Source organism: Hyperolius riggenbachi, chromosome 11, assembly GCF_040937935.1.
Source record: "Hyperolius riggenbachi isolate aHypRig1 chromosome 11, aHypRig1.pri, whole genome shotgun sequence".
NCBI classification, from domain to species: Eukaryota; Metazoa; Chordata; class Amphibia; order Anura; family Hyperoliidae; genus Hyperolius; species Hyperolius riggenbachi.
Genome location: NC_090656.1, coordinates 11,159,388 through 11,231,476, shown reverse-complemented (window position 1 = coordinate 11,231,476; position 72,089 = coordinate 11,159,388). Strand labels below are relative to the sequence as shown.

At 47.0% G+C, this 72,089-nt stretch overlaps 1 protein-coding gene across 3 annotated transcripts; it reads right to left on the bottom strand.

The window, feature by feature from the left end:
• Positions 1–12,667: 12,667 nt before the first annotated feature.
• Positions 12,668–62,618, bottom strand: DEF8 (differentially expressed in FDCP 8 homolog). Of its 3 annotated transcripts, XM_068260988.1 has the most exons (12): positions 62,413–62,618; positions 47,196–47,315; positions 38,092–38,192; positions 37,049–37,198; positions 33,029–33,170; positions 31,057–31,221; positions 25,720–25,847; positions 24,960–25,073; positions 24,058–24,138; positions 19,567–19,707; positions 14,481–14,590; positions 12,668–13,542 (listed from the first exon to the last, which is right to left on the bottom strand). In XM_068260988.1, exons 2-12 carry the CDS (start codon positions 47,302–47,304, stop codon positions 13,446–13,448), a joined length of 1,338 nt encoding a protein of 445 aa, XP_068117089.1. In that variant the 5' UTR covers positions 47,305–47,315; positions 62,413–62,618; the 3' UTR covers positions 12,668–13,445. The 3 variants fall into 3 exon arrangements, with proteins under 3 accessions (XP_068117089.1, XP_068117090.1, XP_068117091.1); XM_068260989.1 differs by lacking the exon at positions 24,960–25,073; XM_068260990.1 differs by lacking the exon at positions 62,413–62,618 and having other exon boundaries at positions 47,173–47,253.
• Between the last annotated feature and the right edge of the window lie 9,471 nt (positions 62,619–72,089).

Here is a 72,089-nt window from a genome sequence, read left to right as displayed (position 1 = left end):
TTTAAAAAATAAAAAAATAAAGCAAAATTATTTTCTCTCCAGAAACACACTCAGGAGAATTATATGCAAATTACTGTTGTTGCTATGAGTCCTCCACTGAAATCCCACCCCTCTGACATTTAAAGCCTCGCTATTGGTCCTTTAATGTAATGGCTTCAGTGACCAATAACAGAATTTAATAGTTTGCCTCACTTAATTCTCAACTCTACTTTGTCTTAGATCTGCTCCAGTCTCTGGAACTACTAATCATGTAGACCAGCAGTTTTCACTATAGGTAACCTCCTATTATGAAGCTAATCCTACATGCTCTGTTTCTGTGAACGGAGTTTACGTTAAAGTGTACCTAAGATGAAGGAGGGGAAGGATTGTAAGGGGGGGGGGGGGGGGGGTAAAAAGGATTGTAAGGGCTGGTTCGAGCTTTCAGTTGCACTCTGCTTTTTTGTTCCCCATAGGGGGACATTCGCTGCAGCCACCCTAGGACACTACATGCAGCGTCCAGGGTCGTCTTGAACACCAGGGAAAGTCTGGATCGGAAAGCCGCGTTCGTACAAACGCTGGTAAAAACCCAGTACAAACGCTCCCATTCACTGTCCTGTGCATGCGCACTTTGTAAGATTTGTAGCTACGCTTGTGCATGACAAGGGGGGGACACAGAGGGAGCTGATAGCCAATGGGGGAGGGGCTGCATATAGCCCCAGATAAGTAAAAATCATCCTGTTCCCTTCCTCACAGGTTTACTTTAATCTCTATGAAGTGTGCTGAGCTGTTCAGTTTGTGCTCAGATTATCAGAATGTAGACTCAGCTGTCTACAAAGTGTCTGTTATATGAGAGCACTCAGAATAATCTTATGTACAAAGACCCAGCTGACCTCCTATACAAACACCATAATCTCCCAATAACTCACTATCAGTTTCTCATCTTTTACCTTGGAAGTTTACATGAAGGGGTAATGAGATTAGATAACAGAACTAAAGCTTATACACATTACAAAAAAAAGCCTTTCTCACCCTTTGTACCCTGGAGAAATCCTTCAAATAGTTTTTGGATCTAATAAACCCCTGCATGAAATGTATGACACTTTAGTGGTTAGGGTCTCTTAAGGACAGACGGTCATAAAAGTGAGTGTAATTACCGGTATGTGACAAAATGATTGGTTGTCTCGCTAATGGTGAAAACCTACCTCTCACCATACTGACTCAACCAAATACTGGCACTTAGTTATATGCTTAATTTTTTAAGACAGAAAACCAAAAGCCAACGTTTCGGGACCACACCGAGTCCCTTTATCAAGGCAAATTATGCTCAAATGCAAATTCTAAAAAAAAACCAGAAATAACAAGAAATCCTCCTCTTACAAGAAAAAAAGGGCTCCCAAATGTACGGATAGCTATGTCAACCTTCATTGTAGTCACTATGAACCTATATATAGACCTTGCACTTGTGTAACCTAAAGAACAATGGGCGGAGCTGACACCTGTATATAAAACCATGTGTTGTACAATAAATACAGAAAACATAATGTAAGAAAAGCAATCCTGTTGCCATCGTAGCTTATCTGAAGTAAATGCACCTGTGTAGCCAAAGTGGAGACAGGCCCTGTCTTCAGGGCCGGATTTGTACTTTTTACCGCCCTAGGCCAATTATACCATCTGTATGGTTGTTATCTCTGTTTGCCCCAATGAGAATTCTCCTTATTTTCCATCATTGGTTTCACAGACAATAGCTATTTTAGTAATACGCATATAGATTATAAGTTATGTTTTCCTTAAGAACTTTTAAGTTATGTTTGCCATCTTGTTAATGATGGACCCATTTATTATGTTACCATGTGAGTTAGGCTGATGTGTACAGTACCTTCAGGATGGAGCTTACATGTCTTGCAGGGATGACAAGTACAGGACAGAGAGTTCAAATGTTAAAGCTGTCCTTGTAGATAGGGATGGCTGCATAGAACAGCTTTTTACTGCCCTTCACTGAGCCGCCCCTACATTTCTAGTGCCCTAGGCCATGGCCTATGCGGCCTTGCCAGAAATCCGGCCCTGCCTGTCTTCTACATTTTCTACACACAGTGCATCCGGAATGTATTCACATTTTGTTGTGTTAGGACTTAGCAACTCTATAAGCGCTTTTCTGAGCGCATATGATTGATTAGTGCTTTCTGAGCGCTTTTTAAAAATCGCTCCCAAACGCTTTCATTAAAATCAATTTTTCACATATGCGATTGTGCAATCGCAGCGATTTTTACCGCGATTTTAATAAGTGAATGAGCTATTTTTAAAAAGCACTCAAAGTGCTAATCAATCAGAAAGCACTCAGAAAATTGCTTATAGGGCTTGAATCACTAACTGTGATAACTCATAGCACGGTCGTGCTAGCGGTTTTTGCATGCGTTTTTGTGCGCAATTGTGAATTTTCGTGTGGATTTATGCGCAAAAATTTGCGATTGTGCGCGGAAATGTGAAAACGCTGATGCGGCCATGATATGAGTCATCACAGTTTAGTGAATGAAGCCCATAGTGTGGCTGAGCTCATACAACTTTATTTCAAAATCGATTCAATTCATTTTTTCCTCCGTATTCTACACACGACACCTCATAACGGCAATGGGAAAAAGTTTACTTGAGGTTTTGGCAACTTTATTAAAAATAAAAAACTGAGAAATCACATATGCACACAGGTATTCACAGCCTTTGCTCAATACTTTGTCCATGCACATTTGGCAGCAATTACAGCCTCAAGTCTTTTTGAATATGATGCCATAAGCTTGGCACACCTATCCTTGGCCAGTTTGGCCCATTGCTCTTTGCAGTACCTCTCAAGCTCCATCAGGTTGGATGGGAAGAATCTGTGCACAGCCATCTTAAGATCTCACCAGATATGCTCAATTAGATTCAAGTCTGGGCTCTGACCGGGCCACCTAAGGACATTCACACAGTTGTCCTGAAGCCGCTCCTTTAACATCTTGGCTGTGTGCTTAGGTTCGTTGTCCTGCTGAAAAATGAACTGTCCGAGTTTAAAAGCGCTCTAGATCAGGTTTTCATCCAGTCTCTGTCTCTGTACATTGCTGTAGTCATCTTTCCCTTTATCCTGTCTAGTCTTCAAGTTCCTGCAGCTGAAAAACATCCCAACAACATAATGCTGCCACCACCATGCTTCACTGTAGGGATGGTTTTGGCCTGCTGATGAGCGGTGCCTGATTTCATCCAAACGTGACGCCTGGCATCCACACTCAATCTTTGTCTCATCAAACCAGAAAATTTTGTTTCTCATGGTCCAAGAGTCCTTCAGGTGCCTTTTGGCAAACTCCAGACTGGCTGCCATGTGCCTTTTACTAAGGGGTGGGTTCCGTCTGGCCACTCTACCATACAGGCCTAATTGGTGGATTGCTGCAGAGTTGGTTGTCCTTTTAGAAGTTTCTCCTCTCTCCACAGAGGACATCTGGAGCTCTGACAGAGTGACCATCGGGTTCTTGGTCACCTCCTTGACTAAGGCCCTTCTCCCCCAATTGCTTAGTTTAGATTGCCGGCCAGCTCTAGGAAGAGTCCTGGCGGTTTTTAACTTCTTCCAGTTATGGATGATGAAGGGACCTTCAAAGCAGCATACATTTTTCTGTAACCTTTCCCTGATTTGTGCCTCGAGGCAATCCTGTCTCAAAGGGCTACAGACCATTCCTTTGACCCAATGCTTGGTTTGTGCTTTGACATGAACTGTCAACTATCATCATGCGCAGTAGACCCAGACTGGATCCGACTGAGTCAGTTACCGGGGCTGATCGCAGCTGAACAGCAGACCGTGGGAAGACAGTGAGTGACTCGCACATGCTTATGGGGCTGGAGGAAGCCCCGGGTATGTATTGATTCCTTCACTTGCTTAGTCTCTGGTACACATTAAGGGCTGGTGCCCACTGCAAGAGCGTTTCTAAGCACTTTGTGATTTGAAAAGCTCCTGCTAATGTTGTCCTATGTGTGTGTTCACACTGGAGTGACGTGATTTTGTAAAAATCCCCCATAGCATTGCATTAGCAAGAGATTTTAAAATCTCTAGCATTAAAAAAAAGCTCTTATAGTGTGAATCAGCCCTTAAAGGGGAACTTCAGCCTAAACAAACATACTGTCATTAAGTTACATTAGTTATGTTAATTAAAATAGATAGGTATTATAATACCTACCCTGTTTTAAAAGAACAGGCAAATGTTTGTGATTTCATGGGGGCAGCCATCTTTTTGGTTGAAAGGCGGTAACAGGGAGCATGAGACACAGTTCCCTCTGTCCTGTGTCCTGATCACCCCTCCCAGGTGCGCACGCTAGGCTTCAAATCTCAAATTCAAAATATAAAAAAACAAATTTGCGCCAAAACAGCAGGAGAACAACAACATCAGAAATCCCATCATGTTTTGCACAGCATCAGGGCAGTTTTCTTCTGTGCTGCTAAAAATGAGGCTTAGGTAAGAAAAACAAAGTTCTGATGCTGTGAAACTTTTAAACACCAAGCCTAGTTTTCAGTGCTGCTGAGTAGATTTTTACCTGCTCGCAGCCGCCGGCCCAGATTCCCCACCGGTGCAAAGGCCGACTTCCTCTACTAAGCCTGGGCGAGCATCGCTGTCAATCAAGTCCACATTGTCTGCAGTGTACTGCGATGGTGCAGAACTACTGTGCCTGTGCAGTACACTGTGGACTTGATTGACAGCGGCGCTTCATACAGGCGCAGTTAGGACGACCTCGAAGCCGACCTCTGTACCGGTGGGGATCCCGGGCCAGCTGCTGTGAGCAGAGATGCTGCGTGGGACATGTCAGCTGCAAGGGACTGTAGGAAGCCCCGGGTAAGTATTTCATAGGGTAGCACATATTGACTGATGACTTCTTTAAGGTAGGGCTTTTCAACCTGTGGTACGCGTACCACCAGTGGTACTTTGCTGTTGGCCTGGTGGTACTCTCCAGGTTTACCTGTTACTTCATTACCAACCTGCCTCTTTTCCTGGTCCCATCCAGCCTCCACAAAGTTCAGCTCCCCCTTGCTCTCTCCTCGCTGTGCTGCCCTGCGGCACACTTCAGACCTCAGATCAGCGGTGAGGGGACAGCCTGGCGAATGGTGCACAGTTACTGCAGGTATACTTTAAATACAGAAAGTGACATCACTCCAATGCCTCCTGCTATTCCCCTCCCATACGTTCCCCCTTTTCTTAAAGTGTACCAATAAGAAAAAAGTGCCCCGGGGGTACTTACCTCGGGAGGGGGAAGCCTCTGGATTCTAAAGAAGCTCCTTGTCGGCGTGAATGCATGCGTAATAGCTCATGCTCTGGCAGAAACAGCCGAGCCTGATTGGGTCCGATCTACTGTGCAGAAACACTGGTGGTACTTTAAATTTGAATGCGATAAAAGTGGTACAATTAGTGTAAAGGTTGAAAAGCCCTGCTTTAAGGTGCGTACACACCTTTGATGGTTATCGCCTGTCAAAGATCAGGACCTAACCCTCTTGAATGACATCGCTGGGCTGGACTGCACACACACATGCCAGCTGGGGAGTCACACTGTGGGACAGGGGAGCAGCGTGAACAATAAGGTTAGCATTGTTGGGGTTGAGTAGATCCGCTGGGCAGATTGCTCTTGGTTTGGGGGTCGGTGGCTGCCATACCCAATAACAACATCAAGCATGTGTCCAAGCTTTTAGAGTAGGTTCACACTTGTTCCCTGCAGAATGGATCCATTTTTTTCACTCTTTTTTTGAGAGAAAATGCTTTGTTTTGCAGGGATGTTTCCAGCCCGTGGAAACGTCCCCAGCCCTGGCGGCCGCCATGCTGGAGGGGAGAGCAGGCAGGAAGGGGGTCAGCGGTGCGGAGGGGGACATCCCCCTTTCCCAGCTCCCCCTCCAGCTAGTTTCTGCTTAAAATACTTTAAAAATCAATGTTATAAAGCAAGCGGCGAGCGGGGAACTACTCACTTCCTTGCACTCTACTGCTCGCCGCGTCACTTCCTGTAATGCCACCCTCTGTACTTTATTGGGCGACATACAGGAAGTGACGCGGAGAGCAGTGGAGCGCAAGGTGGTGAGTAGTTCGCCGCTTGTTTTATTACATTGATTTGAAAAGCAAAAACTAGCTGGAGGGTAGAGGGGGGACCCAGGTGAGGGAACAAACCCCCCTCCCCACCGTCCGCTGCAAACCACCCATCCTGGCTGCTACCCCCTACAGCATGGCAGCCCCCTCCCCACCCACAGGCAGGGCTGGGACACAGAAAACGGATCCGTTTCTGTGTGAAAATCTGCCTGTGTAGAGGGGAATCCGTTTTCCTATTGCCCTTCACTACCCCTGTGTGTATCAGGATCCAAATGCGCTCGTGAAAATGCTGCAAATCCGGACCTTCCGTTCAGGTTTTGAAAACTAGTCCCCTTAAACGCAGACGGATCCGTTTTTTGTTTGGGTAAAGACGACTGCTATTTTTAACATTGCTATCCGTGGCTCTGTTTTTGATCAGGTTTTAAAAAACCTGAGCCAAGGATACGTTTCCGGACATAGTGTGAACCAGCTCTTACACAAGAGCCTGAATAGCTGCTTGTGGCAAGGGAGATAGATAATGCAAACAATAACTAATATGTCCAGCTACCACCTTCTGCTTTGCAGCAGAAAAGTCAGATTTATGCGCTACTGAAGCTTTACAAACAAAAAAAAAAGTTACAAAGAGGACGCCACGACTGTGGATTTTACAAGACTGGACTTTCCAGTGTCTTTAGAAATTAACTCAGTTCCACATGTATAAAAGAAGATGTTCACACTTCAGCTTTCCCCTGATTTATTTTTAGAATTGGTCAAGATTCAGTGCTGCTTTACTGGAAACCTGAAGTGACAGGAATACGGAGGCTGCCATCTTCATTTCCTTATAAATAATGGAAGTTGCCTGGCTGTCCTGCTAAGCTTTTGGCTTTGGTTGAGTTTGAGTCGCACACCTGCAACAAGCACACAGCCAGTGGAGTTAGACCAGGGAATGCTCAACTTCGGCTTTCATCCGGTTAAATCAAATCACCTGTGCGGGGTGGGCACCTGTGGGGTTAATGTTACCCATCAGACGTCCTCTTCGATCCGTCTCTTAGCACCTCCCACTATGCAGTCCTTGCACGTCACGAGACTACAAACACTTCCTCCTTCAACCCGGAAGCAGGAAGTGTTTGTAATCACGTGACGCGCGTGGACCACATCATGGGAGGCGACAAGAGATGGACCTAAGAAGACTTCTGATGGGTAGATTAGCCCCCTGCTCACCCCACACAGGTGATTCGATTTAACCGGATTAAATCCGAATAACAACTATTCGGATTTCATCCGAATCCGAAGTTGAGCATCCTTGAGTCAGACTAGAGTGAAGGCTGGTGCACACTGCAAGAGCTTCTTCTGAGCGCTTTGTAATTTTAAAAGCTCCTGCTAATGTTATCCTATGTAGAGATTTTGTCGAACAGCTCGCCAGCGAATATCTATGGGCAATATTACTTCCGGATCGCAATGTCCCGCAGTAGTATGCATGCTCGTGGCCGCACGTGTCCATTAGTATGCATGCCTAGGCCCAGCAGTGCGCGCCCCTGATTGCACGTCTGTAGGCGGGCATGCTTTGTGACGTCACACACATGCGCAAAGCTACCCCGGCCACTGGCGCGCAATCAAGGATGCACACCGCCAGGCCTGGGCATGCGTACTAATGGACTCGTGCAGGCACGGGCATGCGTACTACTCCGGGACATTGTGACCCGGAAGTAGTACAGGGCCAGCCTTCACATAGTTATTCGCAGCGAACAGCTGGCCTATAAGGCAAGCTGTTCACAAACATCTCTAATCCTATGTGTGTGCGCACATTGGACCGATGTGATTTTATAAAAATCCCCCATAGCATTGCATTAGCTTTTAAACGCGCTTAAAAAGCTCTTGTAGTGTGAATCAGCCCTCAAGTTGTGACCAGTGGCGTAGCTATGCGCCCCAGTGCAAGTTTTACACTGCCCCCCCTCCCCCCAAGCATTCTATGCATAACAATTGATGCGGTGCACCAAAACCAATCAAGGACAACCACAGTGTCAGAGGTGCAAAAAGGGGATGGGAAACAGTGTGTTAATGATCACTACTATTCAAAGCATCTATAGAAGGGAATATTATCAGCACAGAACCAAATAAAGCGTTAATACTGAAGTTGAGTATGGGCCCCTCTAGCCATAGGGCCCCAATGCGGTCACAACCTCTGCACCCCCTATTGCTACGCCCAGAGCAGGGACAAGGTCCTCCAGCACCCAAGGCTGAGACACCAAAGTGCGCCCCTCCATCCCTTTCACCCCAGCTGTCACACACTGATTGCTATTAGACTAAGAGGGCCACAGGGCCCACAACCTCCCCAACACCTTAATATCTAGTTATCTGGCTTGCAGTCACTGCTATGTATCCCCTTTTCTTATTTCTTTCTGCTTAAGGCCTCGTTCACATCATTTAGCGCAGATGGCTGTGCGATTGGAACGCAACGCGTCCGATCGCACGCCATCTGCGCTCCTATGCGCTGCGCTGCAGATCCCATTCATTACAATGAATGGGATCTGCGCTGCGATTCCCAAAAATGCGTGCAGCACGCGATAGCGCAATCGCGCTGCCACGCAGCGCATATGATGGGAACGGTAGAAGGGCTGTCTATGCCCTTCTACCGTTCTTGCGTGTCGCACACTATATGCGCTGCCAAAATGCGGACGGCAGCGCGTATAGTCTGAACGAGGCCTTAGACACAATTAGGAATGACAGCTGAATGAATTGTGCGCCCCCTCCTACACTGCGCCCTGAGGCTGGAGCCTCTCCAGCCTCTGACTCGGCCCGGCCCTGGCTTCGCCACTGGTTGTGACATTCTCAGGCCAGGGCTCTCATCAGGCTCTTCCCAACTAATAAAAGATGGAATAGAAGTTTATTTCCTATTTTTCTGCAACTTTGTGTCTATTTAACACGAAAATCTGACTTGTTGCCCAGATATCTTAAAGTGAACCTCCAGACTAAAAATCTACTCTGCAGCACTGAAAGGCTTGGTGTTTCTTTAACATTTTCACAGTATCAGAACTTTGTTTTTCTTACATAAGCCTCATTGTTAGCTGCACAGAAAAAAACTGCCAGGGCATTTTCCCCTGTTGCTGTGCAAAGCATGATGGGATTTCTGACGTTGTTCTGCTGTTTTGGTGCAAATTTGTTTTTTTAATTGTTGAATTTGAGATTTGAAGCCTAGTGCATGCAGCTGGGAGGGGTGATCAGGACACAGGACAGTTGGAACTGTGTCTCCTGCTCCCTGTCACCTCCTTTCAACCAAAAAGATGGCTGTCCCCATGAAATCACAAACATTTGCCTGTTCTTTTAAAACAGGGTGGGTAAGAGATTGTATTACCTATCTATTTTAATTAACATACGGTAACTAAAGTAACTTAATGACAGTATGTTCCCCTTTAGGCCTCATTTACACCTAAAAAGTTAAACTTTTATGCGCTGTTCCATCGCGCCCCCCCCCCCCCCCGGCGCTGATGCAAGTCAGGAAGTGAACTCCTTGACCAAGAAAAGAATAAATACAATGTATTTATTCTTAAAAACGCGAACGCACACGCCGCATAAAGCGATTTTGTGAGCGTTTGCTTTTTTCCTATACCTTCCATTGAGGCAAAATCGCCCCAAAAATGAGATTCATTGCACAAGCATTTTGTGGGCGATTTTAAGAATTGCCTGTGCTTGAAAAAAGGCTGAAAATGCCCCTAATTTGAATAAGCTCTCAAAGTGAACCCAAGGCGAGAGTGATATGGAGGCTGCCATATTTATTTCTTTTTAAGCAATACCAATTGCCTGGCAGCCCTGCTGATCTATTTGGCTGCAGTAGTGTCTGAATCACAGTAACAAGCATGCAGATAATCTTTTCAGATCTGACAATGTCAGAAACACCTGACCTGCTGCATGCTTGATCAGGGTCTATGGCTGATAGTATTAGAGACAGAGGATCAGCAGGATAGCCAGGTAACTGGTATTGCTTAAAAGGAAATAAATATGGCAGCCTTCATATAACTCATCTCAGGTTCACTTTAAACTGAATGTTCGGTGGGCCACACAAAACCAGAGCTGGTCTCTTTACAAAAAAAATGACCAATCACCACAGAACGAAATTCTGGCTTCATACCACAAATTACAGTTAACTGGTTGCCATGAGCAACCACCACCCTTTACTTGGGCTGGTCTGTTTTTATGCAGAACCACATTCACCAACCATATAACGAGTGCCGCTGGCCTCCGATTTGCCAGGCAGTAACGTGTAAGGTGCAATCTCTCCTGACAATTGAGTCAACTCGCCGCAGAGGCTGATGGGAAATATTGTGCAGCGGTAGTAGCAGCCAATCAAATTTCAGCAGTCATTCCTGATCAGGCGTGTAACTATAGGGGAACAGCAACTGCAGGGGGCCCCCACTACTCGAAGCAGGGAGAGCAGTCATTCGGCTCACCCTGGGCCTGACGGCAATAAAATATATGTACTTCTACTACTCCGTCCCCCTCCTCCAGTACTGGGGCCCATCCTCCAGATCAGGTGTTTTTATGGCTACACTTGTTACGAGTGTGAAGATCACGATATCATGACCCTTGTGAGATGCCCCTCCCCCTCAGCCTGTGAAATGCACTGAGAGAATGGGTGTGAACATTGGACAGGGGACCTATCAAAGTCTTGCTGGGGGGTGGGGCCCCATGAGTTGCAGTTACACCCCTGTTCCTGATGGATTGCTGTGGCCATTACCGGGGATATTTCTTTAACCATGCTGAGAATTGTGCTACAAAACAGTCCTAAACATTCGGTGTCTCAGACCAGCCACTCCAATTTAATTGGTTTGGGGTAAAGTGGAGGCCCAGCCAAAGCTTTTGTTGTGCTGTAAGGAGCATCTGTGAAGGTTTTATCTATCCCGATGATGGAATGTCTAGTGGAATTATCACTGGTCACCCAGCTACTGACCTATGTTCACCAGACACCTAGACTGACGATGAAGGCCGGATTAATACTCTCCCAACTCTAGGCCAACTTTCTTGTGTCTCTCCTTCCATAAGCAGCACCGTCCCTTCCATGTATAACATCCATGTACAGCAGCCATCCTCCCATCTCATGTGCAGCCCCCTCTTCCATGTGTAACATCCATGTACTGCAGCCCTCCTCCCATTCCATGTGCATCATGCATGTACAGCAGCCCCTCCCATTCCATGTGCAGCCCCCTCTTCCATGTGCAGCATCCATGTACTGCAGCCTTCCTCCCATTCCATTTGCAGCCCCTCTTTCATGTGTAACACCCATGTACTGCAGCCCTCCTCCCATTCCATGTGCATCATACATGTACAGCAGCCCCTCCCATTCCATGTGCATCATGCATGTACAGCAGCCCCCTCTTCCAAGTGCAACATCCATGTACAGCAGCCCTCCTCCCATTCCATGTGCAGCCCCCCTTTCATGTGTAACATTCATGTACAGAATTAATGTACAGCTGCACGTCTTGGGTCTCTCCTTCCATAAGCAGCACCGTCCTTCCATTTCATCTGCAGCCCCCTCTTCCATGTGTAACATCCATGTACTGCAGCCCTCCTCCCATTCCATGTGCATCATGCATGTACAGCAGCCCCTCCCATTCCATGTGCAGCCCCCTCTTCCATGTGCAGCATCCATGTACTGCAGCCTTCCTCCCATTCCATTTGCAGCCCCTCTTTCATGTGTAAAACCCATGTACTGTAGCCCTCCTCCCATTCCATGTGCATCATACATGTACAGCAGCCCCTCTCATTCCATGTGCATCATGCATGTACAGCAGCCCCCTCTTCCAAGTGCAACATCCATGTACAGCAGCCCTCCTCCCATTCCATGTGCAGCCCCCCTTTCATGTGTAACATTCATGTACATAATTCATGTACAGCTGCACTTCTTGGGTCTCTCCTTCCATAAGCAGCACCGTCCTTCCATTTCATCTGCAGCCCCCTCTTCCATGTGTAGCATCCATGTACAGCAGCCCTTCCCATTCAATCTGCAGCCCCCTCCTCCATGTGTAACATCCATGTATAGCAACTCTCCTCCCATCTCATGTGCATCCCCCCTTTCATGTGTAACATCCATGTGCAGCATTCATACAGCTGCACTTCTCCCATTCCATGTGCAGACCACTCTTCCATGTGTAACATTCGGGTGCAGCAACCTTCCACCCCTTTCATGTACAGCCTCTCTACCATATGTAAAATCCATGCACAGAAAACCCCCTGCCAATACATGTACAGTATCCCTCCTTCCATACCATGTGCAACATCTATGATCAACAGCACCCCTCCCATTCCATGTGCAGCCCTCTCAGCCTGATGCAACAATCATGTGCAGTGCACGGAGAGCAGGACACTGGATTTCAACACCATGGATCTAGCAAAAGCCTAGTCTTGGGCGAGTATGACTAGCAACCCCCCACCCCCCGTGGCACCAGGTGGAGTACTGCTTTAAAGTGAAGGCCAGGACATACTGACAAAGTTTTTAGTTTACCAAGTCTTCACTCTAACCAGAACTACAGATGATGGCAGAGAATGAGGACAACCAGCATTGCATCTGCCTCCAAACCACAAAGGTGTCCTGCTACTAAAGACAACGTAACTGTACTAGGACAATAAGGCACCTCCGGAGATTCAGAATTATATTTATATATTTACATCAATATTTAGTATCTCTTTATTACATGTGCATAAAGCCTGAGGTCTCTGCAGAGTAGTGTAGGAAAGATAAGGAAGCCCCTGATGTGCTTCACTTTGGAATGTCACAAGTCCTTCTTCCCGAAGCACAAGAGTGTACTGTGAGATGTTATCAGATCTTCCTCCATGTTCTTCAGACGGGTCCAGCTTGTGTAATGCATCGAGGCTACGGTGTCTACAGAATGCTGTTCAAGGAGGCTCAAATGTATTTTTTGGCACGCAGTGCCACCCAGAGTCCAGGTCAAGCTCATGGCCATTGTTCTTTTACTAGCTCCAGAGTCCAGGCCTAGGTCATGGCCATTGTTCTTTACCAGCTCTGGAGACCAGGTCTAGCTCATGGCCATTGTTCTTTTGACAGCGCCGGAGTCCAGGACTAGGTCATGGCCACTGTTCCTTTTCTAGCTCAAGAGGCCAGGTCTAGCTCATGGCCAGTGTTCTTTTGCCAGTTCCAGAGTCCAGGCCTAGTCCATAGACACTAGTGTTGGTGTCTGAATTCGGGAACCTGCAATCCACTAGCTTGGGTGCTGAAGTGCAGTGTTCAGCATATTAGAGTTTCCAAATACAGGATCCTGAATTTAAACACCATCACTAATGGCCACTAGTCTTCTTCCAGCTCCAGAGTCCAGGCCTAGCTCATGGCCACTGTTCTATTTTCCAGCTCCGGCCTGGCGTATGGCCATAGCTTCTACTTAAGCTCTGGACTCCAGGCCTGGTTTATGACCGCTGTTCTCCCTCTGGCTCATGCGCCTGTCTCCGGAGGACAAGCCTAAAACACCGCGGACAGCTGGTGGAGTTGTCATAATAACAGTCTCTGTTACCAATAGAAAAAAAAGAAAAACAAAAAAATAGTTAAAAAGAAATAGTTCCCGAAGACAGTCACAGTTACAGAACATTATATGATAGCCATCATTAGCTGCAGTACATCTAGACGAGAAGAAAACTGTATGATACCTTTTCATCAAAACACATTTTTAAAGCAAGTTTTTAAGACTGTTCTCTTCCTCCAGCATGATCTACAGGGGTGCGGGTATGGCATGTGCCATGGGCGCCACTAACTGGGGGCGCTGCTCTGCAGCATCCCTGTTCTCCATACAGATTCTAGTTTAAATCTGGGGCACATTCCGCTGCCTAGTTACATCTTTTTTGGGGGACAAGATGCCTGTTATTTGGGGGATATGTATAGACTGACCTATTACGATACTCCCTTCTTACAGGCCATGCTTCACCTCAACTTGGGCCAAACCAATTCAACTGAGACTAAATATTAGGAGGGTGTGCCCCCTTCCCCAGGGGCGGGTTTCAGCATTTGCGATTGGCAAAGTTTTCCCTAGATATGCCTCTGCTTCCGAGTGTCATGTAAGGCAGTCTCCACAGGCAGCCAGGAGCATTAGGGATCCTTGGTGAAAGACTCCTGTTTACCGTATTGGCCTGAGTCGAGATTCAAAACCCCGGTTCAAAGGCTTGAACCTCAAAAGGCAACACCCTAAACCAGTACGGGATTTGACTTTATGCCGGTCAGCTTATCGTTCTGCTATCTACTGTGTTGGGCACAAAGAGGCAACCATCTCAGCTAGTGTTCTGTTTATATGTGATTACAAAAAAAAAGGAAGTAAGCTATGGGCTTGCAAATGCGCTCTCTTCCCCTGCACAGGGAAGATATGATTGAGGATGTGGTTTAACGTGACCTGGCCAGAGAATGAGAACCTGGCGGGTTGTGGAAGTAACGAGTATAGTTCACCACAAGCTCACCTGTGGTATACAGCGGCGCACTCCTGGCAAACTGACGTATGGCTATCAAATGGGAAGAGGATGTCTCCCTCCTTGCATAGCTCACAGACAAAGCCTTTAGCCTGACAGCGCTGTGGACAAAAAGAGAAAAACGGTATTCACTTCTCTATCCAACACAACACGAAGAGGAAAAAAGAAACAGACAGTGTTCTCTACTCTTTCTAAACAAAGGATAAGATGTTTCTCACTACTCTCTCCAACAGAGGATAAGAACAGATTATGCTCGCTACCCTCTCCAACAGAGGACAGGAACAGATGATGCTCGCTACTCTCTCCAACAGAGCACAAGAACAGATGATGCTCACTACTCTCTCCAACAGAGGAAAGAACAGATGATGCTCACTACTCTCTCCAACAGAGGACAAGAACAGATGATGCTCACTACTCTCTCCAACAGAGGACAAGAACAGATGATGCTTACTACTCTCTCCAACAGAGCACAAAGACAGATGATGTTCCCTACTCTCTCCAACAGAGGACAAGAACAGATGATGCTCACTACTCTCTCCAACAGAGGACAAGAACAGATGATGTTCACTACTCTCTCCAACAGAGGATAAGAACAGATGATGCTCGCTACTCTCTCCAACAGAGGACAAGAACAGATGATGCACGCTACTCTCTCCAACAGAGCACACGAACAGATGATGTTCCCTACTCTCTCCAACAGAGCACACGAACAGATGATGTTCCCTACTCTCTCCAACAGAGGACAAGAACAGATGATGCACGCTACTCTCTCCAACAGAGCACACGAACAGATTATGTTCCCTACTCTCTCCAACAGAGGACAAGAACAGATGATGCACGCTACTCTCTCCAACAGAGGACAAGAACAGATGATGCTCACTACTCTCTCCAACAGAGGACAAGAACAGATGATGTTCACTACTCTCTCCAACAGAGGACAAGAACAGATGATGCTCACTACTCTCTCCAACAGAGGACAAGAACAGATGATGCCCACTACTCTCTCCAACAGAGGACAAGAACAGATGATGCTCGCTACTCTCTCCAACAGAGGAAAGAACAGATGATGCTCGCTACTCTCTCCAACAGAGGAAAGAACAGATGATGCTCACTACTCTCTCCAACAGAGGACAAGAACAGATGATGCTCGCTACTCTCTCCAACAGAGGAAAGAACAGATGATGCTCACTACTCTCTCCAACAGAGGACAAGAACAGATGATGCTCACTACTCTCTCCAACAGAGGACAAGAACAGATGATGCTCACTACTCTCTCCAACAGAGGACAAGAACAGATGATGCTCACTACTCTCTCCAACAGAGGACAAGAACAGATGATGCTCACTACTCTCTCCAACAGAGGACAAGAACAGATGATGTTCACTACTCTCTCCAACAGAGGATAAGAACAGATGATGCTCGCTACTCTCTCCAACAGAGGACAAGAACAGATGATGCACGCTACTCTCTCCAACACAGCACACGAACAGATGATGTTCCCTACTCTCTCCAACAGAGGACAAGAACAGATGATGCACGCTACTCTCTCCAACAGAGCACACGAACAGATTATGTTCCCTACTCTCTCCAACAGAGGACAAGAACAGATGATGCTCACTACTCTCTCCAACAGAGGACAAGAACAGATGATGTTCACTACTCTCTCCAACAGAGGACAAGAACAGATGATGCTCACTACTCTCTCCAACAGAGGACAAGAACAGATGATGTTCACTACTCTCTCCAACAGAGGACAAGAACAGATGATGCTCACTACTCTCTCCAACAGAGGACAAGAACAGATGATGCTAGCTACTCTCTCCAACAGAGGACAAGAACAGATGATGCTCGCTACTCTCTCCAACAGAGGATAAGAACAGATGATGCTCGCTACTCTCTCCAACAGAGGACAAGAACAGATGATGCTCGCTACTCTCTCCAACAGAGGATAAGAACAGATGATGCTCGCTACTCTCTCCAACAGAGGACAGGAACAGATAATGCTCGCTACACTCTCCAACAGAGGACAGGAACAGATGATGCTCACTACTCTCTCCAACAGAGTATAAGAACAGATGATGCTCGCTACTCTCTCCAACAGAGGACAAGAACAGATGATGCTCACTACTCTCTCCAACAGAGTATAAGAACAGATGATGCTCGCTACTCTCTCCAACAGAGGACAAGAACAGATGATGCTCGCTACTCTCTCCAACAGAGGACAAGAACAGATGATGCTCACTACTCTCTCCAACAGAGGACAAGAACAAATGATGCTCACTACTCTCTCCAGTAGAGGACAGGAACAGATGATGCTCACTACTCTCTCCAACAGAGAACAAGAACAGATGATGCTCACTACTCTCTCCAACAGAGGACAAGAACAGATGATGTTCACTACTCTCTCCAACAGAGGACAAGAACAGATGATGCTCGCTACTCTCTCCAACAGAGGACAAGAACAGATGATGCTCGCTACTCTCTCCAACAGAGGACAAGAACAGATGATGCTCACTACTCTATCTAACAGAGGACAAGAACAGATGATGCTCACTACTCTCTCCAACAGAGGACAAGAACAGATGATGCACGCTACTCTCTCCAACAGAGCACACGAACAGATGATGTTCCCTACTCTCTCCAACAGAGGACAAGAACAGATGATGCACGCTACTCTCTCCAACAGAGGATAAGAACAGATGATGCTCACTACTCTCTCCAACAGAGGACAAGAACAGATGATGCTCACTACTCTCTCCAACAGAGGACAAGAACAGATGATGCTCACTACTCTCTCCAACAGAGCACAAGAACAGATGATGTTCGCTACTCTCTCCAACAGAGGACAAGAACAGATGATGCTCGCTACTCTCTCCAACAGAGGACAAGAACAGATGATGCTCGCTACTCTCTCCAACAGAGGACAAGAACAGATGATGCTCGCTACTCTCTCCAACAGAGGACAAGAACAGATGATGCTCGCTACTCTCTCCAACAGAGGACAGGAACAGATGATGCTCACTACTCTCTCCAACAGAGGACAAGAACAGATGATGCTCACTACTCTCTCCAACAGAGGACAAGAACAGATGATGTTCACTACTCTCTCCAACAGAGGACAAGAACAGATGATGCTCACTACTCTCTCCAACAGAGGACAAGAACAGATGATGCTCACTACTCTCTCCAACAGAGGACAAGAACAGATGATGCTCACTACTCTATCTAACAGAGGACAAGAACAGATGATGCTCACTACTCTCTCCAACAGAGGACAAGAACAGATGATGCTTACTACTCTCTCCAACAGAGCACAAGAACAGATGATGTTCCCTACTCTCTCCAACAGAGGACAAGAACAGATGATGCTCGCTACTCTCTCCAACAGAGGACAAGAACAGATGATGCTCGCTACTCTCTCCAACAGAGGATAAGAACAGATGATGCTCGCTACTCTCTCCAACAGAGCACAAGAACAGATGATGCTCGCTACTCTCTCCAACAGAGGACAAGAACAGATGATGCTCGCTACTCTCTCCAACAGAGGACAAGAACAGATGATGCTCGCTACTCTCTCCAACAGAGGACAGGAACAGATGATGCTCACTACTTTCTCCAACAGAGGACAAGAACAGATGATGCTCACTACTCTCTCCAGTAGAGGACAGGAACAGATGATGCTCACTACTCTCTCCAACAGAGAACAAGAACAGATGATGCTCACTACTCTCTCCAACAGAGGACAAGAACAGATGATGTTCACTACTCTCTCCAACAGAGGACAAGAACAGATGATGCTCACTACTCTCTCCAACAGAGGACAAGAACAGATGATGCTCACTACTCTCTCCAACAGAGGACAAGAACAGATGATGCTCACTACTCTCTCCAACAGAGGACAAGAACAGATGATGCTCACTACTCTCTCCAACAGAGGACAAGAACAGATGATGCTCACTACTCTATCTAACAGAGGACAAGAACAGATGATGCTCACTACTCTCTCCAACAGAGGACAAGAACAGATGATGCTTACTACTCTCTCCAACAGAGGACAAGAACAGATGATGCTCGCTACTCTCTCCAACAGAGGATAAGAACAGATGATGCTCGCTACTCTCTCCAACAGAGCACAAGAACAGATGATGCTCGCTACTCTCTCCAACAGAGGACAAGAACAGATGATGCTCACTACTCTCTCCAACAGAGGACAAGAACAGATGATGCTCACTACTCTCTCCAACAGAGGACAAGAACAGATGATGCTCACTACTCTCTCCAACAGAGGACAAGAACAGATGATGCTCGCTACTCTATCCAACAGAGGACAAGAACAGATGATGCTCGCTACTCTCTCCAACAGAGGATAAGAACAGATGATGCTCGCTACTCTCTCCAACAGAGCACAAGAACAGATGATGCTCGCTACTCTCTCCAACAGAGGACAAGAACAGATGATGCTCACTACTCTCTCCAACAGAGGACAAGAACAGATGATGCTCACTACTCTCTCCAACAGAGGACAAGAACAGATGATGCTCACTACTCTCTCCAACAGAGTACAAGCACAGATGATGTTCCCTACTCTCTCCAACAGAGGACAAGAACAGATGATGCTCGCTACTCTCTCCAACAGAGGACAAGCACAGATGATGCTCGCTACTCTCTCCAACAGAGGACAAGAACAGATGATGTTCCCTACTCTCTCCAACAGAGGACAAGAACAGATGATGCTCGCTACTCTCTCCAACAGAGGACAAGAACAGATGATGTTCCCTACTCTCTCCAACAGAGGACAAGAACAGATGATGCACGCTACTCTCTCCAACAGAGGACAAGAACAGATGATGCCCACTACTCTCTCCAACAGAGGACAGGAACAGATGATGCACGCTACTCTCTCCAACAGAGGATAAGAACAGATGATGCTCACTACTCTCTCCAACAGAGGACGAGAACAGATGATGCTCACTACTCTCTCCAACAGAGGACGAGAACAGATGATGCTCATTACATTTAACAGCAGCTCTGTCCAGCTGGCCATACCTGACCAGCCAGCAGACCCTCCTGCCCTTACCTCACAGTCCAGCTTGATGTGTTTGGCGAACATGGTGCGGATATCCGTCAGGGAGCAGCCGAGACGTCCACTGCTAATGTCTAGAAGATCTTGTAAAGAGTACATGTCATCGTTCTCTACAAAGTGCTGCCGATCTTGTAGCTGCAGACAGTAAAAAGGGAGGAGCACAGTGTGAATCAGGGCTCACAATCATACTGGTAACACTGACCAATCACTGACGGTGTGAACTCCCCTCCACATCAGGCAGCAACATATGCAGGCGGTGGGTGAACACAGCAATAAGTAAAACAGGTTAACAGCACTTGGGTTTTGTATTTAATTCCCACCAGGGAAGAGACCTGCATAGACTCCATATGTTCAGCTTATTTTTATTCTTCTGCCCAAGAACATACTATTCATTTATGTACGTCTGACCAAATATGGCTCCTAGAGTGTCTCTGTGCATGTTGTATGAACATTAAATTGTGAGCTCCTTTGGGGCAGGGACAGAGGTTATGTAATCTACATGGCTTCTAACAAATTTGCCTGATCCAATTCAATTTTTCTCCTAAGTGATATTTTTACATCATATTAACCTCCCTGGCGGTTAATTTGTTTTTCCAAATTGAAAAAATCCTTTTTTTTTTAGTTTCATGTAAAGCTACCAGAGTGGTAGCTACATGAAACACCACTAGAGGGCGCATGTGGTCCTCTAGTCCGATCGTCGCCGGCATCTATAGCAAACAGGGGACCGCGTATATAACGCGTTCCCGTTTGGCTTCTCCTGTCGCCATGGCGACGATCGGGATGACGTCATGGACGTCAGCCGACGTCCTGACGTCAGGCACACCCGATCCAGCCCATAGCGCTGCCCGGAACTCATTGATCCGGGCAGCGCAGGGCTCTGGCAGGGGGGGGGGGCCCTCTTCAGCCGCTGCGTGCGGCCGATCGCCGCAGAGCGGCGGCGATCAAGCTGTGCGCGCGGCTAGCAAAGTGCTGGCTGCGCGCACAGCACTTTACAGCATGTAAATCGCCCCACCAGGGGCTGAGATCTCCCCCTGCGCGGCATAGCCCGAGCTCAGCTCGGGCTTACCGCCAGGGAGGTTAAAGGAACTCTATCAAACCAAGTGTTCTTAAATGACAATGTACAACTAATGTCTACGTAGCTGTGTAAACCATTTCCTACTTTTCATGTTAAATACCAGAGGCAAAAGCTGTAATTCGTTGTGTATTGGTTGTAGCTTTACTGGAACAATTCATTGGCAAAGGGGAGTCTGTGCTTTGTGAGGTATGTGACACAGGCAATGCTTTTCAGACTGCAGAGCTGTGGTGTGAAAGTTATGAAAAGCTGTGGTGTCAGGTTTCACACACTATTACAATCAGGTTTCACACACTATTACAAACCAGATACAATTCCTCTGCTCTCATGCAGACAGCTCAGAGAGACACAGGAAGCTACACACACACACACACACACACACACACACACACACACACACACACACACACACACACACACACACACACACACACACACACACACACACACACACACACACACACACACACACTTAACAGATGTGGTGTGAGAGAATCCCCCTCCCCTCATGGTTCACTCAGCCGTCAGATTTGCTGTCAGTAAAGTGTGAAACTGTGCAGTAAAATAGCACTAAAATGGATACACCAGTACTTAGGAGCACATCCCAAACCATTCCTATCTCAACTGAAAAAAAAACCTCTTAATCGATAGTGTTCCTTTAATAAATGCATTTTAAGCCACCAGCAAGTAAGAAAATACTCTAACATTTTTAACAGTACTGGATAGCACACTGGTAAGGCCGTCTTTGGTGCAGAATTTGAGCCCTTTGACCAGGGATTGAATCCCAGCCCAAGCCAGTGTGTAAAACAGTAAAGAGTCTTCAGGCAAGGCTCCCTAATGATTGTGGTGCCTTAAGTGGCTGCAGCTCTGGCAATCAGGGGTGAAACTGAGACAGGACTGAAGATAAAATTATCAATTATAGTATAAGGACACTTTCTCACACCACCCCTACTACTCCTTTCTCATACCCTCCCCCACCCGCATAAGACAAATATAATACATTACATATTAAAAAAAAGAGGCAGATAAAGAAGTTTAGATAAGAGATAGGAGGAACTAGAGGGTCAGGCTGGAGGAGAGAGGACTCTTGTTTACTTATCTGGGGATATAAATAACTGAATAAAAAGAAAGCAATAAGGTATTCAGCAGGCCATACACTCACTGATTTCTCCCGTCGATATACAGTCGATTCAATCGCTCTAATCGAATTGGTCAGGAATCTGTGCAGCAATTGGTCTGATCAACTGACTGATCAAACTATTACTCGCCGAAATTGTGTGATTAAGTCGATTGGTCCGGATGGAAAATTTCAGGTCGATTGGCGGCGGACTGGGAGAGCGTTGGTGACCGACATAGGTATACTCACCTGTCTGCCGCATGGCCAGGTCACTACTTCTCCCTGGCATCTTCACTTGTGTGTCCCGGGGAGCCTGGGTAATGTAATGCAGGAGATAGACACTAAGGGCCTCTCATTGTCACAGCGCCCCTGGTGTCTGTCCCTTGTATAACATCAAACTGGTACCCCTGGACACGGAGGTGGAGAAGACGGAGCAGCTGCAGGGGAGAGCAGAGACCAGGACCACATGGCAGACAGGGGAGAACCACACGACCCAGGGAAGGGGAGGGGGGGCTGGGAGCTGGCAGGAACACACAGATTTTCAAAAAGGTCACTGGCCATGTTGACCAATGTGTGGCCACCTTTAGACGTGGAGCAGATATGCCGGACATCAAACCATAGGAAGTGAACCCAGGACCCCAGCGCTTCTATGTTCTCACAACCCCGCCCCCTCTGACCTGCAGCAGCAGTCGCACGCAGGACCCCAGCGCTTCTAACTTCTCATAACCCCGCCCCTTCTGACCTGTTGCAGCAGACGCGACCAGGATCTCAGCGCTTCTAACTTCTCATAACCCCGTCTCCTCTGAACTGCAGCAGCAGTCGCACCCAGGATCCCAGCGCTTCTAACTTCTCATAACCCCGCCCCCTCTGACCTGCAGCAGCAGTCACACCCAGGATCCCAGCGCTTCTAACTTCTCATAACCCCGCCCCCTCTGACCTGCAGCAGCAGTCGCGCCCAGGATCCCAGTGCTTCTAACTTCTCATAACCCCGCCCCCTCTGACCTGCAGCAGCAGTCGCACCCAGGATCCCAGCGCTTCTAACTTCTCATAACCCCGCCCCCTCTGACCTGCAGCAGCAGTCACACCCAGGATCCCAGCGCTTCTAACTTCTCATAACCCCGCCCCCTCTGACCTGCAGCAGCAGTCGCACCCAGGATCCCAGTGCTTCTAACTTCTCATAACCCCGCCCCCTCTGACCTGCAGCAGCAGTCGCACCCAGGATCCCAGTGCTTCTAACTTCTCATAACCCCGCCCCCTCTGACCTGCAGCAGCAGTCGCACCCAGGATCCCAGCTCTTCTAACTTCTCATAACCCCGCCCCCTCTGACCTGCAGCAGCAGTCGCGCCCAGGACCCCAGCTCTTCTAACTTCTCATAACTCCGCCCTCTCTGACCTGCAGCAGCAGTCGTACCCAGGATCCCAGCGCTTCTAACTTCTCATAACCCTGCCCCCTCTGACCTGCAGCAGCAGTCGCACCCAGCATCCCAGCGCTTCTAACTTATAACTCCGCCCCCTCTGACCTGCAGCAGCAGTCGCACCCAGGATCCCAGCGCTTCTAACTTATAACTCCGCCCCCTCTGACCTGCAGCAGCAGTCACACCCAGGATCCCAGTGCTTCTAACTTCTCATAACCCCGCCCCCCCTGACCTGCAGCAGCAGTCGCACCCAGGATCCCAGCGCTTCTAACTTCTCATAACCCCGCCCCCTCTGACCTGCAGCAGCAGTCACACCCAGGATCCCAGTGCTTCTAACTTCTCATAACCCCGCCCCCTCTGACCTGCAGCAGCAGTCACACCCAGGATCCCAGTGCTTCTAACTTATCATAACTCCGCCCCCTCTGACCTGCAGCAGCAGTCACACCCAGGATCCCAGTGCTTCTAACTTCTCATAACCCCGCCCCCTCTGACCTGCAGCAGCAGTCACACCCAGGATCCCAGTGCTTCTAACTTATCATAACTCTGCCCCCTCTGACCTGCAGCAGCAGTCGCACCCAGGATCCCAGCGCTTCTAACTTCTCATAACTCCGCCCCCTCTGACCTGCAGCAGCAGTCACACCCAGGATCCCAGCGCTTCTAACTTCTCATAACCCTGCCCCCTCTGACCTGCAGCAGCAGTCGCACCCAGGATCCCAGCTCTTCTAACTTCTCATAACCCCGCCCCCTCTGACCTGCAGCAGCAGTCGCATCCAGGACCCCAGCGCTTCTAAGTACTCATAACCCCGCCCCCTCTGACCTGCAGCAGCAGTCGCATCCAGGACCCCAGCGCTTCTAAGTACTCATAACCCCGCCCCCTCTGACCTGCAGCAGCAGTCGCGCCTCCATGGCCTCCTTGCAGGTGATGAAATACGGCTTCATGAGGAGAATGTCCTGTCGCAGCTTCTGTGGGAGGAAGAAACAGAATGACTCAGCCGACAGAAGAGGAACTTCTGGGGAAAGAGAAATCAGCTTCACTGCATCTGACCGCAGAGGCCAAGAAATGTGACAATGATGCGAGCGGCCATTTACCACAGGCTGGAGGGGTGCTGAGCTGATGCTAAAGAGAGACTCCGCTTCCTGAGGAGAGTGGGATATGGAGGCTGACATATTTCCTTTTAAACAATACCAGTTACCTGGCTGTCCTGCTGATCTTCTGCCTCTAATACGTTTAGCCATTGACCCTGAACAAGCATGCAATCAGGCGTTTCTGACCGAGGTCTGACTGGACTAGCCACATGCTTGTTTCAGGTGTGTGATTCAGATACTACTGATGCATGAAAGATCAGCAGGTCAGCAAAGATCAGCCCCCCCCCCCCCCCCCCCCTTCACTAGTCAGACCTAAATTTCTCGACTTATTGTCGGGTATATACAGTACTCGCCTAAAGAGAGAGAAGACTCTGTGTCCTATAGGGCCTTCCTGTTCCTCTCATGGTCCCCTCATTCCAGCGGCATCACCCCCATTAGTACTTGTTGTGCTGCACATGACTGTAGCAGCATGACTGTTATCCAACAATAGACAGTCAGAAATCTCTAGGAGTTTTTATATCCAGCCCCCTTCTGCTGGACACCCCCCCTCCTTTGTGCACAATGAGACAGAGTGAATTATGCCACACTAGAGGGCAATATGCCACGACTGAGGGAAACGTGGCTGAGCAGCATTAGCCACGCCCCCTTCCGTGACGCATAGGTCATACACTGGTGTGCATGAAGCGAGTTTGGCTTACCCGGATCTCCACAAGCTCCTCCACATAATTGAAGAGTAAAGGGCTGGTTTCTCGCAGTCTCAGCACCGGCCGGGTCACCATGAGGGCGAGATAGCGCATGCTGCACCGCGACACCTGCAGGGGAAGATCACACTATGTATTGGCAACACAGTTTACACTCGCTGATAAGGCAGCTCACAGCTTAGCTGCAAGTAACCGCACAATATAGAGATAGTGACAGTTGCTGCACAGTATAGATAGTGACCAAGAAACGTGTCCTTTCTGAGCAGTCGGCCACATCCTGTCACGCTTCCCTGAGGGTCTCCGCCTCTAGCCAAACACCCCTCCTGCAACACCAGCATTTAAAGGGAACCTAACATGAGAGGGATATGGAGGCTGGAATTTTAAAATTTCCTTTTAAACAATGCACCTTGCCTGGCAGTCCTGCTGATCCTCTGCCTCTAATACTTTTAGTCATACACCCTGAACAAGCATGCAGATCAGATATTTCAAGCATCTGATTCAGACACTACTGCAGCCAAAGAGATCAGCAGGACAGCCAGGGAACTGGTATTGTGTAAAGGGGAATAAATATGGCATATCATCAGTGGTGCTGGCATATTTACTACTGGCAAGGTGCGTCAGTGTGGGATACCCCCCCTCCCCCCCCCCAAGGTGCCATGGATCTTTTAGTATCCTAGCAACGCCCGTTACATCATATGTTTATTTTTGCTTTAGTGTCACTTGAAAGCACCTAAATGTCCCCGTGAGCCGGACTCACCTTCCTCGGCTCAAAGTCCCAGTTGTGAATGACACGGGCGGGGACGACAGCGAGGTCATTCCAGTGGCAGCTGCTGCAGTAGTACTGGCCGGTGTAATCACATTGGCGCGCCTCAGTAGGAATTCCACCTGTACAAAAGAGAGAGACGTAGAAGTAGAGTGCACAGCTACTTCCTGTACTAACAGCAGGGGGATCATCCATAACCAGCTAGCAGTTACCAGGACAGCTCATCCTGTATGGCCAGCAGTGTACAGAGAGGGTGGAGCCTTCCTTAGGCAGGGGTCCTGCAAGCTTCATCCACATGCGGCAAAACACACACCTCCGCGATCGTCAATGGCCCACTCTGGAATTTACCTTTTTTTTTTAGCATTTTTGGCGTTCTGATTCAGTGGATTTTTTCCGCTTCCTGTTTTTTTCACACATTCCCCTTTACAATGTATTTCAGGGAAAAATCACGAGCGAAAGTAGAAAATTACGGAAAACCCGAAATAGCATGGAAAAATGTGGGAGTAAGTGTGACCCCTGCCTAATACTGCATACACACCATGCAATTTCCCTGTCAGATCAATGAATCGATCGATAGTTTCCAGCATGTCTAATAGAGAAAGTGATCGATTTTGAGATCAGTATTGCACAAAGTCAATCCTCGATTGGGAGAAGATCAGACATGCTGGAATTTGACTGATCTATCGATGTGATGGGAAAATTGCATGGTGTGTATTATTAATTATAAAGCGCTAGCATATTACGCAGTGCTGGACAATAAATATACATACAATGTAAACAAGGGGCGACAGGCAGAGTGGTAGCAAACGGTTATACCACATAGCACAAGGTTACACATGCAAGCAGGGTATAAGATGGTGTGATTTTACAGAAACCCAGCAATTCAAGTCCATGGAAAGGGTGTCAGTGCTGGGGTTGCAAGATTAAGAAAGACACACTAAGGGGGAGGAAGATGCTGCCAAAGGCTTACAATCTAATGGGTGGGGGAGAGACACATATAGTAGGGCTGTGTAAAAAGTCCTCAGCTGAGAGAGCTAAAGTGTGGTAGATGGGTGGTAGGCCATTTTAACCTCCTTAGCGGTATGCCGGACATTGTGTTGGGCATACCACTCTCTGTCCTCAGGAGTCCCCCATAATTAAATAATTTGCTCACATGGCTGTAAAACCTTTAGCTAGCACTCCCCGGATTCCCCCAGTTATTACATTACTCCCCCTGGAACCAGCGATCGCACAGCCTCCCTGCACAGCTCCGGTCTCTCTGGGGAGGATCGGGTTTCCGCATGACGTCATGTGCGATCCTCCCCATAGTGAAGACCAGAGCTGTGCAGGGAGGCTGCGCCGATCGCTGGAGCCATGCTGGGTAATGTATAAACTGGCTGGATCGGGGGGTGCCGGACACCTTTACTAGCCAGGCTAGTGCTAGCTACAGGTTTACAGCCATGTGAGCAAAGTATTTAATTATGGGCGCAAAAGCTAACAAAACCTCCTGAGCGACATTAATGCTCAGGAGGTCAAAGAAATGCGTTTTGAGGGCTTGCTTGAAGGTGTTGAAGGAAGAAGAGAGTCTGAGGGGGGTGGGAGGCATTTCCATAGGGTGGGGGCAGCTCTTGAAAAGTCCTGTAGGCATGCATGGGAGTGAGAAATGCATGGGGCAGTCAGATGGAGATCATTGTAAGACCGGAGGGGGCGGGCAGGTATATATCTGTGGACGAGCTCAGAAATAAGGTCTTGTGCACAGATCTGTAGTCAAGGCACAGAATCTTAAGCTGATCCTGAAGCAGATAGGGAGCCAGTGTAGGGCTTTGCAGAGGGGAGAAGTGGAAGCTGAGCGGTGGGAAGAATGGATGAGTCTAGCTGCTGTTTGAAGGGGTGCAATGCGTTTCAAGGGGAGGCCAGATAGTAGGGCATTGCAATAGTCAAGGCGGGAGAGGATGAGGGCATGGGTGAGAAGCAGTAGCACCTAAAGAGATCGGCTTGATAGGAACAGAAATGCTGCTCATGAAAGGACAACTGAAGTGAGAAAAATATGGAGGCTGCCATATCGATTTCCTTTTAAATAATACCAGTTGCCTGGCAGTCCTGCTGATCTATTTAGCTGCAGTAGTGTTTGAATAACACCTGAAACAAGCATGCAGCTAATCTTTTCAGATCTTACAATAATGTCAGAAACACATGATATGTTGCATGCTTGTTCAGGGTTTATAGCTGAACGTATTAGAGGCAGTGGTTTCGCAGGATAGCCAGGCAACTGGTATTGCTTAAAAGGAAATAAATATGGCAGCTGCGCTATGGGGTGGATCGAGACTCCCTCCGACGCCATGACGTCATCCCGATCGTCGCCATGGCGATGGGGGAAGCCAAACAGGAAATCCCGTTCTGAACGGGATTTCCTGTTTGCTCTGATCGCCGGAGACGATCGGAAGGGGTGGAGGAATGCCGCTGCACAGCGGCTATCATGTACAGTGGTGTGAAAAACTATTTGCCCCCTTCCTGATTTCTTATTCTTTTGCATGTTTGTCACACTTAAATGTTTCTGCTCATCAAAAACCGTTAACTATTAGTCAAAGATAACATAATTGAACACAAAATGTAGTTTTAAATGATGGTTTTTATTATTTAGTGAGAAAAAAAACCTCCAAATCTACATGGCCCTGTGTGAAAAAGTGATTGCCCCCCCTTGTTAAAAAATAACTTAACTGTGGTTTATCACACCTGAGTTCAATTTCTGTAGTCACCCCCAGGCCTGATTACTGCCACACCTGTTTTAATCAAGGAATCACTTAAATAGGAGCTATCTGACACAGAGAAGTAGACCAAAAGCACCTCAAAAGCTAGACATCATGCCAAGATCCAAAGAAATTCAGGAACAAATGAGAACAAAGTACTGTAATTGAGATCTATCAGTCTGGTAAATGTTATAAAGCCATTTCTAAAGCTTTGGGACTCCAGCGAACCACAGTGAGAGCCATTATCCACAAATGGCAAACACATGGAACAGTGATGAACCTTCCCAGGAGTGGCTGGCCGACCAAAATTACCCCAAGAGCGCAGAGAAAACTCATCCGAGAGGCCACAAAAGACCCCAGGACAACATCTAAAGAACTGCAGGCCTCACTTGCCTCAATTAAGGTCAGTGTTCACGACTCCACCATAAGAAAGAGACTGGGCAAAAACGGTCTGCATGGAAGATATCCAAGGCGCAAACTACTTTTAAGCAAAAAGAACATTAAGGCTCGTCTCAATTTTGCTAAAAAAACATCTCAATGATTGGCAAGACTTTTGGGAAAATACCTTGTGGACCGACGAGACAAAAGTTTAACTTTTTGGAAGGTGCGTGTTCCGTTACATCTGGCGTAGAAGTAACACAGCATTTCAGCAAAAGAACATCATACCAACAGTAAAACATGGTGGTGGTAGTGTGATGGTCTGGGGTTGTTTTGCTGCTTCAGGGCCTGGAAGGCTTGCTGTGATAGATGGAACCATGAATTCTACTGTCTACCAAAAAATCCTGAAGGAGAATGTCCGGCCATCTGTTCATCAACTCAAGCTGAAGCGATCTTGGGTGCTGCAGCAGGACAATGACCCAAAACATACCAGCAAATCCACCTCTGAATGGCTGAAGAAAAACAAAATGAAGACTTTGGAGTGGCCTAGTCAAAGTCCTGACCTGAATCCTATTGAGATGTTGTGGCATGACCTTAAAAAGGCGGTTCATGCTAGAAAACCCTCAAATAAAGCTGAATTACAACAATTCTGCAAAGATGAGTGGGCCAAAAGTCATCCAGAGCGCTGTAAAAGACTCGTTGCAAGTTATCGCAAACGCTTGATTGCAGTTATTGCTGCTAAGGGTGGCCCAACCACTTATTAGGTTCAGGGGGCAATTTCTTTTTCACACAGGGCCATGTAGGTTTTGAGTTATTTTTCTCACTAAATAATAAAAACCATCATTTAAAACTGCATTTTGTGTTCAATTATGTTATCTTTGACTAATAGTTAACGGTTTTTGATGAGCAGAAACATTTAAGTGTGACAAACATGCAAAAGAATAAGAAATCAGGAAGGGGGCAAATAGTTTTTCACACCACTGTAGGCTAGCAAAAATGCTGCATCGCCACCCTGGCGTGGTTAATCTGCCTCTTGCCAATCAGTCTAAAGCTGACCGTACACTAGACAATTTTACCTGTTGATATACGGCAGATTCAAAGACTGATCAAATCTGCTAGAAGTCACTAAATGTTACCCAATTGATCGTTTTCCGTCCAAAATCAAACGATTTGGTCAATCGTGCAGGATGGAAAATTTTGCTCAATCGGTGGCAGTTCAGGAGCGATAGCGGCGGTAGATTTGGTGACAGGATGTTGGCAGTACTCCCACCTGTTCTGCAGGTGTCCAGTGTCTTTACTCCATGCTGCGGGGCTCCTCCTCCCTGTGTCGCCTTCTCTCCCTGTCATGTGACACAAGCTGAAGTTTAAACACAGTATACAGCAGCATACATGCCACAGCTCTAGTGTTTGAACTTCAGCTTGTGTCACATGACAGGGAGAAAAGCCACCGGACACAGGACAATGTAACAGGGATACAGAGGCTCCAGAAGATTAAAAATGTCAAAAAAGTTTAACATTTGTGGAGGCAGTGGTGGACTTACCTCCTCCAAACAAACACAAGATATGCCAACAACGTTTAGCAGAAAACATTAATTTACATACCCCAGGGGGAAATGCAACGCGTTTCGCAGGTATGACCTCACTTCATCAGGCAACAGGTAGGAGTAGGTACAATGCAGGTCTGTAGCTGGGCCAAGCGCCACCGCACACAGAATGCATGCCGGGGGGACCGAAGAGAGTTCTGCTGCTAGCCGGGCGGGGAAGGGGGGGGGAGAGCACAGATGGGGTGAAACGGCGGCTCCACAGATTTTCAATCAATCTCATGTCAAAATCGATTGAAAATCTGTATACGGTGTGTGGGCAGCCAATAGATCCCTCTCATCAGATTCGATCAGAGAAATCTATATCTGTGGCTGGATAGTGTTTTGGTTAAGGGCACCGCCTTTGACGTGGGAGACCAGGGTTGGAATTCTGGCTAGCGTCAGTACCTGTTCAGTAAGGAGTTCAAGGCAAGACTCCCTAACATTGCAGGGCGGCCCAGTGGCTGCAGCTCGAGCGCTTTGAGTCCGAAAGGAGAAAAGCGCTATACAAATGTACGAGTTATAATCCGATGCTCCATCTGGTAGCCATCTACAGTATATATAGATTGGCTGTGGAATACACTACTTGTCACATGCATATAGAGCAAGCATCAGATGGCTGTTACTACAGTATACGATGTACTCACGCAGAGATATCGGTGTCCGGCACTCGGCACAGCGGTAATCCTGGCTATCCAGCCCAGCTTCCGGACAAATGTTCAGCTCATACTCGGCCTGGTGGCTGACCTTTGAACTCACGCAGGACTTGTTGATGAGATTGAGGCATTTGCTGTGGCAGCGGTAATAGCACCCTGAGGAGGGGACAATGGTGACACGTTCGTGATATGGAAAGGGAAGCACAGAAACTAACTGTATGCAGTGGTCAGCTGTGAAATACAGCATACCCCTGACATTCCTTACAGAAGACACCATACAATCAGGAAACTGAGGACTCCCCAAATGCGCTACCCCAAGGCCGCCTTTAGGGCGGTAAAACGGTACAGCTGTATGGGGCCCATGTAAAGTCTGGGGCCAAAACAGCGGGACCTCCACACAAGCCCAAACTGTGAATCAGTGCCTGGGTAGCATCTGGAGGCCCCGCCCCTGCCAGAAGCCCAGGGGGGCCCAGAAGCTTTGCCCAGTATTGGGGCCCAGAGATTTCTAATGGCGGCATTGCACTCCCCTAAACTCGCCTCCACAATCTGATCCACAGAAACCGTGAAAAATAGGTCACCATGATCTACCTTGTCGAAAAGGGGGAATCATCCCATCCACACATAAAGGCCTGACGACCAGGAGGGCGACACCAACACGATTCAGCAACAGTCTCTGTTCAATGGAACTGGAATATGTGGGGGGAGAGCTCATTGCTGGGGACCCCAAAGAACAACTAAGCAGCATGTGACTATTATTAATATAACGTGTTCCTACAGCACTAACATTTTCTGTACAGAGAGCTATTCATATCACAAATTATCTTTCCATGGGTCTGTCTAATGTCCTGCTGCAGCCAAGCGCCTGTTTTAGGGGAAGCCAGTTAACCTGCCAGTACAGGTGGAGGAAAGCCACAAAAACAAAAGGTGAACTTAAACACTCCACGCATGATAATGCTCTGATCAGGACAGGAGCCTGGGGCTGCTGCAGGGCAAATACAGACCAATTAAAAAGGAACTGTATCCAAGGATTGAACTTCATGCCAATCATCCCCCCCTTTCCCACCAGAAATCTATCTTTTCTTGAACAGAGCATCAGGGGGAGCTGTATGGCTGATATTGTGGTGAAATCCCTCCCACAGTGTGATGCCATGACTATGGTCCTGACAGTTTGCTGCCTGTGAACCTCATTGCATTGTGGGAAATAACGTCTGTTTCCTACTGCCAAGCAAGCAGTATCTCCCTCTGTGCATAGAACTCTCAGTAACGAACATTCCGTACAGATCACCTGGCAGGACAAAAGATGTCACCACCAGTAATTCATTTCAGAATGTAAATCAGGGAGGGGAAAGATTTTACAATGGGCAAACACTGATTAAATAATCTATAAATGAATATTGTACACAATAAGCAATTTTATTCACTGTTATGTTCACTACAGGTCCTCTTTAAGGTGTATACAGACATACGCTTGGTGGTCAAAATTAGCATATGACCATCAGTTTCACATTTGTACAGGGATCTCCGCTCTACTAAGGCAGAGCAGCATGATTTTGGGGGGGAAAGTGGTAGGAGGGAGTTACCTTGCAGCATGCAGGAGGGGGGAGACATGTACTCACAAAAAAAGCATAAAGAGGGTAGAGTGCTATACCCCCCTTCCCCCACAGTGATACACAAGAGGTCAGCACTAATATACTGATGTTATCACGTGCAGAAGGTGCATTGTTGTATACACTGTGCAGGATGAAAAGGAAAGGTGCATACCAATTTACCCTAACTGCAAGATTGTGAAGTGGCACCACTATTACCCCCCTCCCCCAGAGTAGAAAGGGGGTGCCATAGTTCACCCTCAGAATGCTTTCCATGCATCAATTCTCTATTATATTGGTTTACAGCCGGAACTGCTGCAGCGTCACTTCCGGTGACCTTCCCATACCCCTTTATATACGTGTACTGAGTTCTGTACCTGTGCAGGTGTACCAGGTCTGAATGAGGCCCCAGATGAAGGTGCTGCACTTATCGCACATCTGCTTCACACTCTTACTCTTTTCCTTGCTGAATCTGTGCTCCAAGATGATCCTTGTATTTGGCTCCTCCTCATGGGGGTCCTAAATGGAGAGGGGGCGTATGTGTTGAGTTGATCAAAAACGCAATCACAGCAGTGACAGAATCCCACCAATCTGTAGAGATCCTGAATCCAGCAATGCCCCCTCCCCCCTTTCCCACCACCCAGTCCCATTATTATTATTTAATATTTATACTACACAGACATCTTCCACGGCAATGTACAGATTATATTGTCTTGTCAATCATGCCTCAGAGGGGCTCACAATCTAATCCCTGCCATAGTCATATGTCAATATAGTGTAGTGTATGTATTGTAGTCCAGGGACAATTTTGAGGGAAGCCAATAAACTTCTCTGTATGTTTTTGGGATGTGGGAGGAAACCGGAGTGCCCAGAGAAAACCCACACAGACACAGGTAGAACATACAAACTCCATGCAGATAGTGCCCTGGGGCTGGGATTCAAACCAGGGACTCAATGCTGCAAGGTGAGAGTACAAACCACTACGTCACCGTGCTTCCCCGTTTAGCTCCCATCCCCTCTGGCATAGAGAAGGTACCAAGTCACTTCTACTTTGCAGCCCACAGAGACATGCCCATCACGCTGAGGGAGGCTGGGAATGTGAGGCTGATTGGTGGGGGCATCCTTAGGGCCGTCTATGTGTAATTTCTTTATATGTAAAGTCTGTTTTTTACCACTTTCTAATGCTGGGAATAAACAATGAGTTTTTTGGGCAGATTTACTTGCCGATTGTTTTTTTCTGATCCATTTCCATTCACTTCATTAAAAAAATAAATCAGAAAAAAACGTTTAAAATCAGATCGGACCTGTCGGAAATTATCTATCGAGCCATCTATCTATTCAAATCTCTCGCCTGCCTACCTGCCACGAGCCCAGTTGCTCCTCCCTTCTCAATTGCATCCTATGTGGCTGTCGTACTGCGTGACATCATACATGCGCCACGTGGGATGTAATTGTGGGAGAAGGAGGAGCTTGTGGACACTCCCCGTCATGCTGAAATAGACGGGGAATCAGCCTGCAGTGTATGGGGAACTGATCTGTCTCTGATCAGATTGGATCACAGAGAGATCTGTCTCTTGGTTGATCTGCCTGTCCATTGCTAGTTTGCTGGTCTAGGCTGCTATTGACCTGCGGCTTTCCAAAGAGATCTGGTTATCCTCTGATCTCCATAGATACTGATAATTTATCTGCTGAGCTGGGGTGAGATCTCTCACTTCTACCTGTTTATCAATGATTCTATCTTATGCCCCATGGCTCCCTGCTGGCTTGTGACTGATCACAGAGGGGGTGGGGATGGGGTCCAGGAATCTGGGATCTTTCTTGTGCAAATGACAAAAAGACAGACAGCCAAAGTCAGCAGAACACAGGAGCCACCAAACTGCAGCTAATTAAAGTGGACCTGAACTCTGGCACAGGACAGAAGGAAAACAGAGAAAAATGCACCCTGTATATATTAAGAGAGTTTAGCCTGTCTAATTCCCCCTCATCTGCAAGGAGTTTGAAAGTTCTCCTCGTGTCTGCGTGGGTTTCCCCCGGGCACTCCCTTTTCCTTCCCCGTCCCAAAAACATACAGATAAGTTAATTGGCTTCCCCCTAAATTGGCCCTAGACTAATACATACACTACATGTATCGTAGTCTAGGGACTAGATTGTGAGCTCCTCTGAGGGACAGTTAGTGACAAGACAATATATACTTTGTACAGCGCTGCGTTATTTGTCGCCACCATATAAATACTTAAATAAATATATCTGTGATTAATCACAAGTTGTAATTTGATCTCTCCCCTTTCCAGGTGGTTAACAATATGTCTGCTTCCATGAAAGCAGGAAGTAGACACACTGAAGATTGATTGATTTGTGAACACAAACACTAGCACTGGAAAGACATAACAATACTACACAATAACTGCATTCTCTCTAAGAACAATACAATAACAAATAAATACCTGAGGGGAAAAAACACCAGACCAGAAGTTCCCCATTTTCAACAAATGCAGCCTAAATGGAGAGGTCCACCTGCGATCTACAGCTCACGGCACACACTGGTCAGGTGCTACAAAGCGAGGCCAACAGAGGGAGAGGCCAGTGTGCCCAGTGCAGAGGCTGGAGGTCAGTGTGCCCAGTGCAGCGGTTGGAGGCCAGTGTGCCCAGTGCAGAGGCTGAGGCTGGTGTGGTCAGTGCAGAGGCTGGAGGTCAGTGTGCCCAGTGCAGAAGCTAAGGCTGGAGGTCAGTGTGCCCAGTGCAGAGGCTGGAGGCCAGTGTGCCCAGTGCAGAGGCTGAGGCTGGTGTGGTCAGTGCAGAGGCTGTAGTGATCTGTGGGTAGTATGGACTGATCTGTGGATATGAGGACCTGCATCCACTCTGGTTGGAAATCCACAAGGATGTGTTCTTTGGAAGTGCAAATAACAGGATACAATTCCTCACCTTTTGTTTAACAGTACACAGTACAGCTGCAGTGTGACCAACAGGCAGACCTCTCATTGTCCCCACTGACCTCTCATCTGCATGTGACAACCACGGGGGATGGGCACACCTGTGTGACTAGCAAGAACCAGAAGATATATGGGCAGATCAACCAAAAACCCGAGTCTGATCAGAGAGAGATCTGTCGGCTGCCCATACAACACAGGACGATTCCTGATTGATTTCAGCATGGAATCTCTTGGAATCGGCCTTGTGACGCCACATCTGCCGCCCCCAGCGCTGTCCCCTCTAATGTAAAATGTCCCCTCCGATGCCAGGTGCAGTATACTGAAACTGTCCGCCGCTGGTTCCGGGCTCCATCCGCAGACATGCGCCCCATGTTGTTGCCGGCATCTTTGTGGGCGGACAGAGCCCAGAGCCAGCGACGTACAGGTGACGTATACTACACTTGGTGGGAACATTTGACATCATTATATTGGAAGAAGTAGGAAATGCTGGCACTGCTAAAAAAACAGAGGCAGCCTCCGTAGAAGCGCAGCAGTGTGCGAAACGGCCATCCGTACCCAGCATCCAGTGCCACCTACCCATCCACCGGTATGTCTAGGTGTCTTCATTATATGGACGTTGTATTTTTGCACTCACCATGTACAAGCAATTATGAATAAACAGCGTTTGTTAGCAGTGCCAGCATTTCCTACTTCTTCCAATATGCTAGTTTCTTGCATGCTAGAGAACGCAACGCTTAACAGGAAGAGAGGGAGCGCGTTCAAGCCACCTCCGCCCAGACAGACAATCGTCTCACCACACACGGCAGTGCCAACCTTCTGCTACTACTTGTACATTTTATATTGGGTTACATTGCCGGGGGTTCCGTTGCGTTAGTTGCTCATCCCGATATCGCACGCTGTTACCACCGCGCTCCTGACCAAGGAAGTCAGCCCTACATTTTGGAGCATGTCCGATAGATACATCCAACCAATTTTGGCCTGAGATTGGTTGCATCATTGAGCTGGCATTTCAACTGTTGGAGGTAAGCCTTGTCCCACGGAAAGCAAAACAACAACTTCTCTCAGCGGAGCTACACTTTAAAGCGGACCTGAACTCAGAACTTCCTGTCTGTTCTAAAAGATAAGCAACAGCATAATAACCTTTAAAAAAACATTTCTTTGTTACAGCTAATACAAATCCTGCAATAAATCTGCAGTGTGTCTACTTCCTGCTTTCATGGAAGCAGAGCTATTGTTAACATCCTGTGTTTTCAAATTAGCCTCTCTGTTGAGGCAGTCAGCTGACACAGCTGAGGGATAAAATTACAGTTGTGATTTGTCACAGATGAAGGGGAATTAGACAGGCTAAACTCTCTAAATACATACAGGGTGCATTTCTCTCTGTTTTCTTTCTGTCCTGTACAAGAGTTCAGGTCCACTTTAAGTGGGTGTGCCCTTTTGTACCCCTCCCCCAAAGCACTCACTCACTTTCAGCTCCTGCAGCTTGAGGCGAAGGTGGATGAGTCTGACCACTGCGTCCTTCTGCTTGTCCGAATTCTCCGGCAGCTCCAGAATCGCCTGTTTACACTCCTCTATCGCCTGCCGCAGCTGCTGGATGTCTGAAGCCAGGAAGAGGCCCTGCGGGACCCAGGGAAACAAGGTGAGTGTACAGAGGGAACTGTGTCCCTAGCAGACTGCAATTCTGTCATATCTGTGTGGGATTCCTGTGCCTCTACACTCTAGTTCTACATTTGTGACGCCACCAATCTCAATCTCTCACCAAACTATTCCCACCAATCTACTCCCAGATCCACATGCCACCAACCCACTCCCACCATAACGTCCCAACAAACCACTCCCACCAAACCATTCAGGCCACCCCTTCCATACAAACCCCTCCCACCTTCACTTCCTACCATACCACCTCAGCAGGCCACTCCCACTTCCAACAAAGCCCCACCCACTCCACTTCTTACCAAAGCATACCGGGTATAACTTCCCAGAAAACAACTCCCACCATACCAATCCCATCGGCACTTCCCGCCAGCCCACGCCCACTATAATTTCCCAGGAAGCTACTCCCACCAAACCAATCCTACCACCATTTCCAATAAAGCCACACCTACTTCCCACCAAACCACTCCCACCTTCACTTCCCACCACGACTTCTACCTCCACTTTCCACCAACCCATTCCCACCCCCAGTGCCTAATCAACTTCTTACCACCAAACCACTCCCATCTTCACTTCCTACCAAACCACACCTGGTCTCACCTAACAGGACCCACCTCCACTTCTCCCCCCCCCCCCCCCACTGTGTACTGGTGACAGGAAGTGAAAAGATTCTCTCCACTGGGAACACAGATGGCAATGAGAATCATATTTTCGAGTAGCTGGGACAGGGAAGGTTTCTCTGTCTGGAAATAAAGAGAAGTGTGTGGTGAAAACACCCCCTCAGTCCTGCAATGGTCTATCCCAGCTGACAGGCACATCAGTAACTCAGAATCAGGAGCGGCCAACTTCCTGCTCACCACGGGCCGGGAGAAGTGATCCTCCGAGACGCCCAAATCCATCCCGCGATCCGCACTCCGCAGCTCCACTTCCTGACGGGGAGGGGATCTCGCTGGGGAATCTGGGAGAAAAATCATCATTAAAAAGGACATCCGAGGTGAAAATAAACTGATGAGAAAAACAATTGTATCTATCCTCCTTCTCCTAAAATTATTATTATTATTTTTTTTTAGATATCCCACTGTTTTATTTTACATTTAAATCTAGTTTTTAACTTTTCACTGTTTCATTGTCTCTGCTCAATGACACCTTCATTGAAGTATGCCAGAGCTCAAATCTATGAATTATTGACCCTTTTTATCTCTTTCCTGCTCTCAGAAGCCATTTACTGACAGGAAAGTGTTTATGGCTGTAATTCCTTATCAGTGAGGGTCATGCTATAGTCTGACCCAGTCCGACCCGGACAGAATCTGTCACTTGCATACCTGATGTTTAACTCTTTCAGGCAGGGAAAGAGAAAAAGGAACACAGCCTAGTTATTTGTGTGCTAGGCACTGTACATACACATGTCTATCTCATCATGTCACCCCGGATGTCCTTTAAACTATAACCCGACTGAAGGAGGAGGCAATAATGGCATACACCGAGCTGCAGCCCAGAGTAATCAATCCAAAAGCCAGATTGGGGGAACAGGACTTCTGATTGGTTGCTTCAATGTATTAAAGTGATCAATCAGCTTCAATGAGAACAAAACCATCCAAACATCCGTCACAGCAGCTTTTCTCAACATTATAATGAGTACCTCTTAATTAAAGGGGACCTGAAACGAGAGAAATATGAAGGCTGCCCTCTTCACTCCCTTATAAACCATGCCAGTCTCCTGGCTTCTGTGCTGATGCTCCGCCTCTATTACAAGTCACTGGCCCAGAATGAGCATGCAGATCAGATGCTGTGACTGTGGTCTGACTCCGCTGGCTGCATGCGTGTGATTAAAGCCTAAAGCATGGCAGCCAGGCAACTGGCATTTTTTATAAGGGAATAACGATGGCTGCCTCCGTATTGCTCTCACTTCAGGTTCTCTTTAAAGTTTTGGCCAAGTGACCCCCAGTGTGAGTAAAGTAATGTACACAAAGTAGATTAAACTTGGATGGGATGGCTGCTAAAGACCGCCTCCGCTAATGGCTCATACACACGAGCCACCGCTGAGGCAAGAGCCAAAAAAAAAAAAAAAAGCAGCGACAGCTCGTCGCCAAAAAAAAGCAGCGACAGCTCGTCGCCATTCTGTGCAACAGCTGTACACACGGCGCACAGAGGGACACATATTCGACAGAAGCTGTCGCCGAAGGCTCCTCCCCCCCGCCGGAAGCTCCATACATTGTGTATGGAGTTGCTGTCGCTAGTCCGCATACACACGGCGGACTAGCGACAGTTGCGTTGAAATTGCGGCGACAGCTGTGAGTAGCGACGGTTCGGGGTGCGCGCCTCATACACACGGGCGACCTGTCGCCGCAACACCCGCGTGCCACGTGGTTGCGGCGACAGTTGTAGCCCGTGAGTATGAGACTTAAGAATCTAGGGCTTAATTCACTAACGGTAGTGCAGTGCAACAGCGGGAGTTAGCTACTGTTACGTGCGCTAGTAAATCACTGTGATTTAATGAGGGCTCCCTGAACGCTATGCATGCTAGTGGCGGAGTAGCGTGCGCAAGTATGTTGCAGGTAATGCAGCATAGCGAGCGCTAGTAACTTACGCCCGCTCTCCCTGCAAATAACCAGCGATCCGCTCGTCCTGCCCTGAGCTCCTGCGGCCAATCACTTTAAAGGACATTATCCTCGCACTTTGATTGGCCCAATAGGTAAAGTGACAGGCAGCCTATCTGGTCAATCAAAGCACGGGGATAATGTACGGAGAGATTGAGTTATCAGCTGCTAAACACTGGAGAAAAACACTGAACCCTTGTTTGATTTACCAAACGCCTCAATCTTGGGGAATTGCAATTTCTTGACATTACTTGAGGTTTTTACAGCACAATTCGTTAATTGACCTCACCAGCCGGTAATTTTCTGGGCAGTAATAGGTTTCGAACACGCTAATAACAGCGCAGTTTAATTTGGGCGCTGCTATTCCACCAATGTAATTATCGGCTATATCACTTCTTCTGGGCGCAGACTGTAAAAAATGGGCGCATCTTACGGCTATGCCTGCATTCCACAGCTCTTCCGTGACTATTCATAACACCGCTAAAAGTCTTCACTGCTTAACACGTCTATTACTTAGTTGAACCTGCAGCTACAGCTCTAATTAGCACGGCTCTTGCTTTTACTCCACTGCTGTCCATAACATACTCTAAAACCGCTCTCTTAAAATTATTATAATTTGCATTTTTTAGTACTAATAAATAGCCGCTAGGTAATGCGCATTCACACAGATTATCTATTCAGTGATTTTACTGCTCCCTCGTTCAAACTTATGTCATAACCACTATTTTACAATGATCACAATTAGTATTCCTTAATAGTCACTAGGTAAAGAGCCTTTACCTAAACTTTCAATTCTGTGGGGTCTAATTATCACAGCTATTATACGTGTTTGTTACTCCTCTGCTGTCGGTAACTTACTCAATAACCGCTATTTTACAATTATTAACCTTTGTATGAGGATCACATGTTTATTTATACTACTATTAAATAGTCACTAGGTAATGCACCTTCACCAAAGTTCTACATTCAATCTTATTACTGCTCCCACGCCCAATGTAGAGTATCAATTAATATAACTAGCAAATAGGACTCAGTAGCAGCTATACAATGCGCCTTGATCAGATTTGTAAATTTATGGCCATGTCTTTTCAGTGAAGAATAGATCAATTACAATGCGCTTTCACCAAAAAATGTCAATTCACTGCGCTATAGAGTAATATCTGCTGTTTGTCCGGAAGTGAGAGAGTACAGAACTTTTTAAAAATACACTATAGTCGTTATTATACGTCTATTCATGCATTTGTATATACGGTATGTATTACATATATCTCTAATTTACACACCTTCAACACTCGTTGTCAGCTGTGGGCACTGGTTGAGGCTTACATAGGGAATTTAAATTGGGCACCTGATTTCATCAGGTTCCTGCAGGACACAGATGGATGCTACTAAAGCTCTCTTGTGGAGTCTTTGCAGAGTTTTGTGGCGACTACCTCTCTGCAGCGGGCAGCGGCTACTTTCACTTAAGTGCTCAGGCAGTGACAGTGAGGGAAACAAAGTGGTGAACAAAAATATATGTATCTCAACATTTGGTCAAAGTATTTTGGGCGCTGGGCACCCGATTTCAGCTTCTTCCTGAGACACAGCCGCAGCAGGTCTGTTTTTAACCTTATTGTAGGTAAGGGGGTTAGTGTTAGTAGCAGGAGAGGGGAGGTTCCTATTAGGTGTAGATGGGCTAGGGTTAGGAGTACCTAGAGGACGTTGCAAACATCTGGTGCCCAAATTATGAGCCTGGGACTTATGAGTAATCTAATAGCCGATGCGAACAGCCGCAGACCTGCAGAGGTTGTGTGGGTAGAAATTGGAGCAGCGGTTGTGTCTCAGGAAGTAGCTCAGGAAGTAGCTGAAATCAGGTGCCTAGCTCCCAAATGCTAGACTTATCCACTAGGTCTCCATTCCTCATTTACATTTGCCTACATTGTATTTTGCTACACCTTTAGCAGCGGCTGCAAATTATGGAAATTGTTTTACTGTAGGTCCATTGCACAGCAGCATGTAGATCCTGCGCTGCTTTTCTTTAATGAAAAGTAGCAGTTACATCAAGATGTAACAACCTTGGACTAGCTATGTTGTCAAGATGTTAACAAACATCCTCCACAGGGTTGGTAGTGTATCTGATACATAAAAAAAGCTGCTCCAATATAAATATTTGTATAAAAAACAACAAGATCACTGCCAGCTCCTGCATTTGTAAAATACAAGTGTCCCGGCAATAAAGCAACAGATCTTCTGAGGAGCATTATGCCCTACATAACTTCATGATGCAATATAACATCTTTATAAACCCACCTTAGAGGTTAATGAATGACAAAAGTACAGTATATGCATTAGTCTCCAGTAACAGGTGATTATTAGCCTGCAGATGCAGGTCTCTGTAGGGAGGGATCACACTGGAGAAGCTCCTGCACTTAGTGAGCAGACAGCCCCTGTCGCTTGCAGTAGTTACACAGCATGCAGACAGTCCGTTCACATGCTAGCCACACTAGCCGGGTCTTCCTACTGCTGTCCCACTGCAGAGACAAGACTGAAGTGCATCATGCCAGTTTACAGTCATTTCAAATGGTAAAACAATGACTATTGGTTGATTTATGTGCAACATCCGAAATTACATTTTGGCTACAGAGAATGCATTTGCGGAACAGTATTAATTGATTTTGGCTAGAAATACATACAGCATTCACGCTTTCCACAGGAGCTGTAGCTGCAGAGAATGTTGTCTTTCCTACATGCTGATCCAGCGCAGGGACAACTAACTGGTAGTAGCGCTGCTAGTTACAGCCACAGAAGTCTGGCAAACCAATCCAGTGCACCAGCCTCCATCAGCTGGTTATATTAGTGCGACCACCAGAGCCTCATGCCAGTGCTGGAGCAGCCAATCTGCTATTCAGATCACCGGCAAGACCTGTCCAGGGGGCACTATACCTCAGTCTATAGAGAGCCTCTGAGCCTCTTTCTATTGTTTTATTTCAGCCTGCATAGGTATGGTCTCAGTGGGTATACTTCAGGCACAACTTTATAACATTTGAACAGCTCAGCCTCACCCTTCCGCTCCTGCACCAGCTGTCATCTACTAAATGTCTGGCTGTAATTCTGTATGGCAATTTGCAACTTCACCTGCTCATCATTATCATCCTTGTATCGGCTACAAAATTCAGCTATAGAGACCAGCGCTGCCTAATTCAGTGGCTGGATTGTCAGGTAGGGGCATTTTATGGCTGCAGGCATCGGCTCCTCTCCTGCACAGCACTTTAGGCTACAATTGGGCTGTCAGTTATTTCACATCTGAAGGGAGCGGTTTTAGCACAGGATTCCTGCTGCAAAAATCACTCTCAGATTCACGAGTCTTGGGCTTCGGCTCCAGCACACCACCTCAGCTGTAATCGAGCTCTCAGGTACAAACATTTCACATCTGCATGCATCACCTCCTGCGCTGCACTTACTAGCATCTGCCTAGTGAGTGTTTCACAGTAGCTGATTCAGATGGCCTTACTGGATGACCTATTTGTATACGGGCATTGCTATATAGGGAAATCTAGTAGGGCATTTTATGGCTGCAATTATTGATTTCTGCAGAAACCGCTAAAAAGTCTAGTAACAGTCACACATGAAGTGAGCTACAATCGTTAGTAGCTGTAGCAGATAGAAGTGCAACTAAACAAAGAAAATAAGAAACACCAGGTATGTGTTGTATAGTTGAAATTAAAGTTTTACCGATATCCGCGCCCATTTTAACTTGCGGCTATATTAAATGTACCCAATAGGTTTAGTGAATTGGAATTAGGAAAGGGTTTCAGTAAAATCAGCTGTTTTCTGAATTACCGAATGCACTAATGCTTAGTGAATTGAGGCCACTAAAGGGAACCTAAACTGAGAAGGATATGGATTTTTCCTTTTAAAGAGAACCCGAGGTGGGGTTCTCACAACCAAATCCCCATACAGAGGCTGGCTCTGCCTATAGAGCCCAGCCTCTGTTGCTAATCAGATCCCCCATAAATCCCCCCTGCGCTCAGCGTGTCAGCAGCGGCTGTGTTTAGCTTCCTAACGTCAGTCTCCTCTCTCCACCGCCTCCTGTATCGCTCCATTCCCCGCCCATGTCCCTTCCCTCCATGCTGATTGGAGGGAAGGGATGCGGGCGGGGACCGGAGCTCTGCAGGAGGCGGGGGCAGCGCCGAGACGGACGTTAGGAAGGTAAACACAGCCTCACAACGCGGCTGTGATTTCTGGGGTCTGGCTGAGCGCAGGGGGGATTTAGGGGGGATGTGATTAGCAACAGAGGCTGGGCTCGATAGGTAGAGTCAGCCTCTATATGGGGATTTTGTTGTGAGAACCCCGCCTCGGGTTCTCTTTAAAATAATACCAGTTGCCTGAATCGCTTGCGGATCCTGTGTCTCTAATACTTTTAGCCACAGCCCCTGAACAAGCATGCAGATCAGGTGCTCTGACTGAAGTCAGACTGGATTAGCTGCATGCTTGTTTCAGGGTGTGATTCAGCCACTATTGCAGTCACAAAGATCAGCTGGACTGCCAGGCAACTGGTATTGTTTAACAGGAAACATCCATATCCCTCTCAGTTTAGGTTCCCTTTAAGTGTTAAAAACAAAAAAAAAAAACAAAAAAAAACACAGATACTCGCCTAAGGAGAGGCAAGGCTCTGGGTCCTAATGAACCCTCCTGTTCTCCTCCCGGTGTCTCCGCATTCCCCGCAGGCTCACACGTTAGCAGTCTCCATCTGAGGGTCGGGGACTGTTCACTTCCGCCGCTACTGGAAGCTTTCGGCAATAGTGCTCCTGAAGATGGCCGCTCCGTGCTGCACGAGCACGCATTCTCACACACATGCGTAGTATGGAGGGTCTGTCTTCAGAAGCACTCGGGCACCCAAAGCATGCCAAAGCCTCCCGCAGCGGTCAGAGAGCAGTCTCCGATTCATCGGTCAGAGAAACTGCTGAGGGGGATCCAGTGTTGGAATGCGAGTATCTGTTTGTTTGTTTTTTGGTTTACTTTACACTTCAGACTCTATAAATTTTGATTGGCCAATTTTACCTCTTCCATGTAGTGTGAGAGCTTACCTACACAATCTGCTCATAGCATTCATAGTCTGTTGGCCCTCGTCCTAGAGGTGGCAAAAATGGCCAGTGATTGGCCGATCAAAATTGGATGTGTGTGTGCACCCTGAGCTGCTGGCAATCTGTGAGTTTTGAGCCCCGGCCTCTTTAAATTTTGTTTTTTTTTAATAGGCAAATTATCTTGATTAAAAAAAAAATATATATGTAACATGTTGGCTTTCTAAAAGCACTTTTTATGTTTGTTTCCATTGAAGGGAACCTAAACTGCGGAAGATATGGATTTTTTCTTTTAAAATAATAATAATAATAATAATAATTTTTATTATTATTATTATTATTAATTAGATTTATATAACGCCAACATATTACGCAGCACTGTACAACAAATAGGATTACAGACAATAACAGGGTTGACAGAACAATACAGGTAATAGCAATAAGATACACAACACAATACAGACAGTAGTACAATGCCAGATCATAAACTGGAATGGTAGTGGTAAAAAATTACCAGTTCCAAATTCTGGGTAAAGTGCACACAGTCAAGTAAGATACACAAGGGGAGAGGGCCCTGCCAAAGGCTTACAATCTAGAGGGAGGGGCTGGTGACACAAAAGGAGGGGGTGCATCAAGAAGTTATTGGCAGAAAGGATTAGGGTAGTGTTGAGTTGATGTAGGCCTCCTTGAAGAAGTGAGTTTTGAGTGCTTTTTTGAAGGTGTTGAAGGTGGGAGCGAGCCTGATGGGCAGTGGGAGAGAGTTCCACAGGATAGGGGCAGCTCTATTGAAGTCCTGCAGCCTGGCGTGGGAGTGCGAGATGCGTGGGGTGGTTAAGAGGAGGTCGTTGGAGGAGCGAAGTGGGCGGCCAGGTGTATATCTGCTGACCAGGTCAGAGATGTAGGTTGGGCAGGACTTGTGTATGGATTTGTATGCCAAACATAGGATCTTGAAGCTGATTCTGAAGTGAATTGGAAGCCAAATAATACCAGTTGCCTGAGGGCTCGTTTCCACTAGTGCGGCGTGCGTCTCGTAGACGCACGCCGGCACTGAGCGGGTGGGCGGGATCGCAGGCGATTCCCATCAGCCGTGCCATGCACGGCTATGGGAATCGCAGCCTCCGCCGCGAATTCTGTGGGGGTTTCCGGCCGAATCGCTACTGCAAGCGATTCGGCCGGCGGCGCCGTTGTCCCCTATGGCAGAGTTTCCCCGCGCGATTTGCCTGCGGGGAAACTCTGCGGATTCGCGGCCGTTTCCGCGAGAGTGGAAACGGGCCCTGACTCTCCTGCTGATCCTGTGTCTCTAATACTTTTAGCCACAGCCCCTGAACAAGCATGCAGATCAGATGCTCTGACTGAAGTCAGACTGGATTAGCTGCATGCTTGTTTCAGGTGTGTGATTCAGCCACTACTGCAGTCAAAGAGATCAGCGGGACTGCCAAACAACTGGTATTGTTTAAAAGAAAACATCCATACCACTCTCAGTTAAGGTTCCCATTAAGCTTTGATGCAAATAAAAGAAGTTTGTTAATATTAAATTGTCATTAGAAACAGCGGAAACGTTTTGTCTATTCCCAACGTTATTTTCGTGTACATAAAAACACAATGAGCGCAGATTTCACCTTCCGCATTTCCCCATAACTGAAGAGAATTTCAGCTGTAAGGCTACATTTCCACTGTAGTGTGAATTTTTCACGTTCCCCCCCCTCCCCCCCAAAAAATGGCGGGAACAAATTTGAAATTTTGCATTAGTTAAAATTTACATAATCTGCCTAGTAACAGCTTAGTCGTGACAAGTTCCTGTTCTTCCTACTTGAAAGACTGCTGACAACTTCCTGTAACCATGCCAGGTAGAAAGTGAATTATAAAGCCAATATGCACAAATATTTGATGCCATTAAAAAGCATTATACGCTAATTGTGGCCGATACGCCCAAAAGATCCAAGGAGATTAAGCAGGACCTCCTATTTTTTTTCGCATATGATCACTAACAAAAATTTGCATTAAATGGAAACTGCCCCATTCACTACCATTTGTTGCTAAACTAATTCGGATTTTCTACGACAAAATTCTACTGCAAAATGCACAAGTGGAAAGGTAGCCCAATTCAAATAAATCTGAAAACAGAACGTGTACACAGTCCCAGAGGAATGCCGACGTTGTTGTGTTTGGTGAATTTGGCCATCTTTACTGGCGATAAGAAGACATCTGGTTTGAACCACACGGTCCCCATATTTAAGGGGGCGTGTGCTCCAGTTCCCCAGACAACCATCAGCCTCCTCACCTAAGTAACATTATATTACTGACCCCTGGAGGGCAACTCCGGCTCTGCGACCTGCGGCTCCTCCTCTTTGGCTTTATTGAAGGGGTTGAGGTGACCCTGACGGAATCTGGCCAGCTTGTCATTGTATTCCATATCCAGCTACCCTGCAAGAAGAAGACAGGTACTCTTTACAAAGAACCACAGACATATCCAGCATAAGTTATAGCCAAATGAATCCTACTCGACAGCGCTATATATGTGTTTTATGTCAGTCTATAGGAGTGCTTGTCATGGTTTAGATTCCAGAATCCACTACCTCCACCCTCTCAGGAAGATATCCGACCTAAGTACCCCTAGCGAGTCCCCACCCTCCCCCACTCAGGATCCTTACCTTCCCCTGGTCCCAACCAGACAGGCCTCTATGACATTATGCTCATTCACACGTAGGGCGTTTTGCGTGTTTTTTTAAGCGCCGGCGATTTTCAAAATCACTCTAAAAGCTCTTGTGCAATGCTTCCCTATGACAGAGTTCACATCTGAGCGGTTCATTTCCGATCCGTTCAGCAAAGCGCTGCCTGTACCATTTTCTGAGTGTTTTTGCTCAATGGAAGGTATAGGGAAATCGCAAAGCGCTTGAAAAAGCGATTGGTATAGCGATCTCCCCAGCGCTTTTAGGAATGAATACATTGTATTTATTCTTTTCCGGGTCAAAGACTTGCTTCAGGAAGTGCAAAAACAAAATCGCTCTGCAAAAGCACTTATAAAAGCGCTTTATATAAAATCACAGCGCGCAGCTAAGCGCTGGGAGGGAAAAAAAATAAATAAATAAATAAAAAAAAAAATCGCTGACATCATTTTGATTTTAGATGTGAACAAAGCCTGACTGTATGTAGCTTGCTCCAGACAGATGGCTTAAAGGGGAACTATAATGAGAGGGATCTGGAGGCTATCATATTTACTTCCTTTTAAACAATACCAGTTGCCTGGCAGCCCTGCTGATCTATTGGCTGCAGTAGTGTCTGAATCACACCAGAAACAAGCATGCAGCTAATCTTGTCAGATCTGACAATGTCAGAAACACTTGATCTGCTGTATGCTTGTTTAGGGGCTATGGCTAATAGTATTAGAGGCAGAGGATCAGCAGGACTGCCAGGCAACTGGTATTGCTTAACCACCCTGGCGTTCTGATTAAATCGCCAGGGTGGCTGCGGGAGGGTTTTTTTTAAATAAAAAAAAAACTATTTCATGCAGCCAACTGAAAGTTGGCTGCATGAAAGCCCACTAGATGGCGCTCCGGAGGCGTTCTTCCGATTGCCTCCGGCGGCCAGAAGTAACACGGAAGGCCGCAATAAGCGGCCTTCCGGGTTTCGCTTACCTTGTAGCCATGGCGATGAGCGGAGTGACGTCATGGACGTCAGCCGACGTCCTGACGTCAGCCGCCTCCGATCCAGCCCTTAGCGCTGGCCGGAACTGTTTGTTCCGGCTACGCTGGGCTCGGGCGGCTGGGGGGACCCTCTTTTGCCGCTGCTCGCGGCGGATCGCCGCGCTGCAGCGGCGATCAGGCAGCACACGCGGCTGGCAAAGTGCCGGCTGCGTGTGCTGCTTTTTATTTCATTAAAATCGGCCCAGCAGGGCCTGAGCGGCACCCTCTGCCGGTAATGGACGAGCTGAGCTCGTCCAGACCGCTCAGCAGGTTAAAAAGAAATATGGCAGCCTCCATATCCCTCTCACTTCGGTTGTCCTTTAAAGAGACTCTGAAGCGAGAATAAATCTCGCTTCAGAGCTCATAGTTAGCAGGGGCATGTGTGCCCCTGCTAAAACGCCGCTATCCCGCGGCTTAACGGGGGTCCCTTCACCCCCAAAACCACCCCCGCAAAACTTGGTTGCAAGTTGGTCGTAATTCTTCTTCTTCCTGGAGGCAGGGCTAACGGCTGCAGCCCTGCCTCCAGTCGCGTCTATCAGACGCGCATCGCCGCCTCTCCCCCACCCGTCTCAGTGAAGGAAGACTGAGAGGGGCGGGGGAGAGGCGGAGATACGCGCTGACAGACGCGCGTGGGGCAGGGCTGCAGCGGTTAGCCCTGCCTCAACCAGGAAGCGCTCCCCCGCTGCACGGAGGGGATTTGGGGGATCAGGGACCCCCGTTAAGCCGCGGGATAGCGGCGTTTTAGCAGGGGCACACATGCCCCTGCTAACTATGAGGTCTGAAGCGAGATTTATTCTCGCTTCAGACGACTCTCTTTAAAGAGGAACTGTAACCCAGGATTGAACTTCTTCCCAATCAGTAGCTGATACTCCCTTCCCCATGAGAAATCTTTTCTCCAATAGATCATCAGGGGGCGCTGTATGGCTGATATTGCGGTTAGACCCCTCCCACAGTCTTAGCTATCTGTGAACCTGGTTGCATTGTGGGAAATAATGGCTGTTTCCAACTGCCAAACAAGCAGCATCTCTCTCTCTCTCTCTGTGTAAATAGAACTCTTAGTAAACAAACATTCCGCAGGGCTGCACCTGACAGAACTAAACAGGTCACCAACTGTGATACATTTCTGAATGTAAATCAGGGTGAGGAAAATGTTTACAATGGGCAAACACTGACTAAATGAATTTATAATTGAATATTGTAAAATAAATCAAAACATTTATTCATTATAGTGTTTTCTCTACAGGTCCTCTTTAAAAGAGGAACTTTAACCCATGATTGAAGTGCATCCCAATCAGTAGCTGATACTCCCTTTCCCATGAGAAATCTCTACCTACTGTATTCTCAAATAGATCATCAGGGAGGTCTGTGTGGCTGATATTGTGGTGAGACCCCTCCCATAGTGTGATGTCATGACCATGGTCCTGGCAGCTCCTGTCTGTGAACCTCATTGCATTGTGGGAAATAACAGCTTTTTCTACCTGCCAAGCAAGCAATATCTCCCTGTGTGCACAGAGCTCTCAGTAACAAACATTCCGTACAGATCATCTGACAGAACTAAAGAGGTCACCACCTGTGATAAATGTCAGAATATAAATCAGGGAGAGGAAAGATTTTACAATCGGAAAACACTGACTAAATCAATGAATTTGTAAAACATAAGCAATTGTATTCATTATGTTATTTTGACTACAGGTTCTCATTACATCCTCTGGGGCATCTGGTGCACAACAATTATAGACTTGTTTGTGTGTTTATTACCACGCTGGTTGATATACATCACGGTTCTTACGTGCCACATTTGTAAACAGTTATGGACAAGTGACAATCCAGTATTATCCTAGATGAGGCGGCCTGGTGATGCGCTGATCCCACTTTTTCTGCGCAATTCTTAATTTTACTGGTAGCGCGCCCAGGCTATGCATATGCATAGGTAGGATTTAGTTAGTGTTAGGTCCCCTCCCATGGAGGAAAGACTTCTTCGACAGTGGGAGGGACGAGTACCTAACAAATTGCATTGCAAGCTGTTATAGGAAACTAACATCCTCCAAGTGGTAGACAGGTTGTATGTGTGCTCATTGTGTATTTTTATCCCATGAGTGGGGTGTGCACTTTTTTGCAGGTAAGCATTCATCTGTTTTTAAGTAGCGCTGTTCATTTCTTTGCTATTATCCTAGATGAGGTCATCTGCCAAAATTATTATTCAAAGATTTGTGAACTTCCAATACTATCCTGGCACAAGCGGCACCTAAATATTTTTCTGGGATGCGCAAGGCCTCTCTATACAAGTCTGAGACATGCCTACAGCGTATGCAGCCTTTGTAAAGTTCGGAGAATGTCTATCGCCTAAAATATGGCAAACACAAAGGGCTGCAGAACACAACTGAAAAGAGTAATGGCCCATACTCACGGGCTACAATTGTCGCCGTAACACGCGGCGCGCGCGTGTTGCGGCGACAGGTCGCCCGTGAGTATGGGCCGTCGCACGAGCGCGCACCCCGAACTGTCGCCCGCCGCTGATGTCGTCAGGCGATTGAAAGTTTCAATCGCCTGGCGACAGTCGCCGCCGCACCTCCGCCGCAACTGTCGCTAGTCCGCGTGAGTACGCGGACTAGCGACAGCAACCTCCATTGAGAATGCGGAGCTTCCGGCGGGGGGGGAGGAGGAACGTCAGCGACAGCTTCCGTCGCGCCGCTGGTCCCTCTTCCGCGTGTGTACGCGGAGGGACCTGGCGAGGAGCTGTCGCCCCACACGCTCACGTGTGCTGGCGACAGGCAACTTTTGCTGCCCGTGAGTATGGGCCATAACAGGGGCTCTTGGTCACGCTTTACAGCATTAGTAAATGCATTCAAGCTTGCCGACTACGCCAAAGTGGCTCCCATTCAGCGAGTCCTACTCTAACCGCGCAAAAGAGTCAAGCAAATGGGAATAAAAATAAAAAATAAAAAAATAAAAGCACCTCACCTTCCAACTACTACTGACAGAGATATCTGAATATGTGCAATCTGCTAATTATATGCTGAAACTCTACTAGAGGTGGGTGTGGTCAAGCATGCTCACAGGGGATTACAATAAAACATGCAAGGGAGTGAGTGCTGCAGCCCTTTGTACACATACATGTGCTCTGAAAAGCTGCATGCAATAAAACATGGTTTCTACCAAAAGGCTGAAGAGTGGGAAAATTGTGGCCTAGCAGAAACGGAAAACTAAATTAAATGGGCACTATTGCGAACATTTTTAAAATTTAAAGTATGTGCAAACAAACAAATAAGAAGTACGTTTTTTTCCAGAGTACAATGAGCCATAAATGACTTTTCTCCTATAATGCTGTCACTTACAGTAGGTAGTAGAAATCTGACAGAAGTGACAGGTTTTGGCCTAGTCCATTTCTTCATAGGGGATTCTCAGCAAGACTTTAATTCTCTATAAAGATATTCCCTAAAAAGGATTTAAACAATGATACTGGCCAGCTTCCCTGCTCGCTACACAGATTTTTGGCAGTTGAACAGAGCAATTGCCATTCACTAAGTGCTTTTGAAAATAAATAAATCCCTGAGAATTCCCCCATGAAGAGATGGACTAGTCCAAAACCTGTCACTTCTGTCAGATTCCTATTACCTACTGTAAGTGACAGCAACATAGGAGAAAAGTAATTTATGGCTCTTTTTACTCAGGAAAAAAACTTACTTCTTATTTGTTTATGTTTTCACATATTTTAAATTTTACAATTTTTGCCCCTTTAAATATATTTTTTGACATGATTTGTGTTAGAAACTTTTATTATATTTACAATGTATACTAGACCCCTACTCGACACAATTTTGGTAAGTTACAGGTAAAAATGTCACTAAAGGGAAACTGAACTGAGTAAAATTGTTTAAAATAAACACAATATACCTGCAAATGAATATTACATACTTACCTCACGATTCCTTCCACTTCTGACAAGATGTTTTCAGAACTGAAATCTAGCAGTTTCTGTCAGTTATAACTGAAAGGACAACTGATGTGCCAGGTAATGTCCATGTTTCCCTATGGCTCAAGTAGGCGATATTACAGTTTAAAAGAGTGCTGACCCAGCAGCTGTTATGGGTAATGGCCATTTCTAAAAATTGGGAAAAATTGAACATAGGTGTGTGGTACATTGGTCATATTTTTTAAAATGTTACAATTACAAACAAAATTGATTGCAATTCTTAAATTGAACAGATATTTTAAAAATTGTATGGTGTGTGTGGCTACCTTAAGTTTATTTTGACTTGTAATTTTCAGTTCAGGTTTGCTTTAAAATTAATTGAACCACGTTTTGCACAGAAATCCAGCAGAAATTGAGCGCTAGGGAAGTTAAAGGAAATATCTGAGAATTAAAAATAAATAAATAAATAAATAAAAAACAAAAACAAAACAGATTTACTTCCCTGGGGCTTCCTCCAGTGCCTGCATGCCCCTCACCACAGCTCCGCTGCAGGCGGGTCTCCCCTCCGCAGCAGCTGCTGCCCCAGCCAGGTTGGTAGCCTCTGCGCATGCACGAGCCTGCTTGCGTTCCCGCTCCAGGGAGCATTCTGTGCAGGCAAAGCATGTGCAAGGGACATTGCCCTGGCTGGGTCAGCAGCTGCTATGGAGGGGACCCCGGGATGTGGGCCTGGAGGGGAGCAGGGGCGAGGGACTGGAGGAAGCCCCAGGGCAGTAAAAAAAAATTTCTTAAATCTCAGATGTTTCTTTAACTTAGCTGTAGGGATAGCAGTGGTTCCTGCATGACTGGTTTATGAAGGAGTTTGCATGAGCATTTGCATGCGAGTGTGCAGAGGGTTAATTGACTTTACAAGAAGAGTGGCAAAGTATCTTAGCTTCTGGAGGCAGAGAGTTTGAAAAGCAGTTATAGTTGCCAGTAGTGGGCTCCTCTGTTACGTTTTATGCAGCACTTTCCTGAGGACCTCAAACATGATATTGACTGACTCTCAGCAACTTCATACTTCGTGAGTCCAGGACTAGTTGGGTGGGAAGGCAACTGGCCTACAATTACGAGTTTCAGATGTGAGGGGAATTCAGAGTACTGTACATGGAGGAACCCAACACTAGGGGGGGGGTGTTACCTTTCAGATGGTGACCTGGATAGGGAGGAGCGAGCAAAGTTTTGCAACAAGTGGAACCGCGCCCATGTGTGCACCAGAGGGGGGGGGGGGGGGGGGGGGTGGCAGAGAGGGTTAAAGGACAACTGTAGTGAGAGGTATATGGAGGCTGCCATATTCATTTCCTTTTAAAGGAGAACTGTAGTGAGAGGGATGTGAAGGCTGCCATATTTATTTCCTTTTAAGCAATACCAGTTGCCTGGCAGCCCTGATGGTCTATTTGCCTAAAGAAGTGTCTGAATCACACCAGAAACAAGCATGCAGCTAATCTTGTCATATCTGTCTAAATTTGTCAGAAACACCTGATCTGCTGCATGCTTGTTCAGGGCCTCTGGCTGAAAGTATTAGGGGCAGAGGATTAGCTGAATAGCCAGGCAACTGGTATTGCTTAAAAGAAAATAAATATGGCAGCCTCCATATACCTCTCACTACAGTTCTCCTTTAAGTTACCGGTAACACCACCTCTCACCGCTGCATGGTGTGCCCCGCCCTCATTCACAGCAGGAAGAAGTGTCGGGAAGATTAAGCACAGCAAAGGGGACACAGGCAACTTAAAGAAAACCTGAACTGAAAATTAAAAGTAAAAATAAGCATACACAAGTCATACCTTCCATGTAGTCTACTCCTCAGTGTCTTTCTCTTGTCCCGCGTCCTGTTTGTTCACTGTGATCAAGGGAATTTTCCGTCCTCCATTTTGAAAATGGCCATTACCCATAACAGCATTCTGGTCAGCGCACAGTTAAACTGTAACATCGCCCACTTGAGCCATAGGGAAACATTGACATTACCTGGTACATCAGTTTTCCTCTCAGCTATAACTGACAGCAACTGATATTTTACTGACAGCAACTGATATATTTCAGATCTGACAAAATATTGTCAGAACTGGAAGGGATCACTGTAAGAAGAAAATGGTGAGCTTCTGAGAGGAACTGAGGGCAAGGTAACTATGTAATGTTCATTTGAAGTTACCTCATGTGTTTATTTTAAATCTTTTTACTCAGTTCAGGTTCTGTTTAAAGAGAGCCCGAGATGCGTGACCCCGACGAAGACTCTGCGCTGAGAGACTGTTTCTGAGTGCAGCGGGGGAGCGGCCAGGGGAGAGAGCTGCCCTATGGCAGCTCAGGAAACCGTGCAGGAACTCCCCTGGTGGGCGTTTTAAGCAGGGAATAAGTCTCCCTTCGGTTTACCTCTGAGTTAGAGACAAATCTTGTCGCTAAGCTTGGGGGGCCATAGCACGGCGGTGGGGGGGGGGGGCAGAGAGCGGCGGTTGGGGGACACAGAGCCATGTCATTAGGCAGAGAACATGCTCTGTGTGCCATCGAATTCACCTCGGGTTCTCTTTAAAGGACAACTTTAGTACGAGGTATATGAAGGCTGCCATAGCAATACCAGTTGCCTGGCTGTCCTGCTGATCCTCTGTCTCTAATACTTTCAGAAATAGACCCTGAACAAGCATGCAGCAGATCAGGGGTTTCTGACATTATTTTCAGATCTGACAAGATTAGCTGCATGCTTGTTTCTGGTGTGATTCAGACACTACTGCACCCAAATAGACCAGCAGGGCTGCCAGGCAACTGGTATTGTTTAAAGAGACTCTGAAGCGAGAATAAATCTCGCTTCAGAGCTCATAGTTAGCAGGGGCATGTGTGCCCCTGCTAAAACGCCGCTATCGCGCGGCTAAACGGGGGTCCCTTACCCCCTAAATCCCCTTCGTGCAGCCGGGGATCTCTTCCGGAATGAGGCAGGGCTAACCGCCGCAGCCCTGCCCCACGCATGTCTGTCAGCGCGTATCTCCGCCTCTCCCTCGCCCCTCTTAGTCTTCCTTCGCTGAGAGGGGCGGGGGAGAGGCGGCGATGCGCCGCTGATAGACGCGTCTAGAGGCAGGGCTGCAGCCGTTAGTCCTGCCTCTAGGAGCAGCAAAATCTACGACCAGTTTGGTCGTTGATTTTGCGGGGGGGGGGGGGGGGGGGGTGAAGGGACCCCCGTTTAGCCGCGGGATAGCGGCGTTTTAGCAGGGGCACACATGCCCCTGCTATCTATGAGCTCTGAAGCGAGAATTATTCTCGCTTCAGTGTCTCTATAAAAGGAAGTAAATATGTCAGCCTCCATATACTTCTCACTTCAGTATAGATCATCAGGGACGTTTGTATGGCTGATGCTGTGGTGAAACCCCTCCCACAGTGTGATGTCATGGCTTTGACCGAGAACCTCATTGCATTGTGGGAAATAACAGCTGTTTCAACTACCAAGTGAGTCGTAGCTCCCTCTAGCCAAACATTTACTGTATATCAACAACAAAAAACCTTTTAGCCTATTATATTGATAGTGGGTGTGTTTATAGAAAATGGCAGTTGCTGCTGTTCTTTTCTTGTCTGCTAGCAGTAAAGATGATATTCTGCAGGCTCACAGTGGATCAAACAAAATTATGAATTACATGGCATAGATCAATCATTACTTGATTTTTACATTTCTCACTTTGCAGTGTATTTATTTCTCTTTTTCCCCTACGACTATCTTTCAGCAAAGTTCCTCTCTAACCCTCTCTACCGCCGCCCGCTCCTTACACAACCGCGTGGTGCAGTTCTGCTTCTCTAATAAAAGATTACCTTGCCTGCGTTTTCTTGTAGAAATGTCGGTACACAAACAGTGACAAGCATCCATTACCTTTAATTACAGAGTTTATTGTAAGCAAACGGCAAAGAAGACACCATAATCTTTAGCCATATACTATACATATATCCTGGGACATGTGACATCCCAGTAATATGCCTGGGATTAAGATAACCCAGTATTTTGCCAGGGCATGCAATACCCCAGTGTTATGTAGGGGCATGCGCCACCTTTGTAATATTCAGCAGGGCTGTGGAGTCGGAACAATTTTTGGGTGCTTGGAGTCAGAGTCGGAGTCGGGAAAAAATGCACAGACTCCGACTCCTAATGAATTTAAACCGTAATTAAAATAGAAAATAGGATAAAATTTTCTATTTCTCAGATAATAGTCATCATAAATAATTTATATATACAGTAATATATATATGCTTAGTCCACAAAAATGAAATAAACCAATCAAAATGAGTTCCTTGTGCTGCTTCAATAAAGCAGTCCCCGTATTTTTAAAGTCAGATATACATATCTGATTGTGACTGTATATATAATGTGTACACAGGAATCTCTTATATATGTTACGGCCAGAACCCGAAGTCTGGCCACTTCGGGTTCTGGCCGGTCAAATCTAGAAGTGGCCGGCTGATGCGAGAATGTGAGAAATAAACCTTCCCTGCGGACTTTGGCCGGACAGAACGCGTTCTGGCTAAGTGTGGCCGGTCAAGTCACGAAGTCCCCTCACCTCTCCCCCGCTGCCTGAAATACTCAGACCTCACATCAGGACGACCCGGACCGGAGAGGCAAAGAGAGGCAGAGCAGCGCAACCCAGTGATCTCCCCAGGCTCTTTTAGACGGGTGCTCCACCAGGCTAGTTTTGGTGAGCACCCGGCTGTAATCGGCTCACCTCCTCTTATTCTGTAAGCAAAGTGGCTCACAGAAGCACCGGCCCTGCATTCTCTCATCTCACCCCACCAGGCTACAATTAAATGCCACCCGGCTGGAAAAAAATCTCTGGGGAGAACACTGACAACCATCGACGGTAACGTGTGCGCTGCTCTGCTTCTCTCCGCCGCTCTGGTCGCCCTGATCGGAGGTCTGCAAATAGCGCAGGTTGATCCCCCCCCCCCCCCCCCCCAGCTACAGTGGGTTGCAAAAGCATTCGGCCCATTTGAAGTTTTCCACACTTTGTCACATTACTGCCACAAACATGAATCAATTTTATTGAAATTTCACCAAAACAAAGTGGTGTACACGTGAGAAGTGGTACGAAAATCATACATGATTCTAAAAATAAATAAAAAATAAAATAACTGCAAAGTGGGGTGTGCGTAATTATTCAGCCCCCTGAGTCAATACTTTTTAGAACCACCTTTTGCTGCAATTACAGCTGCCAGTCTTTTAGGTTATGTCTCTACCAGCTTTTCACATCTAGAGACTGAAATCCTTGCCCATTCTTCTTTGCGAAACAGCTCCAGCTCCGTCAGATTAGATGGACAGCGTTTGTGAACAGCAGTTTTCAGATCTTGCCACAGATTCTCGATTGGATTTAGATCTGGACTTTGACTGGGCCATTCTAACACATGGATATGTTTTGTTTTAAACCATTCCATTGTTGCCCTGGCTTTATGTTTAGGGTCGTTGTCCTGCTGGAAGGTGAACCTCCGCCCCAGTCTCAAGTCTTTTGCAGACTCCAAGAGGTTTTCTTCCAAGATTGCCCTGTATTTGGCTCCATCCATCTTCCCATCAACTCTGACCAGCTTCCCTGTCCCTGCTGAAGAGATGCACCCCCAGAGCATGATGCTGCCACCACCATATTTGACAGTGTGGATGGTGTGTCCAGAGTGATGTGTTAGTTTTCCGCCACACATAGCGTTTTGCATTTTGGTCTCATCTGACCAGAGCACCTTCTTCCACATGGTTACTGTGTCCCCCACATGGCTTGTGGCAAACTGCAAACGGGACTTCTTATGCTTTTCTGTTAACAATGCCTTTCTTCTTGCCACTCTTCCATAACGGTCAACTTTGTACAGTGCATGACTAATAGTTGTCCTATGGACAGAGTCTCCCACCTGAGCTGTAGGTCTCTGCAGCTTCTCCAGAGTCACCATGGGCCTCTTGACTGCATTTCTGATCAGCGCTCTCCTTGTTCGGCCTGTGAGTTTAGGTGGATGGCCTTGTCTTGGTAGGTTTACAGTTGTGCCATTCCATTTGTGCCTTCCATTTCTGCCATTACAGTTGTGCCTTCCATTTCTAAATGATCGCTTGAACAGTGCTCCGTGGGATGTTCAAGGCTTTGGAAATGTTTTTGTAGCCTAAGCCTGCTTTAAATTTCTCAATAACACTATCCCTGACCTGTCTTGTGTGTTCTTTGGACTTCATGGTGTTGTTGCTCCCAATATGCTCTAAGGCCTAGTGCACACCGGAGCGTTTCCGCTGCGGTTTGCGATCTGCTTGCGGGTGCGGATCCGCTAGGGTAATGTATTTCAATGGGCTGGTGCACACCAGAGCGGGAGGCGTTTTGCAGAAACGCATACTCCCGGGCTACTGCAGATTTTGGATTGCGGATGCGTTTCTGCCTCAATGTTAAGTATAGGAAAACCGCAAACCGCTCTGAAAAACGGCACTTCAGAGCGGTTTGCCAGGCGGTTTTTGTTACAGTAGGTGTTCAGTAACAGCTTTACTGTAATAATACATGAAATCTACTATACCAAAACCGCTACACAAAACTGCAAAACGCTAGCTGAAACGCTGCAGAAAAATAAGAAAAAGCGTTTCAAAATCTGCTAGCATTTTGCGGATCTGCTAGCGGTTTTTGGTGTGCACTAGGCCTTAGACAACCTTTGAGGCCGGCACAGAGCAGCTGTATTTGTACTGACATTAAATACAGGTGCACTCTAGTCATTAGCACTCATCAGGCAATGTCTATGGGCAACTGACTGCACTCAGACCAAAGGGGGCTGAATAATTATGCACACCCCACTTTGCAGTTATTTATTTGTAAAACATGTTTGGAATCCTGTATGATATTCATTCCACTTCTCACGTGTACAGCACTTTGTATTGGTCTTTCATGTGGAATTCCAATAAAATTGATTCATGTTTGTGGCAGTAACATGACAAAATGTGGAAAACTTCAAGGGGGCCGAATACTTTTGCAAGCCACAGTATGCACTCCCCACAGAGCTGCAGCGAATCCACTGAGAATGTTGTGCACATTGAACACAGAGGTGTTCACCCATACCCATAAACCTGGTTCAGATTGTGCATGAAGAATGTGTAATAGAGGAAGAATCATCTTATTCTCCTGCAGAGTACCTGCACATCACTCTTACATGCCCGCCGTGGGGGGGGGGGGGGGGGCGGGTTGGGGCGCTAAGTAAGAGCAGGGCTATGGAAAGATGGCTTCCGAAGCCCTAAACTGGAGATTTGTGTCTCCAGTACAGGGCTTCGGGCGTCATCTTCCCGTAGCCCTGCTCTCTGCCTGTCAGCACAGGAGATTTGCTGCTGGAGGATCGTCGGGGGAGCTGTGCGCCAGAAGCTGGGAGAGGAGGAGACTTCTGCCAGGTGAGTGAATTGTTTTTTTTTTTTTTTTTTTTTTTTTACAGGTGCATTTTTTTCTGGTGATTGCTGATTTTCTGGTGACTGCTGCCAGCTTTACAATTATTTTATGGTGAAATGCTGCCCACTTTACGATTAATTTCTGGTTAAACATTGCTGCATTACGATTAATTTATAGTGAAACGCTGTCCCATTACGATTGTTTGGCACCTTGGGGCATCCAAATTTTCGCAGGGGGGCTCAGTGATTTCTAGTTACACCCTGTACTCACAGTTACATTGCCTAGGGCCTGATCCATATTCAGATTGTGCATGAAGAATGTGTAATAGAGGAAGAATCTCCTTATTCCTCTGCAGAGTACCTGCACATCATTCTTACATGTACCCACAGTTACATTGCCTAGGGCCTGATAGATGTTCAGATTGTGCATGAAGAATGTGTAATAGAGGAAGAATCTCCTCATTCCCCTGCAGAGTACCTGCACATCATTCTTACATGTACCCACAGTTACATTGCCTAGGGCCTGATAGATGTTCAGATTGTGCATGAAGAATGTGTAATAGAGGAAGAATCCCCTGCAAATTACCTGAACATCACTCTTACATGTACCCACAGTTGCCTGATAGATGTTCTTTGTTCCTGTCTTCTACAAATACTCTTACCAAGGACTAGTTTTAGTATTAGAGGCAGAAGATCAGCCGGCTAGCCAGGTAACTGGTATTGTTTAAAAGGGAACACATATGGCAGTCTCCATATCCCTCTCACTTCAGTTGTCTTTTAAATTTCCTAAGTTTTGGCAGTTAAGAGACGAATTTTATGTTACATACTCTCAGGCAGGGGTCACACTTGTCTTTCAGTTTCTACACTTTGCAGAAAACTGAAAGACAAGTGTGACTCCTGCCTTACAGCAGCTAATGTAATTTATAGAGAAAACTGACAAATTGCGCAAGATGTCAGTTTTTTTTCTGCATGCGAAATCTGCATTAAATTGTGACCTTGCTTATTGATTAACATGAGTTCTCAGTTGAAGTCAGTTTTTCTGTGCAGAAAACGCGTACGAAAGCCGGTAAGTGTGACCCCTGCCTCAATCAAGATTGTAATATGCAAATTAGAGGAGTCAGATTTTTGTACCGACTCCACAGCCCTGATACTCAGGGGCATGTGCCACCCCACTATTATGCCAGGGAATGCAACACCCCACTATTATGCCAAGGTATGTGAAACCCCAGTATTTTCCAGGGGACTGGGCCTTCCCACTATTATGGGCGCTAGTCTTATTTAGGGGACCCAGCAGGAAACCTAATAGGGAAATTCAGCTGATGTGAGTGGGTAGAAGGCATCCTCTCTAACTGCTCGGTTTCAGAGGTTGTAATAAACTAGAAACCACACTATTCGGCCAATCACAACACTTCGTGCTGTAGAGGGTGCTGTGATTGGAGAACTGTCCCCTATAAGGTTCCCTGCTGGGTCCCCTAAAGTAGACTACTGCCCTACTATGCCGAGGCATGTGACACCCCTGTAATATCCGGAGACATCCCCAGCACTATCCTGACAAATGTGACATCTCACTATTATCCTATGACAAGTGACACCCCAATACTATCCTGGGACAAGTGACACCCCAATACTATCCCTGGACAAGCGACACCCCAATACTATCCCGGGACAAGTGACACCCCAATACTATCCTGGGACAAGCGACACCCCAATACTATCCTGGGACAAGCGAAACCCCAATACTATCCTGGGACAAGCGACACCCCAATACTATCCCGGGACAAGTGATGCCCCAATACTATCCCGGGACAAGTGATACCCCAATACTATCCTGGGACAAGCGACACCCCAATACTATCCCGGGACAAGCGACACCCCAATACTATCCCGGGACAAGCGACACCCCAATACTATCCCGGGACAAGCGATACCCCAATACTATCCCGGGACAAGCGACACCCCAATACTATCCCGGTACAAGCGACACCCCAATACTATCCCGGGACAAGCGACACCCCAATACTATCCCGGGACAAGTGACACCCCAATACTATCCTGGGACAAGTGACACCCCTATACTATCCTGGGACAAATGACACCCCAATACTATCCTGGGACAAGTGACACCCCAATACTACCCTGGGACAAGTGACACCCCAATACTATCCTGGGACAAGTGACACCCCAATACTATCCTGGGACAAGTGACACCCCAATACTATCCTGGGACAAGTGACACCCCAATACTATCCTGGGACAAGTGACACCCCAATACTATCCTGAGACAAATGACACCCCAATACTATCCTGGGACAAGTGACACCCCAATACTATCCTGGGACAAGTGACACCCCAATACTATCTTGGGACAAGTGACACCCCAATACTATCCTGAGACAAATGACACCCCAATATTACAGCATTAATCTATGTGCAGAAGGTGCGGTTCTCCTCCCGGGAAGCTCCCGCAGTTTCCGGTCGCCGCCCGGTGCAATCACGCTGCTGCAGCCGCCGGGTCGGTGCAATATACCGCCAGCTATATGATCTCACCTCGGCATGTCCGGCCGCTCCCTCCGGGGCCTCCCCGATCCAATCACAGGTCCGACCCGATCCCCGTCCGATCCCAGATCCAACCCGATTCCCTTCCAATCCCAAATCCAACCCGATCCTCAGTCCGGAGGGCGCCCCGCTGACATCTCCAAGATCTGCTGATCAGCGCTCCGCCTTTAGCGCACAGCCCCGCCACCTGCTGACAGTCTGCGAGTACTACACTGCTCCACCTAGCGGCTGTCTGCGTATACTACACTGCTCTATCTGGCGGCAGTCTGCAAGTACTACACGGCTCCATCTAACGGCTGTCTGCGTGTAGTACACTGCCTTACCTAGCAGCTGTCTGAGAGTATTACACTGCTCCATCTAGCGGTGCTCTGCTTGTAGTACACTGTTCTATCTAGCGGCACTCTGCTTGTAGTACACTGCTCCACCTAGCGGCAGTCTGCCTGTACTACACTAGACAGAGCGTCTAGTGACAGCCTGAGCTCTTGTGTACACAGTATTGTTTTGCTCCCTCTAGCGGCAGCTTGTGTATCCTGCTTTGCGACATCCAATGGGAGCTTGTGTGTATTGCATTGATCTGTCTTTTGGCAGTTTGTGTTTACTGCTGCCTAGCTTCCAGCTTCTGTGTACTGCACTCTGCCGTAGCACTCAGGTATGCTGGAAAACATCACCCAAGGGGGCGCTAGGAGACCCCAATGCATCATACTTCCATCATGTGTGGCCACCACTACAGTGGTTAGATTGCCATGTGAGTCCAAGATTTCAGAATTAAGTAGTCATGTGCCTCCAGAAACAAAACATAGGTAGCTATGAAACACACATAGCTGAAAACAAATAGTTATGCATGCCTAATGTGGCCTAGGTACAAGAACTCAGTATCTAGGTGCCAACCAGATACACAAAGCTGAGTAGCCTTCTGCTCATAGATGCCAAAAGTAGGAAGCCCTGTACCCACAGATAGAAGAAATAAGAAGGCAAGTGTCCCCCAGATATAAAAAATTAGTAGCCACGTGCCCCCGGATACAAGAATTAGGTATCATATACCCATAGATATTGCGTGCAACTCAGATCATCCTACCTAACAATCCCCCTGTGTCGCTGCGTTCCTGTGTCTGTGTGTTTGCGCTACTGCGCATGTGCAGCACGAACAGCCGTTGGGACAGGAGGAGGATGGGGGCCAGGCGGACATGTGGCGGAGGTCACAGGGGCGGGAGGGGAACTGGGTGGTGAGACAGACCTATAGTCCTTTATATTAACAGGTTTAGGTCTACTAGTCCTATCTAATATTTCCCCTGTGTCCCTTTGTGTGTGTGTGGGTCCGTGCTTTGCACTATTACGCATGTGCACGGACAGCCTTGGCACAGGGAGCAGGATGGGCCAGGGGGCCGAGCAGGCGGGGGGGGGGGCGGGGGGTGCGCGCTGACGTGGCGGCTGTCACGGTAGGGGGGGAGGTTCCGACACAGACCTAGAGCCAGTTTTTAAACAGGCTTAGGTCTTCTTGTCCTATATAATAAACCCGTATCCCTGCGCCCTCCTGTGTCCCTGTGTTTTGCCTAGTGCGCATGCGCAGCACGGGGTGGACTTGGGACAGCATACGACAGGTGCATGAAATTGTGTGGTATTATCTGGCCAGAGAGTACTGCATAATATTCTTGCATATATATCACTGAACACAAGAGGCTGGCTTATGAAGCTTATCGCTGCTTGTTGTTTTTAATTGTGTCATGTGTACATTTGGTTGGATAATTTTGATTAAAATTGTTGTGTATTTTCTATAATGGATGAATTCTATCACCTATATATTTAATTAAACGGCGTATCCTTTGCAGACACAATGGCCTATTGCTTGATCTGTTTTTTTTGTAGTCACATTCAGTATTGTTTAGTGGACTATACCATGTTGTGATATAGATTAGAGCAACATATCAAGCATTTCATTTTTATATACTACTTAATTATTTTATCTGGTGGTGTGTGACTACTTAATATTTTTATTTTGCGGCATTTGACTACTTGATGAACTATCATGAGGCATGTAACTACTAGAGATGTAGCGAACGGTTCCAGGCGGACTTAGGGGGTTCGCGTTCGCCTGCACCAGGCGAACTTTTGCGGAAGTTCGATTCGCCCCATAATGCACTATGAGGGTCAACTTTGACCCTTTGCATCACAGTCAGCAGGCACATTGTAGCCATTCAGGCTACACTAAGCCCTGGAGCCCCCCCCCCCCCCTTATATAAGGCAGGGTCCGGCGGCCATTAGCCTCACTCGTGTGCCTGCTAGAGAGAGGAAAGGGACAGCTGCTGCAGACTTGTTCTTCTAGGGACAGATTAGTTAGGTTCTAGGCTGCTTTGCTTGCTCCTGACTGATTATTATTGCTTTTAAAGCACCCAGCAACAGCTCTTTTCAGAGCTCATTCTGTACATTTTTTTTTTCTGTGTGTCAAACTGACACTTTTGTTGCATGCACAGCCTTGCTAATTGATATTGTGTGTGCCACTGCCAGCAGCCCAGCACATTCAGTGACTACCTGTGTGTGTGACAGGGAGCTGCACATTGTACTACCCAGTACTGCATATACCCCAGTACCTGTTGTGTTTACTTAACCCACCTCATCACTGCATATACCTAGCTTTGTGTTGAGTGAACCCAGCTCACTGCATCTAACTACCCAGTACCTGTTGTGTTTACTTAACCCACCTCATCACTGCATATACCTAGCGTTGTGTTGAGTGAACCCAGCACACTGCATCTAACTACCCAGTACCTGTTGTGTTTACTTAACCCACCTCATCGCTGCATATACCTAGCATTGTGTTGAGTGAACCCAGCTCACTGCATCTAACTACCTGTAGTGTTGAGTGAGAACCCACCTCACTGCATCTTAAGTACCTTTACTGTTCAGTGAACCCAGCTCACTGCATCTAACTACCCAGTACCTGTTGTGTTTACCTAACCCACCTCATCACTGCATATACCTAGCGTTGTGTTGAGTGAACCCAGCTCACTGCATCTAACTACCTGTTGTGTTGAGTGAGAACCCACCTGGCCACCTCACTGCATCTAACTACCTGTTGTGTTGAGTGAGAACCCACCTCACTGCATCTTAAGTACCTTTACTGTTCAGTGAACCCAGCTCACTGCATCTAACTACCCAGTACCTGTTGTGTTTACTTAACCCACCTCATCACTGCATATACCTAGCGTTGTGTTGAGTGAACCCAGCTCACTGCATCTAACTACCTGTTGTGTTGAGTGTGAACCCACCTGGCCACCTCACTGCATCTAACTACCTGTTGTGTTGAGTGAGACCCCACCTCACTGCATCTTAAGTACTTTTACTGTTCAGTGAACCCAGCTCACTGCATCTAACTACCTGTTGTGTTGAGTGAGAACCCACCTGGCCACCTCACTGCATCTAACTACCTGTTGTGTTGAGTGAGAACCCACCTCACTGCATCTTAAGTACCTTTACTGTTCAGTGAACCCAGCTCACTGCATCTAACTACCCAGTACCTGTTGTGTTTACTTAACCCACCTTATCACTGCATATACCTAGCGTTGTGTTGAGTGAACCCAGCTCACTGCATCTAACTACCTGTTGTGTTGAGTGTGAACCCACCTGACCACCTCACTGCATCTAACTACCTGTTGTGTTGAGTGAGAACCCACCTCACTGCATCTTAAGTACCTTTACTGTTCAGTGAACCCAGCTCACTGCATCTAACTACCTGTTGTGTTGAGTGAGAACTCACCTGGCCACCTCACTGCATCTAACTACCTGTTGTGTTGAGTGAGAACCCACCTCACTGCATCTTAAGTACCTTTACTGTTCAGTGAACCCAGCTCACTGCATCTAACTACCCAGTACCTGTTGTGTTTACTTAACCCACCTCATCACTGCATATACCTAGCGTTGTGTTGAGTGAACCCAGCTCACTGCATCTAACTACCCAGTACCTGTTGTGTTTACTTAACCCACCTCATCACTGCATATACCTAGCGTTGTGTTGAGTGAACCCAGCTCACTGCATCTAACTACCTGTAGTGTTGAGTGAGAACCCACCTCACTGCATCTTAAGTACCTTTACTGTTCAGTGAACCCAGCTCACTGCATCTAACTACCCAGTACCTGTTGTGTTTACCTAACCCACCTCATCACTGCATATACCTAGCGTTGTGTTGAGTGAACCCAGCTCACTGCATCTAACTACCTGTTGTGTTGAGTGAGAACCCACCTGGCCACCTCACTGCATCTAACTACCTGTTGTGTTGAGTGAGAACCCACCTCACTGCATCTTAAGTACCTTTACTGTTCAGTGAACCCAGCTCACTGCATCTAACTACCTGTTGTGTTCAGTGAACCCAGCTCACTGCATCTAACTACCTGTTGTGTTGAGTGAGAACCCACCTCACTGCATATAGCTAGCATACCCCCGAGATGGACAAAATGGACAAACCAGGTAGAGGAAGAGGTAGAGGCAGACCCAGAGGAAGGCCACCAGGCACCGGCAGGTCTGTGGCTGTGCGAGGTGGTGTTGCTGTGATTTCGTGCGGACCTGCCCCAAAATACAGTGCTCAGAAGAAGGCACGTGCCATCACTTCCCAAAATCGTGAGGAGGTGCTTGAGTATTTAACACAGAACACCTCATCTCCCGCAGCCACCAGCGCTACAACAAGCACCACATCCGCTGCATTTGACACTTCACAGGAGTTATTTGGTGATGGTGGTGAAATCACTGATTCCCAGCCACTACTGCAACAACAACAAGAAGGCACAGGTACACCACCTCATACGTCTGAGTTAGGTGGCGATAGTATGGACGTAACGTGTGTGGATGGGGATGATGGTGGACCACCTGAAGTTGGTGCACTTGAGGAGGTGTCTGAGGAAAGCGCAGCTGGCCAGGAGGATTATGATGACGATTATACGGATACCACATATGTTCCCGGTAGAGGAGATGACCAGGGGGACAGTTCAGAGGAGGAGTCAGAGAGGAGTAGGAGGAGACGACTCCATGATAGAAGCAGAGGGAGCTCGTCCTCAGAAACAGCTGGGGGCAGTGTCCGGCGCCATGTATCGCCAGCTATGGCCAGCCAGCACACATGCCCTTCAACGTCAGCTGCTGATGCCACCGTAGCGCCATCACCCCAGGGGGGCTCAGCGGTTTGGAAATTCTTTCACGTGTGTGTCTCAGATCGGAGCAAAGCCATCTGTTGTCTCTGCCAGCAAAAATTGAGCCGTGGAAAGGCCAACTGTCACGTAGGGACAAGTGCTTTACGAAGGCACCTGGAGAGAAGGCGCAAACAGCTATGGCAAGAACACCTGAGGAAAAGCAGCACCCCTCAAAAGACAAGCCGTGGAGAACAACCGCGGCAGCCGTCACAGGGGGCTTCTGCTGCTCCACGTTCCCATGGTATTGTTCGTGGCTGGGGGGAGGAAGAATGGATATACTTTTAAACAATTTAAAAATACAACCATCTAAACTTTCAAACAATTTAAAAATACAACCATCTATGTTAGATTCTGTTCTAAATCTCCTTGCTTCGACACAATCAACTTCTTATAGTTGCTTCTCACAGACTGTGAGATAACTTGACTCTCAACACAGCCAGCAGGAGATAGACTTTTGCTCAGGCTTCTTCAATGTTTACGGAGTTTATTCAGGAAACAGAAATACAGATAGATACAGTTCATCATATCCTAGCCACGCCAATCTTCATGTTGCGTTACAAGCTTCTTGATTAGACTTCCTGCTGAAGTCAATCAGGTACCTTCTTTCTAACCTAAGTTACACTAGGCTACCTATGTACAGCATACATTATAGCAGATTACAGAAAGGAATGAACATACTTAGAGGTCCCAGTCAGCCTTGCGAGCTAGTGCGAAAGTAAGAAGCAGAGTGAGCTCCCATAGCTCACTCAGGTTTTAATACTGACTAGGAAAGCGTTAAATATGACATCATCTTCGCCATCCCCTAGATCAGACTATTGGTGGACCCACTCGTGGTGTCATCATACACACCTACTCGATTAATATTCGATGAGGCATTTGACATACATACAGGAATGTGGATATTTACAAAATATGGTTGATGTTTATTGCTCTAGTGGCGGTACATGCCCAGGTCAGAGAGAGCTGTGGCCTTGTCCATAGAACAGCTTCTTGGTATGTTCTAGTTCTGCTGACAGAACTGCAGATTTTCTCTCTAAGAGAAAATCCCCTTAAAGGGCAGGTCTGCTCCTCAAGCCGTTTTGACTAACTCAGTCCAAATAACTGAGGCCTACTTAAATTATAACAATCTAAACTTTCAAACAATTTAAAAATACAACCATCTATCATTTTAAATTTTTTTTAAAAAAGGGCAAAAAAACTTGCCCTCCGTAAAACATTCTTGGCAAATGCTTTCGACTTGGTTTGTCTTCCGCTGGCTCAAGGGTCCATCTGACCACAGATGCCTGGTCTGCAAAGCACGGTCAGGGCAGCTACAGCATGGGTCTCAGCAGGCTCCCACTTCGGGCCGGAATCCAACCTTCATTCCCTGCAGTGACAATGGCAGACTTGCCCTCCATAACGGATTCCCGTTAAAGGATTTAAAGTTAATTCATTTCAAATACACAGCAGGGCCTCGAAAGTCCGCCTCCTGTATTGTTATTTTTGGTCACTACCTCGGGGCGGGCGTGCATGCCTACCTGCTGCCCTCCTTGGATGTGTAGTGGTAGCCGTTTTCCAGGGCTGTGGAGTCGGTCCAAAAATCCACCGACTCCGACTCCTCAGTTTAGGATTCCACCGACTCCGACTCCACGACTCCGACTCCTCTAATTTGCATATTACAATTTTGTTGATTAAAAGTATGTAACATGAAATTCGTCTCTTAACTGCCAACGCTTAGGAATTTTACAAGACAACTGAAGTGAGAAGGATATGTAGACTACTATATTTATTCCCTTTAGACTAAAACTAGTCCTTGGTAAGAGTACTTGTAAAAGGTACAAACCGGAACAAAGAACATCTATCAGGCCCTAGGCAATGTAAGTGTGGGTACAGCTAAGAATGATGTGCGGGTACTCTGCAGGGGAATAAGGAGATTCTTCCTCTATTACACATTCTTCATGCACAATCTGAACTAGGTTTATGGGCGATAGACAACACCTCTGTGTTCAATGTGCACAACATTCTCAGTGGATTCCCTGCAGCTCTGTGGGGAGTGCATATGTAGAGTATAGTACTACTGTGTAACAAAGTAAACCTGAGACACATGAAATTAAAGTTTTATACATACCTGGGGCTTCCTTCAGCCACCTTCAGGATAATCAGTCCCTCGTTGTACTCCTCCACCACCTGGATCTTCTGCTATGAGTCCAGGTACTTGAGCCAGTCGGGCGTAGTGCGCATGCACACACTCCGCCGCCAGGAGCATACTACACCTGTGCAGCACTATTGCGCAGGTGCAGAATGTTCCTGGCTGTGGGAGCGGCATGCGGCCGGACTGCGCTGACTGGCTGAATTACCAGGACTCATAGCAGAAGATTCGGGTGGTGGAGGACAGCGAGGGACTGATTAGCCTGAAGGGGGCTGGAGGAAGCCCCAGGTATGTATAAAACTTTACTTTTCATCCGTCTCAGTTACCCTTTAATTTGTAGTCACCAAACCAAATTTTAATAACATATCAAATTATTTGTATTCATCAGCAAAGGGAGTGCATACATTTGCATAAATCAGCATCAGTGCAGAATTATTTCCATCTCGTTGACCATCTCTATTAGTGACATAGCTACACATCAGGCTTTATTCTTACAGCATAGATGTTATTTAGTATATATAAGAGATTCCTGTGTACACATCATATATACAGTCACAATCAGATATGTATATCTGACCTTAAAAATACGGGGACTGCTTTATTGAAGCAGCACAAGTAACTAATTTTGATTGGTTTATTTCATTTTTGTGGACAAAGCACAGCTATTACTGTATATATACTGTATATATACATTATTTTTAATGACTATTATCTGAGAAATAGAACATTTTATCATATTTTCTATTTTAATTACAGTTACAAATTCATTAGGAGTCGGAGTCGGTGCATTTTTTCCTGACTCCGACTGACTCCAGGCACCCAAAATTGCCCGACTCCACGACTCCGACTCCACGACTCCGACTCCACAGCCCTGCGTTTCTCAGGCTCCACACCGGATTCAAACCCCTCATTCCCCGGCCATTACCCGGGGTCACAATGGCAGACTTGCCCGCCTCCACAGGATTCTCATTGTAGCGGTACTAAATAAGTACACAGCAAGTAGAAAATGTAATTTAAAAACAAAACGTAAGCTTTTTAACAATGCCATGGAAAGTTGAGAAGGAAGTCACACATTACCTGACATCACTGAGTGAGGAAGAGCAATCACGCCATGTTGCGCAGTAGTCCAGCATGGCCGTTACTACACAAACAGCTGTTTGCGGTGCGTTACACAGTAAGTTTGGTGTGTCAGTGTGAAGCAGAACTCTAATTACACTCCCTAATTGATGTATACATATGCAAGATGTTTGAAAGCACTTTAGGTCTGCAATTTAGCATTCAATGTGATTTCTGCCCTTAAAACGCTGCTTTGCGTCACATCCAGATTTTTCCCCGGGACTTTGGGCATGTATCCCACTCCGCCATGCCCCCCTCCAGGTGTTAGACCCCTTGAAACATCTTTTCCATCACTTTTGTGGCCAGCATAATTTTTTCTATTATTCAAAGTTCGCCTCCCCATTGAAGTCTATTGCGGTTCGCGAACTTTTCCGCGAACCGAACCTTCCGCGGAAGTTCGTGAACCCGGTTCGCGAACCGAAAATCGGAGGTTCGCGACATCTCTAGTAACTACTATTATTTTATCTAAAGCTTATCTGGTCATTCCCACTCTCTGTCAATAGCACCACTACTTATTTTGTGCATTTGTGTATTTTTGGGTCTGTCCATGACCGATCATGACCACTCCCATGTTCCAGTGCATGGTGACACCCATTTTTCTTGCTGTGCGCGCCGCATGTGTCAGTCTCCCTGTTGGCGACTGTCCTCAGAAGTGCTCACAATGTATTCCCTACCATAATCTAATGTCCTACCAAATTATGTGTTTCTGTAGAGTACATGTGTATGTGAGCCCAAAATGTGTGTGTGTGTGTGTGTGTGTGTGTGTGGTGTGTGTGTGTGTGTGTGTGTGTGTGTATGTGTGTGTATGTGTGTGTGTGTGTGTGTGTGTGTGGGGGGGGGGGGGGCACCCAAGCTGATGCTTTCCTGATGGCCAGCATCTCTGCCTGCAGGCCGCTTGACTGCCTCCTCCGCCACCACCAACAGGGTCCAGGACACCAGGCGGATTGCTGAATTTTTAAGACCGCTGCAAGCAGCAGCCGCTATAATAATTTTTCTGGTGCGTGTACATGCCTGTCTTATTTTTCTGGCTGCACTGCAGCTGCAACAATGAAACAAAAGGTATGTACATGTGTCAATTCCCCTTCGTGATCGTTACCTTGACCCGGTGAAGGGGCTTGCGTATCACAATGAAGCAATGACCGCCGGCTATATGAGTTATATGTTTTTGGGGGCACACCTGACCCAAGAAGATAGATAATAAGGTTGTGGCTTCATTGTGGACAGACCAAATTCGATCAGCTGGACAGTCACT

Bases quoted from the DNA above. Each gene is read 5' to 3' on its own strand.
- DEF8 (XM_068260988.1), bottom strand. From the start codon at position 47,304: ATGGAATACAATGACAAGCTGGCCAGATTCCGTCAGGGTCACCTCAAC. The intron at 38,193-47,195 runs GTCAGTAATATA...TTTTTCTCCCAG, and splicing joins GCCGGAGTTGCCCTCCAGGG to ATTCCCCAGCGAGATCCCCT. The intron at 37,199-38,091 runs GTGAGCAGGAAG...TGGGTCCCGCAG, and splicing joins ATCACTTCTCCCGGCCCGTG to GGCCTCTTCCTGGCTTCAGA.